Source organism: Pteronotus mesoamericanus, unplaced genomic scaffold (assembly GCF_021234165.1).
Source record: "Pteronotus mesoamericanus isolate MK-2021 breed Mesoamerican mustached bat unplaced genomic scaffold, CSHL_Meso_final scaffold_99, whole genome shotgun sequence".
In the NCBI taxonomy this organism is placed as follows: domain Eukaryota; kingdom Metazoa; phylum Chordata; class Mammalia; order Chiroptera; family Mormoopidae; genus Pteronotus; species Pteronotus mesoamericanus.
Window position 1 is genome coordinate 7,064,235 of NW_026555330.1, and position 71,540 is coordinate 7,135,774.

The 71,540-nt window shown below is 41.4% G+C and overlaps 3 protein-coding genes across 7 annotated transcripts; 1 reads left to right on the forward strand and 2 right to left on the reverse strand.

Moving 5' to 3' along the window:
* Positions 1-1,709: 1,709 nt before the first annotated feature.
* Positions 1,710-16,503, forward strand: LRIF1 (ligand dependent nuclear receptor interacting factor 1). Of its 4 annotated transcripts, XM_054564720.1 has the most exons (5): positions 1,710-2,052; positions 5,503-5,598; positions 10,760-12,272; positions 13,454-13,717; positions 14,886-16,503. In XM_054564720.1, the coding sequence occupies exons 2-5, from the start codon at positions 5,567-5,569 to the stop codon at positions 15,318-15,320; spliced, it is 2,244 nt and encodes a 747-aa protein (XP_054420695.1). In that variant the 5' UTR covers positions 1,710-2,052; positions 5,503-5,566; the 3' UTR covers positions 15,321-16,503. The 4 variants fall into 4 exon arrangements, with proteins under 4 accessions (XP_054420695.1, XP_054420694.1, XP_054420696.1 ...); XM_054564719.1 differs by lacking the exon at positions 5,503-5,598; XM_054564721.1 differs by lacking the exons at positions 5,503-5,598; positions 10,760-12,272.
* A 12,068-nt stretch (positions 16,504-28,571) lies between these two features.
* CD53 (CD53 molecule) lies at positions 28,572-51,138 on the reverse strand. Of its 2 annotated transcripts, XM_054565048.1 has the most exons (9): positions 51,050-51,138; positions 41,448-41,577; positions 40,892-40,971; positions 39,820-40,008; positions 38,546-38,620; positions 37,887-37,982; positions 31,252-31,332; positions 30,399-30,482; positions 28,572-29,589 (listed from the first exon to the last, which is right to left on the reverse strand). In XM_054565048.1, exons 3-9 carry the CDS (start codon positions 40,952-40,954, stop codon positions 29,518-29,520), a joined length of 660 nt encoding a protein of 219 aa, XP_054421023.1. In that variant the 5' UTR covers positions 40,955-40,971; positions 41,448-41,577; positions 51,050-51,138; the 3' UTR covers positions 28,572-29,517. The 2 variants fall into 2 exon arrangements, with proteins under 2 accessions (XP_054421023.1, XP_054421022.1); XM_054565047.1 differs by lacking the exon at positions 41,448-41,577 and having other exon boundaries at positions 28,573-29,589.
* Positions 51,139-56,420: 5,282 nt separating this feature from the next.
* On the reverse strand, positions 56,421-57,371 carry LOC129063798 (olfactory receptor 11A1-like). Its single transcript, XM_054564864.1, has one exon. It carries the CDS (start codon positions 57,369-57,371, stop codon positions 56,421-56,423), a length of 951 nt encoding a protein of 316 aa, XP_054420839.1.
* Between the last annotated feature and the right edge of the window lie 14,169 nt (positions 57,372-71,540).

A 71,540-nucleotide genomic window follows, 5' to 3' on the forward strand; every position in this document is an offset into this window, starting at 1 on the left:
GAGATAAACATTAATTACAACTACTTAATGAGTGGTTTAATGAGTACAGTGGATGCTGCGGTGCATCTCCTTGACCTCCCTTGAGGAATGAAGGTATTATTCTGCCATTTGCTGGAGTGCTGCCAGCAGACATGCCTCAGTTATCAGGCTCCTTGAGCAGTTGCCTTGGCTAAAGAGATGCTGGGTGCCTAAGGTTCTACAACCTCCCTTAGCAAAACCTGCATCCCCACTGGGGAAAGCTTTGAAAGTTCGCTGTTTTAGAAACATGGGATAGGCTAAGGCATTGCTAAGACTTCTCTCTGCCCAATTTTGCCTCCTTTCTTTCCCTACCTCAGATTCTGATTCCTAATAAACATCTTGCATACCAAAGTCCATTGCAAAAGTTTGCTTCCCTGAGAACCCAATCTGTGACAATGAGTGTCATTCATAAGAAGTGGTGAAGGACATGAGGAAAAGCCAGGCGGCAAAAGAAATAAATGAAGGGAAAAACAGAACGAGGAAAAAAAAAAAAAGAGTAACTTGTAATTTTGCTTTCGCAGATAGGATAACCAAAACCAAAACCAAAACAGTATTAAGAGCTCACCACCCCACCTGCTCTTTAGTGTAGGAGATATTTGACTGAACGATACATGCCAATTACATATGCAGCCAGTTTCTATATCGTTGAAATTAACCTTTAACAAGGAACGAAGGCTAGTAAGAAAGTATTACTTTGTTTATGTATCAGGACACAAAGTCCTTTCATCAATATTAGCTCATTAAGGAGTTAAGGTAACGGGTAACGAGCATTTTTAAAAGATCGACATAAACTTCAAAACTGCCTATCTTAAGTCCGTCTCCTAAACTTAAATAGCTATCAGTTTACATAGGTACAGTTTGTATCTAATAAACCGGATCTTTAAACCACTCATACCACAACTTCCTTCTAGCTCCAGCTGAACTACAACTTCTACCCCTTAAGTTGGAGACTGAATCCGTTTCTTGGGTAAGTGACTGAATGGTAGGAATTAAGAGACTCCTGAAAAACTCTCCCCTGGAGATCCAAATAAAGACGCCAAAAAAACCCCAAAACCCTAAAAAATAAAAACTATATGGGAAACGAAACTTTTAGAGAATGAATAAATTAACTATACGAGAAAAATAATAATTTAGATCAAGGCATGAGCATGGGGTGGAGAAAGGTTAAGTCTAGACGCAAAGCTTCAGGAAGGAGGAAATAGTCGAGAAATTCACATGAAGTAGCAATAATTCGGCGCTGACTGCAGGTAGGCGTCTAAAACTGCCTCACGCCACAAGTGCATGACGATTCTAATAGCCTTCCGCCGTCTGGCGGGGGAGGAAATATTACCCTAGCGGCGAACACAAAGGCAGAAAATTTACAACTGACCCCGGAAACATTTTATTTTGCGTAGGTAACTGGAGAAGTTTCTCTGGCGATTCATTCCTTGATCCGGAAGAAGAGATAGCAAACACCACTTGTGATTGGATTACGTCATAAAGGCGGGGCCCTATCGAGCCAGTCACCTTGACAGCCGGATGTGACGATCCCTGAGGCCCCTGGCTGCACTTTGCTAGGGCCGGCGGTTTCAGTGGGCGCGGTCTTCACCAAAGACCCCGCACTGCGGGGGGCGGTGCCACTAAGGCCACGCCTCCCGCGCCGACTCCGGGAAGCTCTGGAGAGACGTCGTAGGCTTTGGGGGGCGGAGACTTGAGCCGATTCTCTCAGAGCCCAGGGCTCGGCCAGCGTCTTCAGCGGGGTCCCATTTTTCCGGTTTCCGGCGGCTGCGCCGCTTGTCTCCGAAGCTTGGAGTTACGCCCTCTGGAGAGCTCGCTAGCGCCCTCCGTTCAGCTCCGAACCCCCTCAAGAGTTCCTCCGGGGCAACTTCAGCCCAACATTTCCTCGCTCCGATTCTTGCCCCTTGGAGGACCCCGGTCCCACACTGTCCACTTTCTTGGATGTGCTGACCCCTCCCACCCCTCTAAAATGTCCAATAACCTGCAGGGAGTCTTCTTGAAAGCCGCTGAGGAAAAGTCAGGCAACGCCTCGCACTGGTAAGTACAGGTTTCCGATCTCCTTCGACACATCCGCCTCTCGCCCGTCTCTTAGCAGGATGTCGAGTCGGCCGTCGTTTCCTGTCATTCCGCAATTCAGATGAGTTTGCGCCCCACAGGGTGAGCCGTTCCGGGGAAGTGCTCTTCACTTTGGCAGTTAGAGCCCTTAGAACGCGTCCCTCTCGGAAATGTAAAACCTCCTCAGAGCCTAACGCAGTCAGCCTGTGCCCTGGCCCAGCGTCTCCAATTTCATAGGCGGACCGAATAGATCTCCATGGGAGAGGAAAATCAACATGGCCGACGCTCCTGTGTGACCAAAACCTTCTGGAAGGTTCTTGCGCCCTCGCAGGATAACAAGCAGCGATCTGCGCGGAATAGCCATTACCACCCAGGTGGCGCTGGACCTTCAGTGAAATTAGCCATACCTTAAGAGTGAGGAGAGGATATATCTTTCTGTCATTAATGAGAGTATATGAATTTAGAAACCGAAAAATTGTTCTAGAGTAAGGGAACCGATTATTTTAAAATGTGGAAAACAGCTTTATATTGAGAAAGGAAAGTGAAAAAAACACATTTTCGTGTAAAAGCAATCGGTTGGAACAGCGTTTTGAGATAGGGATAGTGCGAATGCCATCGCTAACTGGTTATCGATGTAAAAGAACTTTAGTTGATATGGGGAGATTCCAGTTATTAAAGACAAACTTACTTGTAAATTTAGAAAATTGTTTATCACTAACTGAGTAGTTTTTTGTTGTTGTTTTGAAGCTTCTATTAATCGACAAATGAAACGGGAACAAAATGAAACGGGAAACTCGCCGGTAGAGTATTCTAAGTTCACGCTATGGTTAGTGGATGTATAATAAGTGGTGAGAAAAAAAAAATAATGGGTTAAAAAAGTTAATGCAGAAGGAAAATGTGAAGAAGAAAGCATGGAAGTTAAGCTGTAAAACTCACGGAAGAGGATTCATGAAGAAAAACTGCCAAGGTTTGATCCTAGCTTCATGAGGCTTAAGTACCTCAGTTTTCATCCTGAAAATAAGGCCACCTAGAGATATTTTAAAGATTAAAACAGTGAATATATGTAAAATAATTAGGAAAAATAGAAAAGCACTGTTTAAACGTTGTTGTTGTGAGGCTACAACTTTACTTGTGTACAAATTGTGGCCCCAAAAGTAGGGTTTCCTTAATTATAAGTAGATTCAAAACCGAATTGTGATACGGACTTTAAGAAAGCGTGCATGATATTCTGAAATGAGATGGTCATTAAACACGGTGAGCTGAAACAGGATGATATTGAAGAACTGACAAGAAAGAACTATTTTATTTCAAATCATCAAAAGAGCCAGCTTTTGTGTATATATGTTGCTTGTTGGATTAATTTTGGTGGAAGTTGGGAGAGGCAGAGAGTGCTCTGTGTGGCTGTGCAAAAGTAGGATTATTTTTTAATGACTGTTTATTTCTTCTGCGTTGTTTTAGTACCTGGATGATGATGATACCTGACTTACCCTAACTTAATTTGTTTCAGGATTGCATTTGTTATTAATAATAGGAAATAAGATAGAATAAGAACTTTACATTTTTACTTATTGTGTAGTTCAACTTTTTTATCCAGTTTCTAAACCTTTGGCTAACTGTATTTGGCATTTTTAAAAACATTACAGATTGAATTATGTTTTGCTTACATTCATAAGTAATTCGGAGTTTATTAACTCACTGATTTATGCAGTTTTTCATCATCTTCCAATTCATTTATTTCTTCAAACCACGTACTTTGGTTATTGGTTGTTCATTAGATTCTGTTTTGTTTTGTAAGTAACAATCTGCATGATGTCCAAGCAGAATTTTTGTAAGTCTTTATTGGAAACTGAGTTTTCTTATTTTCCTGAAAATATTTTCGATGGTACTAAATCATTTTTTTTATAAACCTAAAATGATTATATGGGGTTTTTTTTGTTCTCTATAGATACTTACATTTTTTTGAGTTAGTTTATTTAGATTCAGGCCCCATTAGCAAAGAGCAAAGCAGGAATCAGAATGGTATGGTGGAAAGAAGGTAAGCTGTGTAGTTCAAGAGATCTAGATTTTTATCCGAGTTCACCATTTACTGTCAGTATGGTTCAACCATTTGGTTATAAAAACATTCAGTGAGTACCTGCTTTGTAATAGACTGCACTAAATGGAAAGACCAACTAAAGAATAAGATACGGACCATGCCATGAAGAATGTTACAGTCTAGAGAGGAGATGATGTGTTACATCTTTTAATAGCATTGTGCACAGGATGCTGTGAAAGCATAAAGAGGAATTGTAGGAAAGGTTTCTGGAGCAGCTGAGTTGGGGAATGCAAGTATTAGCTTTTCAATTGAAGGTGAATGCAGGCTATGCCCAGGCAGAGGGAATTGGTAAAATAAAGCACCAATATGGCTTATTACTAACAACTGGTATTTATTGTTTGATTCTATATTACAAGCAGAATAGACAGAACCTAAGGTTTTGGTTTGCCCTGCTGAAGAGATTAGACTTTATCTATCAGACATCAGAGGATTTAAGAAAAGGGCTGTCATGGTCACCTGTGCATTTTAGATAACTAATGGCAGTGTGGATTTGGGGGTGAGGCATCAGGCATATAAAGATTCTATTTCGGTTGTCCTTTCAGAGATGCTTAGAGCTTGAACTACCTGATATAAAGTAAGGGTTGAATTCAGAGAAGTATAGAAAGGAAAATAGGCAGACTTTGTTGGTGAATTGTCATGAAGAAAAGAGGGTCAACCCTGACTGCTGTGGCTCAGTTGGAGCGTGGTCCCATAACTAAAAGATTGCAGGTTCAGTTCCTGGTCAGAGCACATACCTAGGTTGCCGTTAGATCCCCGGTCCTGTGCCTTCTATCCCCCTTCCTGTTCTGGACCTGTACATGAAGCAACTGATCGTTGTGCCTCTCTCACATCGTTGTTTATTTCCATTCCTCTCTCCCTTCCTCTTTCTCTAAAAGGCAATGAAAAAATGTCGTTGGGCGAGGATAAAAAAAAAAGTTTTAAAGAAAAGAGGATCAATTATGATGCCGATTTTCTGGGTAGGTGTTGGTAAATTAAGATGAAGAACACACTAAGAAAGCCATCTAAAAGATACTTGAATCTGAAACTTGGTCTCAGTGCTGAAAATAGCAGTTCATGAATCATTAGCTTAGAGGTATTACAATAAAAGCCTATGATAATACATCACAGTAATAGGAATTAGGATGTTAAATGATTGTCATTTGGCTTTTATCCACCCTTAACCCTTTGTTCTTAAAAATTGAGTAGTTAAAATGAGCAGGGGACTTGCTTTGGTTAGATAATGTTCCATTGTTAGTTCAGTGTGTATTTAATTTTATACAGGGTAGATGTTATGTTTACTTTTGGTGTGTGAGTGAGTGTGTCAGGCTAACTGAATCTATTTTTCATTAATCTCTCAGTTTATGCAATTGAATTTTTTGGACCCTGGTATGTTGGGGTATGCTAAAGTAAACAAGAAAATGGATGGGATTGCCCAAGAGAACATATAATTCTGAGTAAGTTATTTAATATTACTAAACTACTTTCTCAGCTATGAAATAGAAATGGCAATACCCGCCTGCTGGGCTGTTTATTAGGACTAGATTATTGACAAGTATTTATTATAATATCTATTATACATAGTATTACATAGAATATTATATGGTATATATAATGTTATGTGGTATATATATTATGTAATATACATAAGTACCTAATGTTAAATCATAGATAGTAAATGGAAAAAGGTCTCCTAGCAGTTGAAAATATATTTTGCAAAAAATCTACAAAATGTTCATTAGCCTGCAAAATTTTTATTATTTCATTTCTAATGTGTGCATGCTTCATGTCAATATTAGAATAGTAAAAAATGTCAGTTATAAATATGTTTAATATTCCTTTTATTAAAATTCTTATATATTTTTATTAAAGTGCTCACATTTTCAAAAGACTACCTGATGAATTTGCTTATTCTTGGACACCAATTGAATATTTTATTGAAAAATGATAACTAGCATATATTGAGTGCTTATCATAACCCCAGTCAGTTCCTTCATTTAGTTCTCATATCAAACCTATTGTCCCCATTTTACAAATGAAGAAACAGAATTTCAAAGAGGTTAAGTAAATTTACCAGAGTCAATCAACTGATAATTAGAAGAGCTGAGATTAGAATAAATATATTTCTATTTTCTCTTTTATAGTCTTAAACTGTATTATTTTTCCAATGTATTTTCTCAGTTCAAACTCTAGATGGTTTAAGGTAATTAGCATGTTTATGAGTCTTTTTACGTGACTAAACCAGAGCGTGGGATGCTAAACCTGATTGTAGTTTTAGTTCTGACATTAGCTAGCAGAATATGATCTTTAAGAAAACAGAATCAGCCCTGTGTGACTCAGTTGATTGGGTGTCATCCTGCAAACTGAAGGATTGTGGGTTCGATTCCCAGTCAGGGCACATGCCTGGGTTGTGGGCCTGGTCCCTCAACTGTGCGAGTGTGAGAGGCAGCTGATTGATGTTTCTCTCTCACATCGATGTTTTTCTTCCTCTCTTTCTTCCTCCCTCCTCCTCTCTCTAAAAATAAATAAATAAAAATCTTAAAGAAAAACAGATCTTTATAGGGTTTTTATTCCTTAAATGGAAGATCTTTTCCAGATCTGGAAAAAAATATATATTGATTGAAGAATTTGTCCTGATTTATCATCTCTCTCCCTAGCATTCTGCATTTCAGTTTTATTTTTAGAGCTCATTCTATTTGTTACTAGGAAATTACGGGTTTTTTAATTATAGCTTGTAGAATTCAATTCAGCTGACATTGTCTACAATGTACCCGTTGCTATATAAGGTGTAGAGAATGTAGATATGAACAGGATAATCTTACCTTTAAGGAACTTAAGGTCTCTGGTAGATTATGTGAATCTCTGCTGATACACTGACATAGACAAAGCTGTATTTTCCTTTCCTTTTTGGAGGGGATTAGAGGAGAAGAGAGGGGGATAAAAATCAATTGATTAGATCTGAAAATAGATTTTCTTAGGTCATCTTATGCTCGCACAAAGACTTTCAGATCTTTATGATTCTTCTCAGATCACTCCCTGTTTTTGCTCTTATTCTTAGAAGGTGATGTCCTGTCCATTTTCATAGAGAGTAAAAGCCATTACTTTAGAATTACCTGAACCTTCTGACACCAAAGCTATAAACTTACCTGCAAATGCACCTAACCTCTCTTCTAGTTCCAATGGAAGTAGCTCTCTTTTTCCAGCTCTCTTTCTCCACTTTCTCCAGCTCTCTTTAAGATTCATTCCTTCCAACCTCTCTTATTCCACTTCTTTTATTACCAGCCTCTTCCTCTTGATGTCTCAAGCCTTTATACCTGCTCTCGTTCATCATTTCTAAGTTTAGAAAAAGAAGAAAGACTTCTTAGACCCTGTTTTAGCCTCCAGCTGGCTGCTTGCCAGTCTTTTTCTTCCCCTTACAGTTAAAGTTCGTAAGAGAGCTGTCTATACTTGCTATCTTCACATCCTTTCTTCACATTCACACCTCAGCAAGGTGTCTCCCAACCAGACTGCTCTTTTAAAGCCATTGATGACACATACTGTTTATTCCAGTGTACATTTTTAATCTGTAACTTGGCCTCAGAAACTTTTAATAGAATCACCCAATTTTCTTGAAACTCTCACTTCCTTTAGCTTCCATTACATCAAAATTTCTTGTTTTCTTTTTACTGCTCAAAATGAAAAGCCATTAAAATGTTTTGAGCAGGGAAGGGCCAGCTATGGTGTGACGATTTGAAGGGGAGAGTATATGACTGACGAAAAGCAGTTATGAGCCCCAGCTGGTGTGGCTCAGTGAATTGAGTGCTGGCCTGCGAACGTAAGGGACACCGGTTCAAGTCCCAATCAGGGCACATGCCTTGGATGCAGGTCAGGTCCCTGGTAGGGGGGCGCCCAAGAGGCAACCATACGTTGATGTTTCTTTCCTTCTCTTTCTCCCTTCCTCCCCCTCTCTAAAAATAAATAAAATCTTTAAAAAGAAAAAAAGACCAGTTATGAAGGTGCTATAATAGCCTAAGCCAGAGATGTTTACTTGGACTGGAGTGAATATAGTTAATTTGAAAACAATTGAATAGATCAAGGGAGATACAGGAGATAATAGCAACAGGATTTTGTTACTGAAAGTAGATTGTAAGAAAGCAGGAATTAATTGTCCTGGCATAGATATTTAAGATAAATGGATGCCATTTACCAAAAAGGGGGAAAACACTGGAAAAGGTCATGTTGAGTTTTAGGTGCATTTGAGATTTTTGAATGGAAATGTGTTGAGGGAAGTTAGATATATAAGCCTGAATCTTAAAAGAGCTGAGATATAAATATTTGAATTGTGATACATAAATGGTAGTTTAACTGAAGTCATGCATGTAAAAGAAGTCATCTACAGAAAGCTTACAGAGTAGAAAGAGGAGAGATCAATCTAAGCTTTGGTGAATTTCAGTATTTAAAGGTTGATTGACATAGGGTGAGTTGGCAAAGAAGATGGAGTCACTCCAGAGGTAGGTGAGTGTTGTATCTAGGAAGTATTGGGAAGAGAGTGTTTGAAGAAAAGGCACAGCAGACATCTTTGTACTCAACCAGATACATCATTTATCTCAACTCAGTTATTTGATTTTAGGGATTGTGGGTTGAACTAGGTTGGAGACAAGCAAACATGTTCTGTAAAGAGCCAGATAGTAAATATTTTAGGCTTTGCAGGCTGTATGATCTCAGCTATGACTACTACTTTCATGGTAGCATGAAAGCAGCCATATATGGTACATGAAAAAAAATGAGTGCAGTTGTGTACTAATAAAACTTTATGGTTACTGAAATTTGAATCTCATGTAATTTTCACATCACAAAATATTATTTAAATTATAAAAACCATTCTTAGCTTGCATAGTGCACAAGAACAGAGAGGAGGCCAGATTTGGTCCACAGGCTCTCTACTGACCTTTTCCCTATAAGTGAGCCTGGTGTCTGAACCATAACAGACACAAAGTTCTGATTCAGTTCTTATGGCTTTTTGGGGGGTGGGGAGGTGATGAAGTGAATTTTCCTCCTCAAGCTCTGAAAGCAAGGATTCATACTTTTCTTTATGTTCATGCTTCCCATTAGACATTAACTTTTCATTTACTAAAAGTAAATACAACATATTGAGCCAATATCAAGTGGCCAGAAAGCTGTTTTAAATATAAGGTGTAGTTACATATTTTTGGGTTGCAGGAGGGTAAGACTGAGCTCCAATGCTTCCTAGAATGCATAGAATTTTTAGCTTTGATTTTTATTAATACCTGAGGTTTAAAAAACAGCTACATTCCATGAAACACACTTGACAATTTTAATTTTTTTGTCCTTAAAATTTTTTCTTCATTTGCTCTTAGTCATATAAGGGCATACTGGTATTATATGCCATGTACTCTGCGCTCATGTTGCTAGAATTGAGCATGAGAGACAGTTTAGACAAGTGAACAAACAGATCAATTAATACATGGTGATAACTTGTGATATATACTATGAAGGAAATAAACAGGTGTAATATTTTGAACTATGAAGGAGCAGAAAGGATAGTTAAGGTGGTCATGTACTTGGGAGGTATCGTTTATGCTGAGGCTTGAAGTTAATGTGGGTGGGAGAGGAGTACCTAGGTAGTGAAATAGCATGTGTGATGGCCTTGAGTTCCATGAGGTGTTGGTATTTTTCGGGAACTGAAAGGTAGTTTTAGGTATAAATAACTTGAGGTGCCTTCATTCAAGAAGTCTACAAATAATTGATTATGCAGATTGGTATGGGATTTTTTAAAAATCAGGCAGTCTGTACTAATAGCTTATAAATATCCAGATCAAAATTGGCTAGATTTAAAAAATAATTACTAAGAAATAAATAATAAATTACTGATTTTCAGTGTGTTCCATGTTCACTGAAAACCATTCAGCTGAAATGACATTGCAGTTGTATCTATGGATTGACCGGCAATCAGAACTAGTATGCGTAATTGCCATACCAAGGGCTCTTTAGCACCAAACTTCACATGTGCTGAGACAATCAATAAAACAAAGAAGAAAATGGTTTCTACATGAGTAACTCAATTGAGTCTCTACAAATAAGGCACGTTAAGGTATCACCGTAAGTGATGCCTTAGCAGAAGCAGAATGGCTAACACTGGAGCTTGTGTCGTTGTCAGTGGGAAGAACAGATGGGGGTGGGCTGGAAGAGTGAGGGAAATAGAATAAGCATAAATATAGGTGAGATGAGAAACCTGGTCAGTAAAAGTAAGAGGAGGAGGACAAGAGGAAAGAGGACAAGAGGAAGAGAGAGGATGCTAATAGTTTTAAGAGGAGCATATTCTGGTAGACATAATTTTATACAGAATAAAACATTGGAAAGCTCTACTTACAGTTTTAGGTATAAATGTTTCTCCCTCATACATACTGCCTAACAATGTGAGACCTAAAAGCTGAGCATATCTTTGATTATTTCTTCAAAATCTTTGTTTTGTAATATTTCACTTTGAAAAATCAAAGTGACAAACAATATACTTTTATTATATTTTATATATATTTAAAATATTTGCAAATATTTGCTTTTAAATAAAATGTATGTACCATGTAGTACGTTGTATTTATTTACTCATGTTCTTTTAAGTGTTTCAGGCTGCATGTACCAAGTAGTTCAGACGGTTGGCTCGGATGGAAAAAATCTTCTGCAATTACTTCCAATTCCTAATTTCTCTGGAAATCTTATACCACTAGTTCAATCTTCAGTTATGTCTGATGCTTTGAAAGGGAATACAGGAAGCCCAGTTCAAGTTACTTTTCAGACTCAGATTTCCAGCTCCTCCACAAGTGCATCATCACCTCAATTGCCCATTTTTCAGCCAGCCAGTTCTTCAAACTATCTATTTACAAGACCAGTAGATACAGCAGAAAAAGTTAGAGTCACTTCTGTGAGAACTGAAAGTTTTACCTCACCAGTTTCTAAAGTTCAGAGTCATGGTGTGAAAATTGATGGACTCACCATGCAAACATTGGCTGTTTCTTCCTCCTCAACACAAAATGATTCATCTTACATTTTAGTAAGTCCTCAGAGTCTTCCAATGACTGTGAAATCTCCAGTTTTGCCTTCTGGGCATCATTTACAGATTCCAGCGCATGCTGAAGTGAAATCTGTACCAGCGTCGTCATTGCCTCCTTCAGTTCAGCAAAAGATACTTGCAGCTGCAACCACAAGCACCTCAGGAACAGTTGAGGCCTCCCAAATACCATCTGTTATTTACGTATCTCCTGTAAAAACAGTGAAAAATGTAGTTACCAAGAACTTTCAACACATTTATCCAAAACCTGTTACAGAAATAGCAAGGCCAGTGATACTAAATACCACACAAATTCCAGTGAATGTTGCTAAAGAGACACAATTAAAAGGTGGTCAGCATTCTCAAGCTGCTCCAGTGAAATGGATTTTTCAAGAAAATCTACAGCCTTGTACTCCATCTCTTGTTCCTGTTAAGTCTTCAAATAATGTGGCTTCACAGATTTTAAAAAGTTTTGTAGAAAAGAAAAGTTTGGGAGATAATACTATAAATGTGCCACCATTGAGTACCATCAGTCATAGTGGGACACAGTCCAAAAGTATGCCTATTAAGGATAATGCTTTGGTTATGTTTAATGGGAAAATCTATCTGTTGGCTATAAAGGGGACAGATGTTTTGCCATCACAAATTGATCAACAGAATTCTGTTTCTCCTGATATTCCGCCAAGAAAAGATGTATCACAGATAGTGAGTTCAAGTCCAGTCTCAGAAATATCCAGAGAGGTTGTAAATTTTGTTTTGGCTAAAAATAAATCTTCCCAGATGGAGACAAAATCACTTTCAAATACCCAGCTTGCTTCCATGGCCAATCTAAGGGCAGAGAAGAATAAAAAAGTGGAGACAACATCTCTTTCTATCCTAAACCCACATAATCTGAACCCATCCATTAACTACTTAAAACAGAGTAAGACTTTATTCATAAAGGCAGACTTTCCACATGGATTTAGTACAGGACAAAATGCCCCCCCAAAAGAAAATATCATCCAGAGCATAGAGAAAATAAGTTCCTCTGTTGATGCAACAAGTATTACTTCACAACAGTGTGTTATCAGAGACCAAGAACCAAAGGTAATTTTCCCATGTTAGGGTGTTCTTTTTATCTATATAGAAATTTTCTTTTTTAATTCTCAAAGTTATCTACAATACTTTTCTCCCCTCCTTTCCCATCCTCCATCACACACATACCATGTACACATGAATGCTTAATTAAGTCAAAGCTTTTATCTGAAGGAAGTGTTTGAAGAGTATAATTGAGAGAGTCCAAGTGGTGTCTTTGTCTTGAATCATTTAGCATGCCAAGTCTTTAAAACAAATCAAAGAAAAAAATCACAGAGCAACAGGGTTTAGAAGAGTTGGAGAAGGATAATGTGAATTAAAAGCTTTGTAAAATTGTGTGTATACACATATATTTGTGCACACATATATATGTATACATATATATTTAATAGCCTACTTTTAGTATGTGATGAGATCAATATTACGCATATAGGAGAGCTGGAGGGTTTTATTTGTTTTGTGGTGGTATATAACTATCTGGTAATTTTTTTAGGTAGATGATGGAAGGGGTATGGAGGACAGGGCCAGTGAGTACCTCTCAAGTCATTTGTGGAAACAGTATTTATCAACATCTTTGGTTAGATTTTTTTTCTATTTTAGTAGACAAGTTCTTCCCCGCCCCCTCCCCCGCTATTTTAGCCCTTCTTCTGACTCCTCATCCAATTATACAACATATCCACATAGGAACCTTCCTATTCTACTTAAGATAATGTGTTTCTGTGCTAAGTATTTGTACCCACCTTTTCCTTACTTAGAGGTCTGCTTAATAATGTCAGTATTTATCCCCTTTCAGTACAGAATTTATTCAACTCCAGAGATAAAAGGAGGTAAATTCTGATTATACCACTGGTTAAAGGCATGAGACTCTTTCAGAAGACTAAAACTTTTAATATCATAGATCATTTTTAACTTGGTATTAGTCTGTATTCTTATTTTCGTTGTTTGAGAATTGAGTACCTGTTACCTTTCTAGTGCAAGAAAGTAAAACAAATGAGGAATTGCATGGGAAAATTTTAAGTATACTCAGTTCAGTTTTTCGAGTGTGGGTACTAAGGCAAGGGTAATGCAAACCAACCATGTAGGACTTCAAAGCATGCTTGAAGTAAAATGAGATAATCACTTAGTTAACCAGTCTGATAAAATGGCTTAAGTAATGGGCAGTATTGTTTGTGTGTTTTCTTTTCCTAATCCAGATCCAGAATGAGATGGCATCAACGTTAGAAAAAGTTACTCAAGAAAAAAATGATAAGAAAAATTCTCAAGGAAGAAACAATAAAGCGTATCTGAAGACTGATGCTGAATTGAAAAAGCTATTTGGTCTCACTAAAGATTTGAGAGTATGCCTTACTCGGATTACTGACCATTTGGGTACTGGAGAAGGTTTTGATTCCTTTAGGAGTTTGGTGAAGAGTGACAGAGAGACAAAGTTTACAGGGAAAGAGGAAGAGAGGAAACAGGTAATAGATTTTGATATGTTCTTTGTAGGTACTCCAAAGAGACTGGAATGTATTAATTTTTGTGTTTTTTTAAAGAAATTACTGATCTTTTTTAGAGGGAGAGAAACATTGATTTATTTCACTTGTTTATGCATTCACTGGTTGATTATTGTATGTGCCCTGACCGGGAATGGACCAGGCAGTCTTGGAGTATGGGGAGGACATGCTAACCAACTGAGTTAGACCACTAGTCTCACGTCTTAATATAATAGTTAACCAACTTTGCATATATATGTATTATGCCAAAATAGTGCCAAAAAGAGGTATATATGCATAGGTAAAAATGCATCCCTGGTTAGTTAATGATGGTGTTTTTATTTATCTACTGTTTATTTTTTGTCATAAAATTACAAGAAAATGGTCAGGTTTTTAATTTGTTATACTACTTTGAAGATTCTATCTAAAATAAATAGTCTGCCCCGGCTGGTGTGGCTTAGTTGGTTGGAATGTAGTCCTGTAAGCCAAAACGTTTGCAGGTTTGATCCCTGGTCCAGGTACGTACGGGTGCATACAGGAGGGAACCAATCAATGTTTCTCTCCCTTTCTCTAAAAGCAATTAAAGTCTTTGGCTGAGGATAAATAAAATAAAATCTTAAGTAGAACCATGCAGATGTTCACAGTAGTATCACCAACATCTTAAGAAATCTGCATGATCGGTAATGGTGAAAACAAACATCCCAGTAATTTTGCCTATTGTCAGTCTACTTATGTTATTGTTACATTGTTTAATATCCTGAACTTCAGATTAGAGGTCAGTCTTTCCCAATGAAAATCTTTAGTATGTGGCTACCATGCAAAGGAAAAAATTTAAAACAATTCTAATACTCAGGTTCTTTGCAAATGGCTGTTATATTTTGGTGGTACATCAGTTCAGATTCTAGTACTTAAGCAGGGAAATGAATTAAGCAGTTTATTCTCAGTGAAAATCGTTACGGCATTGCTGGGTTTTTGGGGTGTTTTTTTTGTACCATAAATATTAATCTTTTGCTGTAGTTCTCAATGTATTTTGTAGAGTTGAATTTAATTGCTAAATATTTGTACCTGCAAACTTGTTAAATTTCAGAGCACATTCTATATGTGGCACTAATACTTTGCTTTTCTGTTGGAATCATACTCAACATTGCAACAGGGTTTTGATAAGAAAAGAAAAGCAAAAACTGTTAAGAAGATGGATCACACAAAGAAGAGAAAAACTGAGAGTGCTTATACAGCTGTAAATGGAGGAACTAATGTCACTAGTTCCCAACTCATTAGTTGTATTTTACCAGCTTCGGATGTATCACACCATAACGTTGTCACAAGCTGCAATAAAACCAGGGAAGAAAAGAGAACTGCAGTAGAACACTGTACACGTGAGAACCAGGAAAAAGATTCATTGAGTCCAAATGCAGATTTTGAACAAAGCCATTCCTTTAATAAAAATTATACTGAAGATATTTTTCCCATGACACCACCAGAGTTAGAAGAAACCATTCGAGATGAAAAAATAAGAAGACTTAAGCAGATGCTGAGAGAGAAAGAAGCAGCCCTTGAAGAAATGCGCAAGAAGATGCACCAAAAATAAAATGTTGCTGTACTTAAAGACTTCAATGAATTAGCTCTCTGTTTACCATATACTTTTGAATTAAGTTAACTGTAGATGCATTCTGAAAGTGTCTTTGAATATGAAATTTGTTTTTTCATCAGTTTATTATAAAATGTTATTTAAGGAATGCAGAAAAGGTTGATTCACATATAAATCTTTGGTATAATCTACATGGGATATCTAAATCTTTGTTTAACCTTTTTTTGGAAGGAAAAGTAGTCTAATTTTTGTTATCTTTAACTAGAATTCCCCAAGTTTGAATATTTAGGCAGGATTTTTGTTATTGTTTGTATCTTTTTTAAATTATTTTTTTTTTTATTTTTATCCTCACCTGAGGATATTTTTTGTATTGATTTTAGAAAGGAAGGGGGGTTGGGGAGAGATACATTAATCAGTTGCTTCCAGTATGTGCCTGGTCCAGGGATAGAGCACACAGTCTGGATATATGCTCTGACCAGGGATTGAACCTGCAACCCTTTGGTGTATGGGACAGTGCTCCAACTAGCTGAGTCAACCAACCAGAGCTGTTGTTTATATCTTTAGCTAAATTGCTCAGGTATTATTCCAATAAAAGATAATTATTATATGCCATTGAAATTATTTAAGAATTCAGCTCTAAACTTAGCTTTGTTGGGCTTGTATATATACTCAGTCTCTTTACCCATGAAGTGATACCTTCTGCTCACCATTGTAATTTTTTTAAAATTTCATAAAAAAAATATTAAGCAGCATTATTTAAAAATTTAAACATTTCTCAAGATTGAGGGACAATTGTTTTGTAACTTTTACATGATAGTTTCATATAATCCAAAATGAGTTTTAGAATTCAGGCTATATAATGTATTGTTTGCCTAACGTGATATGTTACCGCCTCTAGGGAAATGCTTTTTTTATGACTATGGACATATGTGACTTGGACTGTGTGAAAAATAAATGTGAACAATGGCCACATTTAATACCTTTTAAAAATATAAAATGTGGTTTTTCTTAAAAGAGACAAACAGTTTTCTGTCTGGTTATCTTTGATTTGGAGAGTTTGGAAGTGGTGGAGAGAGAATGATGAAGGGGAAGGAAGAAAAGGTTATTTAAAAAGATGATTAACAAATCCCTGGAAGGAAAGTCAAATAAAACCTGTACATTGACAACAAAATAGAAAAAAGCAAATACCAAGAAGGAGAACAAATACAAACTGATCATCAACTAGATTCTCCTACTTTTTCTTTTTTGTAACAGCTTTATTGAGATAACTCATGTACCATAAAATTACTCTTTTAAAGTGTACGATTCAGTGGCTTTTATTGCATTCAGTTTGCAACATCAACATCTGATTTTAGAACATTTTCATCACCCCAGCTCCAAACCTTATACGAATTAGCAGTCACTCCCCAGAGCCGCCTTCTCGCAGCCTTAGCAACTACTAATACACATTCTTGTCTCTATAAATTTGCCTCTTGTGGACATTCATATGCATGCAGTGAATCATTAAAAATATTTAGTGACTAGTTTGTTTCCTTCACTTAGCTAATGTCAAGGCTTATCCATGCTCTAGCATGTTTTAGTACTTTTTTATTTTTTAATTGCTGAGTAATACTCCATTGCATGGATATATAGCGCACTTTATTTATTTATGGGCATTTGGGTTGTTTTACACTTCTGACCACTAGGTGTTATGTTGCTATGAATGTTTGGGTACAAGTTTTTGTGTGGACATATGTTTTCAGTTCTCTTGAGTATCTACCTAAGAGTGTAATTGCTAGGTCATATCCTAACTTTTTGTTGAACATTTGAGGAACTGCCAAATTATGCCAGTCAGGTTGTATTCCTACTATTCGATCAAAATGGATTTTGTCAAGGACAGCAGTTTCCTGCACGTAGCTAGATCCAGTGATCAGTTGTCAGCCTTCATTTATCTGAATTTATTCATCAGTAGGAATATAGTTTCATGAATTATAACCTCCTTTGAAAACCTTCAAATGTTTTATTATTAAAGAAGCAGTACAGGTATGTTACAGAAAATTAGAAAATACAGCAAGCTAAAATGCTAAATCAAAACTTTATATTCCCATTAAGCTAAAATATTAAGATATAACTGTTGGGGCCAGGGATACATAATTAAAGACTATCAGTAAATATTTACATTTAAAGTCATAGGTTTGGATAACATTACTTAGTATACACAAAACCGTGGGCTCATGTCAGGACATCTAAAAATTGGAAAAATGAATTTTGAGGATCGGAAGAAAATACTAAGTGAGTTGTATTGACAAATTGTTGAATAGTCCTTACTTAATAGGTCAGTGTTTGTTAAATCAACTAAAATTATCCTAAAGATATTGTATCCATCTTCCATTTCATTTCTTTACCATTTGTTTTAGTTTCCTTTCGAGTATTCATTTCTCTATTACTAAGATTTTACTGCTCATGAAGTCCTCAGGCACTCATATTCTCATATTTTATGATGCAAAATGTGTCTTGAATTCTTTACATCAAAATTCCCAAAATTTGTCTATGCCAATGGTCTCAAACTCCTCCTACTCTTCATTCTGAAATTCACTTAAATTAGGGTTTTATTTTTGCAACTCTACTAAAGCTGTTTTTTTCCAAAGTCTCCAACAGTTGCTATCTTACAGTCATTGCCATTTTATCAGTCTGTTACTGAAACTTTTTCTCTGTTCTGTCTCTGACACTATGTTCTTGTTTTCCTACTGCTTTATTGGCTGCTTCTCCCTAGTCTCTGGCTGATTCCTTCCCTTCATGATCTAGTAATGTTGGAGTTTTTACAGCTATACTCACTCATGATGATCTTACCTATTTCTCATGGATCAAAATGCCGCTTGTATCTGGGAACTCCAACACTGTATCTTTAACTGCCTTCTTGACGTTTCCACATAGAAGTCTAATGGGCATCAAAATTAACACAGGCCAAACCCCAGCTTCCAATTACCATTCACACCCAAAATGTGTGTCAACCAAGATCTCTGTATCTCAGCTGATAAATCCTAGTCCAGGCTTCCACTTGTACAATTAGAAACAATTGAAGTCCACCTTGGTTCCTTTTTCCCTTATATCCTGCAATGAGACTGGTAGGAAATTTTCTTGGCCCACATTCAAATTATATTTGGAGTCTGACTTGCTCACCACCTCTATTGTGATAATCTTGCATTATCTGGATTGAAACAGCCATCTCTCTGCTTCCACCAGTGCTCTACAACCTGTACTTGGCACAATAGCCAAGTGAGCTGTGTTAAAAGTGTAAGGAGGGGAAAGGACCAAAAACCCTGTACAAAAATGGGAAAAGTACATGAACAGACAATTCACCGTAAAAGATACAAAAATGACCTTCAAACACGAAAGTGTTCAAAAGAATTCAAAATTAGATATGTGCAAGTTAAAACCACTCATACCATTTCTTATTGGTCAGACTGGAAAAGATTTAAGAATGACAGCATCTGCTTGCAAGGCTGTGAGGTTTGTTCATACATTGCTGATTGGACTGCAATGTGTTACAATTCTTTTGGAGGGAAATTTGGCAATGCCAAAATGACACATTGACCTTTCGATCAATTTAAGAATCTCCTGAAGACACGCCTCCAACAATGTGAAAAGGTATATTCAGAAGTTTGTTAATTACAATATTGTTTTCAGTTGCAAAGTATCGGAAACAACCTAAATTCCCATTCATAGGAGAATGGTTGAAAAATCATGGTATGTTCACAAAGTAGAATACTAAGTAGCTATAAGAAAAGAATAAGGAAGAGCTCTATGAACTGATACATAATGATCTCCAAGACATACTATAAAATGAAAAAAGCAAAGCACAAAGAGTCCACAGCATGCTACCCTTCGTAGAAAGAAAAAAATAGAATATACATAGATATCTTTATTTGTGCAAAAGAAATACAGGAAGGATAAATTTAAAAACCAATGAGACTGACTACTTAAGGGAAAGAGAAGAGAGGAATAGGTTAATATGGATGATGTAGAGTAATATTTCTCTGAACTTTACAGTCTTGCATACACTTCACGTAAATAAGTGATTAAAACTAACCAGGTAATGGGAAAGTCAAACTGGAATGCAAGTACAAATGAAAGTAAATGTATTACAAAAGAATAAAGTAATGACACTTAAGGAATGGAAAAGAAAATAACCTAAGTAACATAGAAAGTAGTATCTTCACGTGGTAGTAAAAAGCTAAAGACTTAAATGCTGTAATGTCAGTAAAAAAGTGTTTCTCACAGGAGTATGAATTAGCAAATCCTAAAACTACCTTTACCTGTAGATTAGAATTGGACCGTAATTTCATGTTTTATAGATAATGAGAGCCAGGTTCCTCACTGTTGGAGGAAGACATAGGGAAAGGAGGAAGGCTAAAATAAACCCTGTAGCATTGAATTAGACTAAGGAACATCAGTATAAACTCATGGTTTTTTTAAATTATACATTCAAACAGATTAAGAAATGTACATATGGCTGTATGGATGGATTAGAATATATTCATATATTTCCTTACTCTGTTCACTGAGAGGGCCTAACAGCAGTGATACTCCAGAACAGTGAGCACACCTAGCATCAGATCTTGGTTTCTAAACACCATAATCCAACATAAGGAACCAGGACTCTGGAGAAGTTGCTTCCACGGCAGGCTGGGGCAAGGAAAATACAAAGTGAGGCTAGATTATCTTGTGATTTCAGAAGGTAAGGAAATGCTTCTAAAAAAGATGGAAGCTTACCAAAAACAGAGGAGCTGATCTGAAAGATCTAGTGTCCAAAGATGGAATAATTTAACAACAATAAATAATAATGGTATTTTACTTTAATCCTTAGAATAAAATATACCCAGTGAGTCTATACCAATATAAAAATCATACATATGGTGGAGAAGGGACAGCTCTTCTTTACAGTAGAATTCCAATTAATAAATATAAATGGAAAGGGGAAATAGAGAATCATCACTGCAAATGCCCCAGTAATAGCTTTTGCAGACAAGAATCACCAATGAATACTAAAATGAGTGACACAAGTTTAAGAAAGGATTTGCTGTCTTAAAATATCTCCCCAAAGATACTTAGTACCTATAAAGAAAGACAGTAACTCTAGAGTGGAGAAACCTAGCAGGCACCAAGCTATCCAAATGATCAAGGTAAATATCACCAATAATAAGATGTCAATATCATGAAGCCCTTGATATAAATACAGAGAGGAAGACTGTGTGTGTGGTAGCCTTTCCAAAAATACAAAACCTTTCTCTTACAGGCTGAATGTTTGTGTCACTACTAAACGTTGTATGTTGAAGCCCTAACCCCGCAGTTTTGCTCTAAGGCAGTAATTGAGGTTAAATGAGATCAGAAGGATGGGGCCCTGATCCAATAGGATTAGTGTCCTCTCAGATGAGTCATTAGAGTGTCCCTACCACCACCACCACCACCATCGTGAATGCACTGAAAAACTAGCATTTGACATCGAAGAAAGGCCATGAGAGGAGAGAACATAGAATACAGCCATCTGCACACCAGGAAGAGAGCTCTCACCAGAAACCAAATCAGCTAGAACGTTGATCTTGGACTTTCAGCCTCCAAAATGATGAGAAAGCGATTTATGTTGTTTATTCCCTCCAGTCTGTGGTATTTTGTTGTAGCAGCCCAAACTGACTGATTTTCTCCAAGCATGAGAAAATATCCGATGAACCCAAATTGAGAGGCATTTTACAAAATGACTGATTAGTATTCTTTCAAAGTCTCAGCGTCATAAAAGATGAAGAAAAGAGTGAAGAGCTGTTGCAGACCGCAAGAGAGGAGGGAATAAAAGAAGACTTACACATGATATAGGGCTTAGAATGAGATTCTGGAACAGAAAAAAAAAAGTGAAAAAAAGTGAAATTTGAATAAAGTCTGTATTTTAGTTAAATAGTATTGTACCAATGTTATTTTCCTGTCCTTGATGTAAAGTGTTAGCATTAAGGGAAATGGGATAAAGGATATAAGCAAAAAAAAAAAAAAAAAAAAAAAGCAACCATTATTGCAATTTTTCTAAGTCTAAAATTAGATCAAAATGAAATGTTTAAATACAAAAGAAAGCTTAAAAATGTAAATGAGAACATTCCCTCTCCTGTTTTAAACCCTCTAGTGGCTTTCTATCTCACTCAAAGTCAATGCCAAATAACAGTGACCTAAAAGCCCTACATTAATTGCCATCCTGTTTCCTCTCTCCCCATTCCCACTGAACTTCAGCTAGACTAGGAGCTTGCTGTTCCTTAAATACAGGAGGCACGTTCCTGCCTCAAGCCCTTGCCTTGGTTTTTCCTCACTGCTACCTGTTTTTCCTCCTCTAATAACTGCATGGCCATACTTTTTTTTTTTTTTTGTCATTACTCCACTGTCATCTCATCAATGAAGCATTCTCCAACATTCTGTTTAATCCAGCCTCCTGGAATTCCATATTCTGATATTATTTTCTCATAGCCCTTGTTAACACTATTCTGCATATATTACTTGTTTGATTCTATTATTACATGTTGATGCACAATTGAGTTTAAAGTGCACCGAAGTTTAAATTAGGGGAGAGGTTTTTGATTGTATTATTCTTTGACATATTGCCAATGAACAAGAATGGAGAATGAGTAGTCATAGGAAGGCAGCTCTACCTCCAATGTCTCATTCCTGTTTCAAGAGCAGGAATAATGAAGTGTTAAAGACAAGATATATTAGGAAAGCAGAACCTCTCTTCATGTATCTTCATGTGTTATTGGACTACTCACCAAACTCTTACATGACTACCTCTAACTGCAATAAAGGCTGAGAATTTTTTCTTTTGCTAGGAACAACATTACAGTTCACACAAAATTTAATTTCTGTTGGTAAAAAAGAAAAGGAGTGGATACTGGTAGGTTACTGATGATCTCTGTCACAAAAACCACATCTGTGTTTTTGACAAAAGGTTTAGGCTATAAGGACAAAGAATAAATAACTATAAATTATTCACACACAAAAAATTAATGTTTCCTAAAAGGGAGTCGAAAACATTCATGATTTTCTGCTTTTGTTTCAGTAACACTAAGGAAAAAAAACAGCACAACTTTTAGAGAGTTCAGGGAGATAAAATGTAAACCAAGGCTTTTCTACATATCTAGAATTTGAATAATATGTGATATCAATAAAAATATTCTCAAATATTAAAGAGTTCTGAAAATATGCTGCTTATAATTTATTCTTGAATAAAATTAAATATGTACTATTACAACTGCTCTTTTTGTATTTTTAAGAAAAATACTCCTGTCTCTGGGAAGCTTTGTACTGTTAGCTTGGCTAGGCTGAGCTACATTTCCCAGAATTCCCTTTTGTATATATTTCCACTTAGCGACCCTTGTGGGAGACTTGAAGGGCAAAAGTGAAGCAAGCATTTTGTAGCCCAGACATTATCTCTGATCCACTGCCTCAAAGGCCATCTCCTCCCAGATCTTTCTTTAGCCTCTCTTACTTCTTAGTCAGGTGACTGTGTTTATTTCTGTGACAAAGAACCCTGTCCTCTGGAGGACATGCCTACCATCTAGGTCAGAAACACCAAGAACTGACACAGATAGAAATCTGCCCCATGACCTTCGGCTTGTCCCTGTGTGTTCCAGCTTGTTCTTGCTTCTTCCATGCCACATTCATCTTTTCTTCCTGACTTCCTGCCCTGTGGACTTCAAGTTTCAAGGATCATATGGGAAGACAAGGAGGCAAGATGGACAGATTCCTGGAACAGATTATTTTACACACACACACACACACACACACACACACACACTCCACATTCTAGTGGTTTTGTTTCTCTGATTGGATTTAGACTGATATACTACCCTAGACTTATGAACAAATTCTCCAATAATTTCTTCTAAGAGTTTTAGAATTTTGCCTTTCAAAAATTAGATAAATAAGCTATTGTTTTACAAGGTAGTGGATAACTTGCATGTATTTTAATAATTATATTACTAAAAATAGTTATAATAAAGTGGAAAAAAGTTAAAGAAAAATATTGGTCTTTAATTCACCTCATATTAATTTTTGTGAATGGTGTGAACAGGAGTCCAATTTCATTTCTCTTCACACGGTTAACCAATTGCCCCAGCGCTCTTAATGGAAAAGTCCATCTCTTCTTGAATGAAATAAAGTAACACCTACTTTATCATATAGCAAGTGTTCACCTCTGTGTGGGTTTATTTTCTGGTCCTTCTCTTAGGTTCTGTTGTTATATCTATGTCTCAGTGAATACTTGTGTCTTGATTACAATAGCTTTAATACACAAGGGGGAACCCAAAAAACAATTTATTTATAAAAAATTGTGTACTTACATGTATATATTTCAGTCACCTTCAAAGTACTCTCCATTTGATGTGATACACCAATTGAGATGTTTCTTGCACTGCTCAACACAGTTTTTGAACTCATTGATTTTGATGCCTTTTAGTGCTTCTGCCATTTTTTGTTTCACCTCTTCTGCTTCAGCAAAAACATTTCTCTTTGATGACTTTTTTCATGCAGAGAAACAACAACAACAAAAGTTGTTCAGGGCAAGATCAGGTGAACAGCGAGGGGTAGGGCTTGGGGGTTATGCCTTTATTGGTCAAAAACTGTTGAAAACTCAGTGCAGTGTGGACAGGTGTGTTCATAAGTCACCCATCATGAAATGAGCAATTGCATTGAAAGGGTCTTCAAAAAAAATTCGCTGAAGCCAAACCCAGCCTCTTACAACAATGCCGGCTGGTGCACTGATACAGATGAGTTCCTAGAACACTCTCCTGGCGGGGGAACCCTGTATGACAAGGGGACCACCCTCCAGAAAAACATTCAGTTTTTTGGGGAGTCCCTCTCATAAATCATGGCAAGTACCCTCTCACTTCTCATCAAAAGTATCTTGGCATTTTTTATCCTTTGACACTTTTATATAAACTTTAGAAATATCTTGTCAAATTCCATAATGCAATCTGTTGGACATGTATTGGGCATGAATATAATTAATAGATTAATTTGGAGATAACTGACATGTATACAATGCTGATTGATAGAATCTCTAAGAATGGTACATTTCTCTATTTGTTCTGTCTTCTGTAATGCCTTCAATCGAGTTTTTAAATAGTCTCTAAAGAAAGGACTTACACAAATCAACAACAGGAGGACAAACAATCCGATTAAGAAATAGGCAAAAGAAGATGGTCGATAAACATATGAAAAATGCTCAATGTCACTGATTATCAGAGAGATGCAAATTAAAACCACAATGAGATATCACCTCCCACCTGCCAGAATGGTGCTCATCAATAAATCAACAAACAGCAAGTGCTGATGAGGATGTGGAGAAAAGGAACCCTCATGCACTGTTGGCGGCAATCCAGAACCAGTGCAGCCAATGAAAAGGAGTTAAAAAAGGAAAGAGGAAGAACTCTACTCTTGTCTTCCAAATTTCTTATCTTCTCTCTCACTTGACCTAGTCTGTTGTTGAACCCCTCTCCTGAATTTTTGTGGTCATTTTATTTTTAGCTTTGTGATTTCTGTTTGATACTTTTAAATATTTCCCATCTCTTCACTGAAATTCTCCCTTTGTTCTTTCATTGCTCTTCTGACCTCAGTGAGCACCATTATGACTGCTATTTTCAACTATCAGGTAAATCACTTACTCTTTTTTATTAATTTCTGTTTCTAGACATTTATCTTGTTCTTTTATTTGGTATCTCTTTGTTTCTTCATTTTTTTCTTGACTGCCTCTGTTGGTTCCTATGCATCACATAAAATAGCCACCTCTCCCAGTCTTGATATAGGAGAAGAATCTCATTGGCCAGCCTGGCCCAAGCTCCTAGTTGTCTCTCAAACTTTTATGATGGTCTAAATGTCCTTCTTTGTTTTCAGTGGCACCCAATAGTCTAGGTTGTGGCAAGACACATCATTGTCCCAAAGGGGAGGATCGCAGTCAGCATCCAGATGCAGGCTGATTAGAAGAAGCTGGACCCTCGGGTATCAGCTGGGAAAGTATGTGTTTAAGTCCCTTTGGAGAATAGGGAGGTGGCTATTTTGCCTGCTCCCTCTGTGCTGACTCAGGGTGGATAGCTATGGAGGAGGGGGTGTTCCGGCACCTGCTAAGAAGTGGAGTTTTTTTGTTTCTTACAGTCCTGTGAGACCCATAAATGCAAGGCCCACCGGCCATCAGAGTGGACATTCTGGTGAGTCTGCCCTCAGGCGGGACCTGCAAACACTGTGGCACCAGATATGTATACAAACCCCTTTCAGGGAGGTATTGCTGGCTTAGTTTTATTACAGGGTCAGGTGGAGGGAGAACATGGAATTCCCAGTCCAGGGGAGGACTGCAGCCAGCGCTGGGTGCCTGCTGCATTAGAAGCCTGGCCTTCAGGCAGCCGGTTTTAAAGCATGCAGATCAACCTCTTTCCGGGAAAGACTGGGCGATGCGTGGTTTAGCCTGCTCCCTCTGCTCTAAGCCTTGGGACATAGTCTGTCAGGAATAATTTCTCTGCTTTCTGTGCTGTGGGACTTGGGAACGGAAGCCCCTTGGGTTACCAAAGCCAGGTGACCCAGAGACACATCCCTTGGGTGGAAGCTGTGGAAGCTGCAGCGCACGCAGGTGTACCAGAAACTTTCAGTCAGATGCTGGCAATTTAAAGTGGGCTGGAGGGAAAAGGCAAGATATGTGTGCCGTCCTCCCTAGCTTTGGGGGGAGTATTGCAGCCATATGCTAGCATCTGCTGTATTGAAAGACTGGCCTTCATACAAGCTTTTAAAACAGGCAGATATCCTTCTTTCAGAGAAAAACTGGGAGTTGGGTGATTTTGCCTTCTTCCTCTGTGCTGAGCCTTGGTGAATGCTCACGCGCCCGCTAGGAACCGCTTTTTTGTAGGACATAACCTTGTGGGTCTCTTGCACACGAGGCTTTGGAGCGAGGTGCTTTCCAAGCCCACTCCTCTGATGGGGCTCTTAAAAGTTGGGGCCTAAACTTTTGTGAGGTCTAAATCCTTAACTCCTTGAGGAGAATCTGGGAGTTGGGAGCTTCTTGTCTGTGTCTGTGGGTCTTCTCCTCTGTGTCTGCGTTTCAAATCTTCGTCCCCTTTTTCTCGTAAGGACACCAGATCTAGGACCCAGTCGAAATCTAAGATGATCTCATACCAAAATTGTTAACTTAATCACATCCACACACAAAAGAAGCTCTATTTCTACATAAGGTTATATTCACAGATACCAGGGGTTAGGATTTGGGCATATCTTTTTGAGGACCTAATTCAACACACTGCAGCTATATTCTGATTAATTTCCTCATACAGATTCTTGTTTATTAATCTCTATTTAGTTGTATCACATCTCCTGCTTCACATATTCAAGTTTCTAAAATTTCTAAAATTGTTATATTTTCAGTTTTCAAAATACTTAATCTTTAATTTCTTCTCTGCACATATTTTAAAGCTGTTCTTTATTTTTGTATTTAGAAAAATATAGCTATTTATATTTGTGGGTCCTTTTCTATCATTTGTTTCTTCCCTTGGTTCATAGTGCTTTGTTTTTATCCCTATTTTTAATTTAAATTTATTGGGGTATCATTGTTTAATAACATTATATAAACTTCAGTTGAACAACTTTATGATGCGTCACCAGTGCGTGCTCCTCACCCAGAGTTTAGTCTTTTGTCACCATATATTTGACCCCCTTCACCATCTTTGTCATCCCCCAACTCCTACACCTCTGGTAACTACCATGTGGTTGTCAGTGTCTATGAGTTTTTTGGTCTTGTTTGTTTGTTCATTTCTTTATTGCTTTTCTCACATAATAGGTAAAATTATATGGTCTCATAGTATAAGAATGAGAATGGCAAGATGTGAGGCTGGAGAGCTAAGAGCAGGGACGTATCATGCAGGGCCTGATAGGCAAAATGAGGAACCCAAACTTTATCTTAAGAGAAACATAGTTATTGAAGAGCTTCAAGCAGAAACGCATCTTGATTATGTTTTAGAAATATTGTTTTGGCTGCTGTATGAAGAACAGTTTAGTTGGGACCAAGATGGGATATTAGGAGAAAAGATAGTAGACTACTGAAGGAATACAGGTCAGAAATAAAATGAAGGTAATGGGTGGATTTGATGTCTTGTAGGTTAATCGATAGAACTTCATGACTCACCGGGTATTGGAAGTGAAAGGCAGGCTAGAGTTAAGGACAAAGCCCAGGTTTTGGCTAGGGCAGCTGGGAGGGTGGCATTATCACTCACTAACATGGGGAACAAAGAAGAGGAGTAGATTTGGAAGATGCATGTCCTTTTGTACACGTTGCACGTGAGACACTATTGATACTTGTGATACTTATGAAAATGTCTACACTGCAAACTTCTTTGCCTCCGGAAAGTGCAAAAGATGAGGTAGTTTTCCTGAAAAACTACTACTAAAATGACCAATTTCTCTTAAAGAGAAGTGGCAAGATTCTACACAACTTTTGAGAATAGAAACCAATTCTTCCATCTCTTTCTTTCACTTTCTTGCCTCTGGCTCTGGATGAGATATGTTCTCTGCATTTCCTTTACAAAATGTGATTATCACATAGATAATGCAATTCAGCTTATAGACAATTCAGTTTAACTTCTCCCGATCCAACAAACACACTATGGTTGGCCACCTCTAAGAGAGCCCCCAGGGCTATCCACCCCAGAGCGCACACACCTTCGTGTTGTCTCCTCCCTACGGCGGTGTTGAATGTTTCACCTTACTCTGAGGACTAGAATATGGCAGCATTGTTGTGATGACATTCCTGAATTAGGTTATGAAAGGACTTTGGCTTGTTTTGAGTGCAGCATTTCACGCTCTCTCTTGAACGTCTTGCCATGCAGAAAACCTGCTGTCATGTCATAAGGCAGCCCTGTGGAAATGCATAAGCAGCAAGGAACTGCAGCCTCCCAAGAGCCACGTGGCAGAGCTTGAAAGTTCATCCTCTTTGGGTGAGCCTTGAGATGACTGCAGCCACGGCTGACTTGTTCACTGTCGTCAGAAGAGAGATCACGGACCAGGATCAGCCAACTAAGCTACTCCCAGATTCATGACCCACAGACTGTGAGAGAATGACTATTGTTTTCAGCCACTAAGTTTTGGGTAGTTACACAGCCATAGATAATTAATATTCTTGACTTGCTGGCGAGGCAATCGGTCTGAGCCAGGAAACGTGTGTTTGAGATATTGGAATGGGAATATAGTGATTGAGATAATAAGCTCTTTTATTTATTAAAGAGCTAAAATAGTACATTAACAAAAACCTTATGTGGTAAAGAAATAACATCAGAACACTTTTTAAAAAAGATTTTATTTATCTTTAGACAGAGGGGAAAGGAGAGAGAAAGAGAGGGAGAGAAACATCAATGCATGGTTACCTCTCATGCACCCTTTACTGGGGACCTAGCCTGCAACCCAGGCATGTGGCCTGACTGGGAATCGAACCAGCGACCCTTTGGTTCGCAGGCCGGCACTCAATCCACTGAGCCACACCAGTCAGAGCAGAACTCTTCTGAATGTGATTATCAACTGAACCATGAGAGATACTGGTCCTGCTGAGTTCCTCCACAGTTATGTAAATCAAAGGCTAAGAGATTGGCTGAAGTCAGGATGTGAATGATCAGATAGTTTCCTCTGGAGAGACAGAATAAATGAATGAGATTGAAATGAAACCTCGCTGTCTGAAGAAAGAGTACTCCATCATTTCTGTCGCAAAGACTCACAGTCTAAAGGAAATAGGGTTGTGACAATGATCCAGTAGGTCTGGCTCCAGAGGTCCCTTTAGCTTGTCTCTTGCTTGATTCAGAGACAAGAAACTTGTTTGACAATGGGAAGATGCAAAAATTTAAGTCCCACACCCATCCTTTGATTGTGAGCTATTAGTGCCACAGGTTCTCTTAGTCTCTTGTGTCTAAAAAATGTTCAGATATTAGTGTCACTGCTTTGAGTGACATGGCTGCCACGATGAGTGGGTGAATATCTTGCTTTCTGAGGTGGGAAGTGCCTGGCCAACACCCTCTTCTCTGGTTGTGTGAAACAGGGACCAAAACAGGGAAGAGGTGAGAGGGGGACAAAGATGTCAATCTGGAAGGTGACCATTAGGCTTTCATGCTGTAGGTGGTTTTGGATTTCCAGAGATGAAACAAGTCTTTTCAGCAAAGGCAGTAGCAGGTCACAGCCCAAGGGCCTGGCTGGATTTATCAATCTGGCAGTTCAAAGTCAGCGCAAAGGACATCCCCAACACCTGAGAAAAGAATTCATAAAATATAAGATCTTTATAGAAGGGGCCATCCCTCCCGCAACCTCTGAGATCAGCCCCAAAGTAAATAAAGTGTTCATCACACTGAGACTGCCCTTCCTGCCTCCACTTTCAATTCCTTCTCAGGTGTTGTCTCCTTTAGCTTTCAAATGGCAGTGGGGAGGCAAGTGGGAGTGATGATGGCAAGACAGTGGAGTATGAAGTATTGGGACATCTCCCATCTCCTTAAGACGTCATTAAGAAGGCTTATTAAGAAGCCCTGCTGCTGGTACAGGCACATTCTGCACAAGTCCACACTTCATGCAGTGAGTCATCTCTGCCCATGGTCCAAACCTTCTTGGTTTCCAAGCAGACAACAAAATTTTTGTTTCTGAGCTCTTTGATTAAATATTAGCTAATCTGTCCTACATCCGAAACACTTGGGTATAAAAATGGTAGAAATATCACATGAAAAAGAACACAAAGCTACGCCCAATTGATTCCTGATATGTCAAACTAAGCAGAGAAACAAGGAAATTGATTATAATTTTCATCACCAATTCCTGCTTAACATACAAAGCTAATTTTCCAAGTGGAATGTTTCGTACATCACAAGCTTTTCTCTTAAGGATAAGCTGACCAGATAGATCTTACAGCATATTTTCTCTATGCCTTCAGTTGGTAATAACATTATTTACTACTTGGCTGGGGAGCTCACATTTATTGAGCACATATTATGTAACTGGTACTCTTCTGAAACCTCATGTGACTTAAATCATTTAATCCTTAAACTAGCCCTGCAGTTAAGCTCTTACCTCGACCACACACACACAGATAGTGACGATGCCAATATACAGGAAGTTGGACTGGAACCACATTTTTGCTTTGCCATAGCAACCCTAGAACAAATTATAAGTACAAATGATACCACTATATTATTCAACTTTATCAAGAGGCTTATTTGGGAAGGTAGTTTGTGTTAAGCTCCAGGGTAGTTTCTAGTTGGTAGGTGTCCCAGTCTTTCTTCAGAAACTTACAAAATTCCAGAGATTTCCAAACAACTGCAAGAGTGGGTAACATGGGGCAACAGGACCTTAAAGACTTGGTTGAGTTGGAAGATCATTTTGACTTCTTCTCTGGGCCTAGTCTGAAGGTGCAAATTATGTGGGCAGGTGGTTTTCACGGTTCCACCAACTTTCTCTCCCCCAACTCCTCATTCCTTCACTTAGGATTCATTTCACTAAGGGCCTGGATCCTGGCAGCTCCAAGGAAGGAGAGGAGAGAAATAGGTAGCGGGAGAAGCTTTTTGACTTCAACCTTATAGATTTCACTTTCAACCTTATAGATTTCACTTTCGACAAACAAACCTACTTCTTGTTCAAGAAAAATCTAGACATAATCCTTTGCCACTATCACATAAACTTTCCCCCTCAAATGTAATAGTTTAGGACAGCAATAGTCTTAATGGTGTCTCTAGTCTAAATGACCTTGTCGTCAGTGCTTTTTTTCTGATTTGTCTAGTTACCTGGGTTATCTCCCTGGTCTCTATTTTGTTCAAGGTTCCCTGTTTCTGGCTGGGAGGACTGGGTCCTATATGACTGGAGTGTCTAAGGTAATTAAACATCCAATTACAGAGGCCAATAACAGAAAAGTTGCCAAAAAAATTACCTCAACTTGTGGGACTGAAGGGCAAGAAGCTGGTGGATTGCTGGCCCAATCTTTTGTGCCATTTACACCACAACAGTGCAGCTGAAAACCAAAACCCCCCCACAAAAAATGGGATTATTAGAAAGTCAACAGAATGAAAACTGTGGGTCTTGGAGGAAATGTGGGCCCCTCACATCTGACTGTATAGCAGAAGATCCAGAATTGGGCTGACTATTATAGCTCTGGAGAACAAAATGCTTTCAAACCCATTATATTATTTCATTCACGAAGACTCCTTGAAGTAGAGAGGGCATGTTTAATTTATTCACACTTTAAAGATCAAAAATTAGGCACACAGGAGACTTTGCCATGGAGAGATGAAGCTGACCACACCTAGACCCACTACCCAGTCTTAAGGTCACAGAAGGGAGGACAATCAGACATTATATGCCTGCTTGCACGATGTAGTAGGAAATATCAGCAATTTCCTATTGTACTTCATCACTAATGGAACCTGCATCACACTTCCAGATTCACAAGTATGGAGATGCAGGCTCTCTGAGACTAAAATACCTTGAGAAAGTGACCAGCTAGACCCAGAATGTGGAGAATTCTATAAAACATTCAACATAACTTCTTTTCACAAATACATAGCATGAACCAAGAGGGATACTATTATAAATTTTAAAACATTTAGAGAGACGTATCATTCAAATGTAACAAGTGGACCGAGTTTGGATTTTGATTTGAAGAAACCAATAAAAACTAATGTTTTAAAGTAATTTAATTATAGGCCATTTATTAGTGATAGTAAAAAATTACTTAAAAATTTTAGGTGTTATTATTCAAAAGAAGTTATTTTACATGAAGGTTAAACAATATCCTTCTAAAGGACACGTGGTCAAAAAAGAAATCTCAGAGGGAATTTAAAAATATTTTAAGTAAATGGGAATGAAAATACAACTTATAAAAATTCATGGGATGCAGCAACAGCAGTGTTAATAAAGAAATTTATTGCATTGAATGAAAATATTAGAACTATTATCTAAAAGCAATAATCTAAGTCCACTTTAGGAAACCAGAAAAAAAAGAGCAAATTAAATCTGAGTAAGAAGAAAAAAAGAAATAATGAGAATTACAGCAGAAATCTATGATATTGAAAATAGGGCATCAATAAAGTAAATCAACAAAACCAAAAGGTGGTTCTTTGACAAGATCGATAGAATGATAAGCTTCTAGCCAGGCTAAGTAAAAAAAAAGAAAAAAAAGGGGGACACAAATTACTATGTCAGAATGAAAGAGAGGACACCACAACCAATCCCATGCAGATAAAAAGGATGATAAAGAAGTACTATGAACAACTCTATGCCCACAAATTTGATAACCTAGATGAAACGGACCAATTCCTTATAAAATATAATCTGCCAAACTCATACAAGAAGAAATAGATGATTTAAATAGGGTTATATATATTAAAGAAATAGAATCGATAATATATAATCTTCCAAAACAGAAAGAACCAGGTCTAGGTGGATTCACTGGCAAATTCTACCAAACACCTCATGAAGAAATTATACCAATTGTCTACAATCTCTTTCAGAGGATAAAGGCAGGACAAATACTTCTTAATTCATTTTATGAGGACAGCATTGCCCTAATACCAAAGTCAGACAAAGACATTACAAGAAAAGAAAACTATAGACCAAAGTCTCTAGTGTATGTAGAAGCAAAAACTCTCAACAAAATATTAATAAATTGAATTTTTAAAAAGTATGAAAGGCTGGTTCAACGTTTAAAAGTGAATAACCTCTAGAGATCTTCTGTACAACATTGTACCTATAGTCAAAAATAATGAATTGTTTTAAACAATGTTAAGATAGATCTCATGTTAAGTGTTCTCATCACAATAAACTTGAACCAAGACTGGTTCAACATTGGAAAATCAATTAATGTAATCTGTTGCATCAAAAGACTAAAAAAGAAAAATCACACCATTATATCAATAGATACATAAAAAGCATTTGACAAAACTCAACACCCTTCATAATTCAAGAAAAAAAAATCTTCACAGTTGGAATAGAAGGGAATTTGCTTTAAAAAACAATCTACAAAAACCCAACAGTTAGCATCATTCTTAATGGTGAGAACTTGAAGCTTCCCATTAAGATCAGGTGTGAGGCACTTCTTTTTAACATCATCCAGAAGTCCTTGTTAATGCAATAAGGCAAAAAAAAAAAAAAAAAGGTATACACATTGGAAGGAAAACATAAAACTGGTTTTGTTCACAGATGATATGATTGTCTATGAAGAAAAGTCAAAAGAATCAACATAAAACTCCTGAAACTAATAAGTAATTGTAGTAATGTCACAGGATACAAGGTTAATAGGTAAAATTCAATAGCTTTCCTATGTGCCAACAATTAATAAGTAGAATTTGACATTAAAAAAACAATACATTAGAGAAATCAAGATGGTGGAGGAGTGAATGGAAGTCACACTGACCTCGTCTCAGGACCGATCTGGAATTACAACTTAATTGTGGAGAAATCACCTGGAACAAACAACTGAACAATAGTGAGAGAGGAGCCTTATAACCTTGGACATACAGAAGAATCAGCATTAGCACAACCTAACTGCCATTTACCCTGGTCTCTGGAAAAGGCAGGGGCAGAGTGGGCTAGCGATGCCTGAGGAGAGACTGAGGAAGGAGGCTTTGGGGAGAGAACTGAGAGAGTAGCCAGAGAGATCCCTGTGCTGACTCCTTCCCCATACAGCAGCAACCATGTGGCTCAGGCAGGCAACTCCCCTGAGTGGACCCAATAACCTCTCCTCAGGAGGGACTCTGACCAACCCTGTGGTGCCTAAGCCTGACTGCTGAGTGCAGCGTGACAAGATTAACAGCTGCAGGAGGCAGCCGCAGACAGTAGATTCCTGGAAGTCTCAAACAGACTGCCTAAGGTCAGACAGGGTCAACATCTGACATCACCTGAGGCAGATCCAGAAAGAATAAACAGCAGCCTCCTACCATAGAAGTTCATGCCACAAAGTCAGGAAATCAAGACAAATCAATTTAAGAAGCAGAAGCAAAAATGAAGAGCCTCACAAATAATGGGAAGACAAAGAAACACCCCTCAATAGAAGGGAAAGGAGCAATCCCCAGAAAGACAACTAAAGGAAATAGAGGCAAATCAACTATCAGATATTGAGTTCAAAACAATTGTTCTAAGGAAGCTCAATGAACTCAGTGAGCTCAAAGAGAATTACAAAAAACTACAGGGAATCTACAAGGAACTTACTGCAAACTATACCAGCATGAAAAAGGATATAGAAACTATCAATAAGAGACAAGAAGAAATGAATAATACAGTCTCTGAATTGAGGAACACAGTTGAAGGAATCAAAAGCAGGCTAGATGAAGCTGAGGATTGAATCAGTGAGCTGGAGGATAAGGTAGAAAAAAGCTCCCAGAATGAGCAAGAAAATGAAAACAGACTCAAAAAGAATGAAGAGACATTTAGGGAAATGCAGGACAACCTGAAACATAATTATATTTGTATAATAGGGATACCAGAAGGAGAAGAAGAGGAGGAAAGGATAGAGAACCTGTTTGAAAAAGTAATTGTGGAAAACTTCCCTAATTTGAGGAGAGAAAAAGTCACACAAGTCCAGGAAACAGAAGGTCCCATTCAAAAGGAACCCAATGAGGCCCACTCCCAGACACATCATAATTAAAATGACAAATATCAAGGACAGAGAATCCTAAAGGCAGCAAGGGAGAAAGAGGCAGTAATAATCTGAGACAACTGTAATAATAGTTTCCCAGAAAACTGAGACAACTGTAATAATCATGATTTTAAAAAACCCAATACATTAGCAACCCCTGAAATAAAGCACTTAAGTATAAATCTAACAAGATATGCACAAGACCTATATGAAGAATACCACAACACTCTGATAAACAAATTTCTTTTTAAAAAAAACTAAGTGAATGGAGAAATATCCCATGTTCATGGATAGGAAGAGTCATAATTGCCAAGATGTCAATTCTTCAGAACTTGATCTATAGATTCAATGCAATCCCAATCAAAATACCAGTAACTTATTTTGTAGATATTGACCAACTGATTCTAAAGTTTATATAGAGAGACATAAGACCTAGGACAACCAATACAATACTAAAGGAAAGGAATACTAAAGCTGTACAACTGATATTACCCAACCCTAAGTTTTATTCTAAAGCTGCAGTGATTATGACAGTATGGTATTGGCCAAAGAATAGACAAACAGATCAGTGGAACAGAACAGAGAGCCCAGAAATAGGTATATATATATATCTTTGACAAAGGAACAAAGGCAATACAATGGAGAAAGATAGTATCTTCAATGGTACCAGAACAATCAGACAACCACAAGTAAAAAAAGAGGAAGAAGAAGAATCTAAACAGAGAACTTACACACCACACAGAAATTAACTCAAGATGAATTATAGACCTAAATGTATACCAGAAACTTTAAAAGTCCTAGAAAATAATATAGGAGAAAACCTAGATGACCTTGGTTATGGAGATACCTTTTTAGAAACAACACCAAAGACACAATTCATGAAAGAAATAAATGATAAACTGAACTTTATGAAAATTAAAAACTTCTGCTTGGCAAAAGCCTTTATCAAGAGAATTAGAAAACAAGCCACCGACTGGAAGAAAGTATTATCAAAAGACACATGTGAAAAAGGACTGTTACCCAAATATATACTAAGAAACCTGAAAACTCAACAGTAAGAACACGAACTGATTATATAGTGAGCCAGAGATCTTAACAGACACCTCACCAAAATGACCCACAGATGGCACATAAGCATATAAAAAGATTTTCAACATTGTATGCCATCAGGGAACTGCAAATTAAAACAATGTGATATCACTACACTTCTATTAGAATGATCAAAATCTGGAACTCTGACATAAATGCTGGTGAGGACATGAAGCAAGAGGAACTTTCATACATTGTTGGTAAGAATGCAAAAATGGTACAGACACTTTGGAAGACTTTTACAAAAAGTAAACATCCGTGTGATCCAGCAATCATGCTCCTTGGTATTTATCCGAAGGAGTTGAAAACTTATGCCCCTCCCCCACACATTGCTCCTGAGTGTTTATAGCAGCTTTATTCATACTTGCCAAAACTTGGAAGCAAAGATATCCTTCAGTAGTTGAATGGATAAATAAACTATGGTATATGCAGACAATGGAATATTATTCGGAGCAAAAAAGAAATGAATTTCCATGGGCAGACATGGAGGAAACTTAAATGCATACTGCTAAGTGAAAGAAACCAGTTTTAAAAGGCTGCTTACTATATGATTCCAACAGTATGACATTCTGGGAAAGGGAAAACTATGGAGACAGTGAAAAGATCACTGTTTGCCAAGGATGGGGATAAACAGGCAGAGCACAGAGGATTTTTAGGGAAATGAAACTACTTTGTATAATATTACAATTATGAATACATAATGTTATACATTTGTCCAAACCCATAGAATATACAACAATGAGAGTGAACTCTAATGTGAACTATGAACTTTGGGGGATAATTATGTGTAAATGTAGATTGGTCCTTGATAAAAAAAAAACAAAAGTATTATTGTGGTGAACGATACTGAGAAGGAGAGAGACTATGCATGTGGTGGGGCAGAGAGTACATGGGAAATCTCTGTACCTCTCTGTGTTCTGTTATAAAACTAAAACTGTTCTAAAATAATTGTCTTTTGAAAAAAAAGATTATTATCTTTACATTTAGTGGGTGAGATGACATAACATCTAGAATTTGCTCTATTATATTCTAGCAAAAAAGCAAAGAGGGGGTTAGCTGACACATTGGCAAAATGTTAACTGTTGAAGCTGGGTGATAGGTACCCAGGGATCCATTTCATTATTATTCTCTTTACTTTTACATATATCAGAAAACTCTATAATAAAAAGGCTTCTAAGCTGAATTGAAAAATAAAGAAAGAATCAGGGATTCCAAGGGGTTAGGTGACTGTCCCAAGGCCACCCAGTCCTGGTCTGGCTCCAATTCCTGTGCTGTTTCTTTTCCACACTGAGCAGGCACGGCAGGGCCACAGGTGACTCCATGTGGGCACAGCGATGTTGTATGCAACACAGGCTGTGCCAGCACCAGGCTGGTTCCCTGACCCTTTATCCACCAACACACCAAGGCATAGATACAGAGTTATGGGTGTTTGTGGGTGGGGATGGGGCATGAGGAATGGGGTCCTGGGGGCCTAGGTTACAAGCAGGATTTAGGCTACTCAGGAATTCAAGAGATTTCTTGTATTATATAATTTCTGTTTTCAGAAAAAAATTTGGAAAATACATGAAGTAATCTAGTATGACATGTTTAGGTCTTCCTTAGTAGGGCTTAAACAATGAACCTATCAAAGTTGGCAAGAGATGAAAGAGCAAATAGAGACACCTTGATACCAATCAGACCGGTTCCCATCTCTTCTGTTTGTGACAGCCGGACATATTCTGGACCTAGGGCCGGGGACCTTAGATTCTGGAACTTTCAGGAAAAGAAGTCCCTTTGAGCCACCAGGGACTGAGGTTGGAAAATTAAGCGAGGGTTGAGCTGGAGAGGATCCCACCTGTACTCACAAATTTCTGGATGGAGTCCCATGCCTCCTTGGTGCTATTGTCAAAGTAGTACTGCTGGATGCTGTCATTCAGGCCTTGAGTCACAGAGCGATCAAGCTGTGCAGGGCAGGGGCCAACAGAGAGACATTGTAAAAAGGAGGTGAGTTCAAGGAACAAGGAACATCTAGTGTAGGTGAGTGCTCCCTTTTGCTCCTCCCTTCCACACGGTCTCCTCAGAGCTACGGGAGGGAGGGACATTCTGGACATTTTTTTTTCTAAATAGGTAGAAGCGCTAAGGGTGAGATGACATTGAAGGAAGAAGCCCACAGTGGTCTCTTGCCTTTCCAGAACTCTGGTTTTACGAAGGAGAAAAAGAGACAGGAAAAGCCTGGGCTCCCTTAGGCATCAAGACAGATACTCTATATCACCAAACACATGGAGAAAAGTAAGTAGGAAAAAGATAAACTTGCTTTTACTGTTCTTCCCACTTATCCTTCAAAGAATCACGCAAATCAATAATCTCCATGAAAATTTTCCTCCCCAATTATGATTAATCTCTTTCCTCCATCCTTCTACTTAACTTCTACCTCTAACTGTAGGACTTATTTTATGCCGTCTTTTCCACAGACCACTGCCCATTCTCTGCAGCATGACAATGAGCTGTGTCCTCTATAACTTACCTGATTTTCATACACGAAGAGTAGGACAGCCAAGGTCACCTCAGCAAGGAGGATGATCAGCAGCAGGACAAAGAACTGAGGCAAAGCAGACACATGTTCACAGCAGGGATCCCAGTTCTTCCCCCATTCCCACTGCACCCTGGGAGCATCCAGTTATGTCTCTGCACATGTGCAGGTGGTTCTTCTTCCTGCCTGCTCGGGCCTTCGTAAGCCTTCTCTTGTTTTATGAGGAATATGTATTCTTTGCCTACAACTAGACTCCAAGACTCTAGAGGATAGATCAGCTGTCTTCTCACTTTGTTTTTTTTCTTCCTGTATGTCTACTAAGTTCCATGTGCATAATGTATATGCAATTCCATTTGTTGAATCTGTTAAACAATTTGGGCATCAGCCTATCAAAACAGTTGAGCAAAAGACCAGTGTCTTTTGAGTTTGGGGCCTGGTCCTTTTTGCAAGAGCAGGGATATTTTGTACAGATAGGGACAATATGGATTAGAACCTCTAAGCATGGTTATAATTCATATTTATCTCCAATTTTAGATGCCTACTGCTTTTATGTTGATCACACACAACAGAAAACACATTCTCACTCATTCCCTCTCCTTTACCTTTTTGCCCCAACATGAGTTTTGGCTCCTTAAAACCTTTCCCCATGCCTGTCGTCTTCTACCTTTTGCCATTAGTCTGGGAACTATCTGAGAAGGGGGACTTTCTTGTTCTATCTCTTGACTCCAGTCTAAGAGCTGACCCATAAGGGAAAGAACATTAACCAAATGACTTAAGGAAGAACCAAGGCCACTGGCAACCCATACCAAGCTCTGTTCTGGGAAACGAAGGGCTCTTCTTTCATAGAGCTCAGAGGCAAAACCTAAGCTTACAGCTGCTCCCCAGGGCAATTAGCAGACCAGGGCGACAGAAGAGCTCTGGCCTCCCTCACATTAGGCCTCTGGCTGCAGCCTAGGCCCTTGCCTAAATCCGGTCAAACCTGCGGTGGTGTATCTCGTGCAGATATGAGATAGGGAAGCAATCCCCACCATTTTAGGAGGGTCACAGCACTCAGAAGATTCTAGAGACTAGATTTTCCATTAGTTCATGACTCTGAGTCAGATTCTGAAAATGTATATTAATGTGAGGAGGATTTAGGCAGATGCCAATCTTATGTTCCTCCGATTTCCCTCTGCCCATAGGTGAGCTGCCAAAACACATCTTGCCTGGGTCTTAAGCCATTATGTCTCCCCACCCCACTCAGGGCACCACATCTGCGAGAGGCTCACCGACATAAGCAGGCACTTGTTCTCCTTGATGGAGCCCATGCAGCCCAGGAAAGCAACCACCATGATGATGGAGCCCACGACGACAAGCACATTGCCCAGCGTGAGGGAGGGCACATTGTGGAAGAGTGCCCCGAAGTTGTTGTGGACCAGGAAGTATATCCCAAAGCCCAGAATGCAGCAGCCACAGAACTGAAAGGAAGAATTGCAGGACATACTTCAGCATTCCAAGGTAAGGCATGGTTCTTCGGAATCTCCTATTTTCACTTCCTTGAGGTTAGAATCACTTTTTCCCATTGGCTCTATCAGGACACTGCTGAACAACCTCTCTACCCAGCTCTCCCCATGCACCTAGAAAAGGGGTGACCCAGCTTCCTCCTGTGAGGTCTCACTCCTGCCTCATCCTACCCATGATCAGATACGAGGGGAAGCTCCCATGTGTAAGTAACACGGTATTTTCATGCTTCAGATCCCTACACCTTGCCCTCGGCTGCTTACATGCATCTTCCCTTTGGAAACCACAACCACAGACAGGGGAGGCCCTGTTTCAGAAGTTCACCTTGCTGGGCAGAAAACTGGAGAAGCCAGCTTCTAAGAACATATGCATAGAAAAAATGAGTACCAACTCATTCTGTATCTGAAATTCAATTGCTATATTTGGTACAGTGAAACCTCCCCAGAAAAGGTTGCTTCCCTTTCAACCAGCTACCCTCCCAAAATGTCTAGGGGACACATAAAAGCAAGAAAAAAGAGGCAGTCAGTACGTTGAGTGTTGAGTCTCAGATTTCTCACCCATAGATGTCAGCAGTAAGCCATAATTGCCTGAGGCCCCCAGAGAGAGAAGCAGCATCCCCATAAATAACTGCACTGGTACCTTTCAATTTTGCAAGGTTATACTGTGGCAGGGTGTGAAGAGGGGAGGAAAGTTTTATCCCCTTCACCTTAGGCTGGTAGACTGCCCGTGACCCAGGCGTGCATGAGTGCACTCCACACAATGCTCTTCAGTGGCGGGGAGACAAGTGGAGCGTACCTGCGGGGAGTTGAGCTCAGCCATGCTCAGAAGAGACTCACTTACCCAAAAGATCAAGTTGAAGAAAAACAGGACATACTTCAGCAATTTCAAACTACTCATGCCCATTGTGGGATATTCTTGCTCTAAAAAGTGGAAGGGAATAAAGAGGATGTAAGTGCCCTGGTTCTGCAAGATGGTTCAGAGCACACACACGCATTCAGGGTTCAAGGATCTCTAGCATTAATGGGTTTGAGGTGTGACTCTTCTTCAGAAGTTTCCGCACACACCCTGCCCCCTTTGTCTCTGAACTGAGATACCAGTTGGTTCATCTTGGACGCTCACTTTTGTTTCAGTTCAGCCAGCCAAGGATGCTTAACACTGAATTAAGCACTCTAGCAGTAAGAACTAGAGCCCTTCTTAGGAGAGGGTGAGGCACAGTGACACACACCAAGCCAATGCTCAGGGCCTGGGGCCTGGGCACTTGCTCAGGAAGGCAGGCTGGCCAATCAGCTGTGGACATGGCTGGTGCCTTGACCAGCCAGTCCCTTAAGTGCCCCGAGATACACCTACATACTACATGTGGTCTTCCAAGCTCTCCCCATGGTAGTAGGGTGCGTACTTGTGCCTCGTGTATTCTTTCACTGAAGAGACATTGACACTGTTTTCAGTTCCCGGTGCTCCGGGAGAGGCAGCCATGACTCAGCTGCCTTCGGGTGTCAGTCTTACAGCAGAGCGGAACTGGCCAACAACTAGCCAATGAAGAAAGGAAAGGAGATGGCAATGAGAACTCGAATTTTTTAAAAATGGATTTTTTTTCTTGATGAGGACATCAGGATCCAAAGTCCGGTCCTCAGTCCTAACGATACAGACACACAATTTTTAATTTCTCTCAAAGGTAATGGGGTTCATAGAGTGACTCTATTTTAAAACTACACATGAGACTGACACTATAAAACAGAAAGTCAATTATTTGGGTTTCTTTCCTTATTAGAACTATGCCTTTTCTGGTGCACAGGATGCTCGTACAGCCCACTGTGCCCTCTTTGCAACGTCAAGCGCCCACACCTCAGCCCTGAGGTGGGGCTCGTCCGGGCTGTGGGTGAGTCTCAGGGGCTGGCGGCCTCTGCTCCACAAGAGACTAATCTCTTCCGTCAAGTGGCCAAATATTTACATCTATTTCCTTCTGTTTTCCTTCCCTTTACTTTGTCCTTCTCTTTTTCTTTTCTTCTTGCCTTGACCCTCAAAGTCATTCTTAATTCCTCATCATTACTTTAACCAAGTTTAAATACAGTTAATTAGATCATAAGTGTATCTAGATATCTAGCAGTTCCCCCTTCTCCTCAGGGGATGGGTTCCAAGACCCCCAGTGGACGCCTGAAACCCCAGATAATACCAAGCCCTATATAGGCTGTTTTTTCCTATACATACTTATTTATGATGAAGTTCAATATAAAATTAGGCACAGCAAGAGACTGACAACAATAACATAATAAAACAGAACAATTATAACAATATACTGTAATAAAAATAATGTTAAAATAGTGTCTCTCTGAAATGATCTGAAATGTACTGTATTCACCCTTCTCTTCCCTGTGATGATGTGAGATGGTGCAATGCACATGTGATTAGATGTAGTGGGCAAATGACAGAGGTCTTGTGATGCAGTGTCAGGGTCACTTAAACACAAGCACTATGATGCTGTGGCAGTTGATCTACTAAGAGGCTGATGGGCAGGTGACATATACAGTGTGAATACTCTGGGAAAAAGGACAAGTTACCTCTCAGGCAAGAGTTCATCACACTACCAAAGTGGTGTGCATTTTAAAACTTAAGAGTTGTTTATTTCTGGAAGTTTCCATTTAATATTTCCAGACTGTGGTTGACTATGGGTAACTGAAATCATGGAAAGTGAAACTCTCTTCCCTAAAACAACCAAAAAATGTACAAAGTATAAAATGATGGCTTGCAAGACAGTGAACATCAATCAGACAACTCTCAAAACTCAATGACAAGAAAACAACCAATCCATTCGTGACTGTAATCATTTAAAAACAGGAAGAAGATCAGAACAGATACTTCACCAAAGAAGACACGCAGGTAACAAATAAGTGAGTGAAAAAGTAAGTTAGTAGTCATTAAGGAAATGTCAGGTAAAACCTCAATGAGACACCACTCCCCACCTCCTAGAATGACTAAAATCAAAGAAAAACTAACCACACCAAGTGCTGATGAGGTTGTATAAGTCTCCACCCTACTCTGAGGCACTTACCCAAGAGAAATAAAGATATGTATTCATACAAAGACTTGGACAGAAATGTCTATTGCAGCTTGATTTGTAATAGCCAAAACCTGGAAACAACCCAAAAGTCCATCAAAAAGTGAACGGATAAATAAACAGTGGTCTAACTACATAATGGTATACTACTTGGGAATAAAAAAGAATGAACTGTTGACACATGCTATAGCATAGATGAATCGCAAAATTAATTATGGTGAGTGAAAGAAGCTAGATGAAAAACACATACTCTATGATTCTGATTTTTTAAAATTTTAGAAAATGAACACTACACTCCTGTAGCAACAGGACGCAGATGAACAATTGCTTGGGGATGGGTGAAAGAAGAGTGGAGAGGGGCCGTTAGAGGGGGGGAAGGGAGGGCAGACGAAAGGGATTATAAAAGACCACACATATCCTTGGGGGAATGATGAATGTTTGTTGTCTTGACTGCAGGGCTGGTTTTAGACATGCATACATCTGTCAAAAGGCCCTGCCTAATTTGCACCTGTCTGTCTTGCCAAACTTGTGACAATAGTCCCTGTCTTATACCTTAAAACCTAACCTGCAACATGGAATACTTGTCACAATGCCTCTTTCCTTACATTTGCTCGTGTGGGTTCCTGGAATTTTCTGCTTTTGATCCCTCTGACCCCTTAATTTGGTTAGCTATTTAATCATCCTGAGACTCCGGTCAAGTGTTGTCACTTTTCCAGGAAGCCTTCTCTGATTTTGTCTAATCTTCGTGACTGTAATACCTCTGCATCCCCACCTTTGTACTACTAAGCTCTTTCTTGTGTAATTAATTATCTCTTCCCTCACTGGAATGTGAGCTCATTGAGAATAGAAGATAGTTTATTACCTTTGAACCCTCAAGGCCTAACACAGCACCTAATTACTCTAAAAAAAAAAAAAAGATTGTAGAATGAACAAACGACTGGAATTTTGCTCATTAACTCTAAATAACCTAGTGTGTGGAGAGACATCGCAATTGCAGAGTCAGGAGCCTTTGGCTTCAGATCTCTTCTGCCAATAAACTAATCTTCTGGACATGGACAAAGAACTTACACAGAAGGAATCAGGCCATATGCCTCCTGGAGTCACCTCTTCCCCAACAACTTGGGATCCTGGGACAACCGCCTCAGGTCCCCATAACCTCCTTGTCCACAAAGTACAAATAAGGAGGTGTCCACAGACCCGGGATCATCTCTACTGATTCTTTCCTCCACAGACAGGAAGAAGAACCTATTCTTTCTCCTTTCGTGATTTTCTACTTACACCGACTCACTCTGAATTGAAGGAGGAGAGGTGCCCATGTGGTGAAGATTGTCGCTACTTTTGCCACATGCAATGACATGGCCCCAGTTTTCATGCAAACCCAGAGGGAACACCAGCCTTTTCCATCTTCCCTTTCTTCACTGTGACTGACCAGTTACTGAGCTCCCACCACTTCACCCCCGCCAACCCCACTGCCTGGAAGCCACAACGCCCTCATCAGCATGTCCAGCTCCATGGCTCATGGTTATGCAAAGAAATCCCCTGACGTCAGCTTCTAGGAAAAATCTGTGCTTGAACTGCAGTCAGATGTGGCCAACGCCCACGGTCTGACGTGGAGGCTGCATATGAAGTTACTCTTTAGTTTTCTCCAAGTGAAGAGTTTGGGCAGGTAAAATGTCTTGCAGATTTCTAGTTCAATCCCTTCCTTTTCTTTGACCCAGATGTGCAGCTGCATCTAATCTAGTCTTGAATGTAATCCAGTTAGCAGTGGCTAAAGGTGGATAGAAGCTTAAGAAACTATCAAGTCCTTGATCTCCAGCCTTAGCTGATCTCAATTTAGAGACCAGCCTGGACTCACAGAGAGACAGCTTGGTGTTATACAGACTGTTATATTTATGAAATGTTAATACAAACAAACAAACAAACAAACAAACAAACAATAAGGAGTTAGAGGAATCCACGGTCGAACAATTTTGGAAGTAAATGGGATTACATAAAAATAAACCATAAAACAATGAACAATTTTAAAAATAAATGACTTCTGAGAAACTTACTACATGTTAATACACATTGAGGGTCTCTAAGAGAGAAGTCTACTTATACAAACCTATTCTACTTACAAACCTATTCTTGTAATGAAGGTTACTTATTAATAGCTTGGAAACTTACTGTTCCATGGAACACAATTTGATAAGCACAACAATGGAATTAATCAGATCTGGGTTTCAATTCTGGCAGTGCTACATACCAGAAGCATGGCCTTGGTTACTTGCTTAACCTTTCTAATGTGCATGGTTTCCTCATCTTAAAATGGTGATATCCATATGCACCTCACAGGGTGTTCTGAGGGTTAAATCAGGTAATATTTCTTGAGTGGCTCAGTACCAGAGTGCTAGATCAGTGAATGCTGACTACAAGATCAAGTTCAGGGCTTCCTTACCTGTCTGTGTGTAAGGGTGACATAGTTTCCTGCTAGATTTTTAGAAATAAAATATATCAGGGGCCAGATGATCTTTGCTGGTTTCCTTTTTTGTGAGTACCTTTTAAAAAGGTTTTGTGTGTCCTTTACATAAACATTCAAATGATTAAGTACAAAGAAGAAAGCATAAAATCTGAAACCCCACCTCCCAGAGATAGCCATCAATATTTTTGGTGACTATCTTTCCAGACAGTTCTCTACATTCATTTCTCTTGATATACAAATTTATTTGACAATGTATATAGAAGAGCGTGGTACTTAGCCGTGTAATCATTGGCTTCCTGCCCCTTCCTACACAGAGCGTGTCGAGGTCTTTGGTTTGTCAGGGGAGAGTATTGGGCCCTGGTTAAGAAAAACTTTTCTCTAAATAGGAAAAAAAAAATCTGTTGTCTGTGAGGGCCCCCAAATTAAGGCCCTCTTGTCAAAATAAATTCAGATAGATAATAGAGGTCACTGAACCCTGAAAAGTGTCAAGTTCATAAACGCATCTTATTTATAACCCTCGAGTCAACTCTGTAGCTTAGGTGCCAATGACCCTGCTTTGAAAACAGGAAATCCAAGGCTCAGACTATGCACAGAATCAACCAGCCCATAACCAGCAAAGGCAGGGCACAGACCAAGGCGGTTCAGCCCCCAACGCCCATGTTCCTCCTGCTGCCCCAGGCTCCGGTTTTGTGCCTCCCACTTCCCAACTCCTCTCGCTAGGAAGTGAAGAGCCCCCAGGAGGAGCCCCTGTGAACAGTGGCAGAGGGGTGGGGGTAGGGGGGCAGGGGTTATGCATATGCTTCTCTTCCAGGAGGTTAATAAGTAATTGTAGGGAAAGAAAAGATGCTAAAATGCAACAAAACCATCAACTTGCATACATTAGTTTTCTCTCATCTCTCTATCACCTTGTCAAAGGAATGAGAGCATCATCTTAATCCTCCCTGATACTGTGGTCTGGTGAAATTTTTTCCCTTCAAAACTGCTCTCAGGAGAGAGGTCTTGGTTCTTTGTAGAAGAGATAATAAAGGAAGAAGTGAAGAAAAGAGAAGAAATGAAGATAGACAAATCCATATGACCTTGGAGGCTTGTTTCCTAACATTTGGAAGCTTTGCAAGATAACAGCTCAACAAAAAATTATAGATGCTACTAACACCTGAGCTGAGACAGGGACCTTCGTAACAAGGCCAGGCCACTGTTACAGAGTCAGTAGACTTCACAACAAGGCTGCTTTAAATCAGGACTGGTTACTGCTGTTACAGAGTCAGTAGACCAGAGGTTCTCTTTCCTCACCCTAAAAATACACAGAACTTTGTGGTAGAAAGTTCCTGTCTGAGAAGCCTGCCCATTGTGCACACAGGCTGTGCCCGGTGTGGGCAAGGCTCCCTCTGGGATAATAAAAGCCACCCTTGTGATATTTCCATAGAAAGTTGGACTAACCAGAATCTAGATGTGAGGGAACATCAGACAAACCCAAATAGAAGAACATTCTAGAAGATAACTTTCTTGGACTCTACAGGGATATCAATGTCATGAAATACCAAGAAAGACTCAGGAACTATTGCAGATAAAAGGAAATGAAAGAGATACGGCAGTCAAAAACAACACATGATCAGCACTTTCCTTTTGCTATGAGGAATATTAATGGGGCAGTTGGTGGAAACTGAATAAAATCTGTGGATTGTTAATAGTACTATATCAGTATGTTGATTTCTTGGTTTTGACCCCTGTAAAGTGGTTATGTGAGAGAATGTTTTTGTTTGTGGAAAATACACACCCCATCACTTAGAGGGAAGGAGACCATGTCAGCAATTACTATCTACTAGGAAAGCCAGAGAAAGATGAAGGAAATGTGGTAAAATGCAAATATTTGGAAAATCTGGGTCAAGGAGGCTCAGAAACTCTTGGAAGAGCTGAATATGAGTAAATGATCTAAGAGATTCTGATCTCAAAATCATGACAACCTAAGTCTCTGAGAGTATAAAGGACCGAGATTCTACCGCAGAATCTTCTTTTAGAAGAACAAACTGTGGGATAATTTTAATCCTACTGAGGACATGCTTTTTTGGGGAGGAGGGAGGAGAGAGAGAAACATTGATGTGAGAGAGAAATGTCAATTGGTTGCCCTAACTGTGGACCAAACCTGCAACCCAGGCAGGTGCCCTGACTGGGAATTGAACACATGACTCCTTGGTCTATGGAACAACGCCCATAGGGCCACAACTTCCTGTGGCCCTGCAATCATGGCCCTGCAAACGTCCGTCCAACTGAGCCACACAGGCCAGGGCACCATGGATGATTCTTTAATGCCTCTCTTCACTCCTATCATAGAATGGATGTTAAGTCATGAGTCCAAATTTACCTGGACAAATTTCAAAAGATGCAAGGTGTCAAAATCCTTTCTCCCCACTATTCCTTAACTAGTTATGAGATAGGAAATGTCAAACAAAAGTTTGACAAATTAAATATATATTAAATATATGATATTAAATGTATTAAATAAATTGATTTCAGATCAATTGGGCTTGTAATTGAGTTATGTTTTTATTTTGCTTATGTTAAGATGCACAGGAAATTTCTTTATGTGAACAAGGAACACAGTCTAATGACGCTGTGTAATAAAAAGTCTGTAAGAAAAGGGAGTATAGTGTAGTGTGAAGAAAAGAGCATTCCACAGAAAATCAGGAACTATTCTAAATAGTTAAGTAATTTTATGACTTTGGACATATCACCTTAACTGAAAATTTGACTGGAATGTTATAATAGCTAATATGTATTGGGTTCTCACTATGAGTTGCTTTATTTGAACCTAAACAATCTCCAGGTTGTCTTTAAGGAACAACATTCTAACACTTGGAATACAACACTCTTATTTTAAATGATTCTATAAATGTATCCCTGTGGCATCTTTTCTTTACCACAATTTTTGGGCAATACATACGTTATATCAATGCCACTGCTTAGGTAGGAAGTCCACAGTGTGGCTGGGAAATAAGGAAGGAGGCACGGCCTCACCTCTGTGCCTTGACACAGGGATGCGTGGCCTCCGCTCTGAGTGCTCACCCTCTGGCTTTGGAAACACATCATCTCTCTCTTTCCTGCAGCCTGTCCAAGCTGATCACTTGAGCTCCAGCTGTGGTCCTCTGCTCCTGTGACCCAGCAGCCACCCCAGAGTCCCGCTCTGCTCAGCTGTCTAGTTGCCCTATGTGGCTTTGCTTCAACGTTCTGCATCTGCAGTGGCAGCTGGGTCCTGGAGCTTCCTGAGAGCAAGTGTCCAATCTCTAGACCCAGAGTGATCTGCATACCACCCAATGCTCACTTGGTATGGGAAGTGCTGTGGGCTAACTAATATAGGGACATAAACCAAACCACTGTAACCGAATTAACACAGCATTTCTTGGAGCAGAAGCAGAGAGAGAGAGAGAGAGAGAGAGAGAGAAAGAGAGAGAGAGAGACAGAGAGAGAGACAGAGAGAGAGAGACAGAGAGAGAGGCCATAACCTTTCACAAAGCCCTGCCTTTCACTCTAATAGAGCACACAATCTAGGTCAAGAAGGAAAATAGCTGCCTCTTCATCCTCATTTCAGTCCACGTCCCATCCGTTCTGCCGTGTAGATGTCTCAGGTGTGGCCCCGTCCAGGGCTAGGCCCAAAGACCCACCTGCTTAGTGAGCTTGCTTTCCACTTTTAGGGGCTGGGATTCTAGAACCAAGTAAGAGAACGGAGTTTCACTTCCTGTGGCCCTGCAATCATGGCTTATTCTATTCCAGTCTTGCTTGCTCTCCTTTTTAACATACCTGGGGCTCACACATCTTTGGGTTTGCATACACTGTGTTCTGCCTGGAATGCCATTACCCCAGTCTCCATAGCAAACTCAGATTTCTTTGAAAATGAGCTCAAGCACCTCTCCCAGGGAGTCTTTGGCATGCTTCTAAACTCCTGTATTTTGTGCACACTCTCCCATTTATTGTAGAAGACATTGTGTTGTGTTTGTGTGTTGTGTTTTATTTGTGCCTGTCCTCCATGCTAGACTCTACAAACGCCTTGAATTTGATGACCACATCTGTTATCTTTAGTTAATGGACTGAGCACCATGCCAAGCCACTGGGAGTGGCCTGGGGCCCTCTGAGCCATCAGAGGTCATACTGAGGACGCAAGAAACTCAAGACCACAGAGTTTGATCTTCCCAGGTGGCACCTCTTGTCACTTCCCAAAGGTGAGTCCCTTAGGTGGTGGTAGTTGTGAAGGAATGGGCTTTGAATCATTCCCTGTGGGGGGTATAAAGGTGCCCAGGCCTTTCTTTTGGGTGCTAAATATTCTTAACTGCCCACACAGGAAACACCACAGGAAATCAAGTTTTAGCTCAGCCTCTGCTCCGATTCAACCGCGATTTCAAAACAGTGCAGATTCTGATGCAAATTGAGAAAGTGTAACTTCTTCGTTAGCCAGCAGCTAAGATTCTGCTTTTGCTCAACGTTTTTCTGAAGCACTTGCCTACATGTCTAACATCACTTATCTCCTGGGAGTTCCTGAAGCGCAGGACGATTTGCTGGACAAATCCCCTCCCATCCCTCACTGTTAGGTGGCTGGCTGTGGCCCCAGGGAACTTTCCTGTCCCCACCAGGAGAAAGTCTCACAGGTCCTGCAAGGATAGAGCTCTGATCGAGAGTTCCCTCTGGTGACCTGACCCCCAGCCAGTATGGCAGTCACAGGAAGCCAGGACCAAAGTGTTGCTATAACTTTCTGAGTCCATGAGACTCGATCATTAGTTATAGGGCATGAATTAGGAATCATTGCCATATCACATTTCATTGGTTGGTGCAAGCCATATTTATTCATATTCATGGTTTGTATACACCAAGGATAGGCTTATTTGGTAGAACTCTGAGAATCCCCATGCCCTTTCTGCCATCTGAAAGCAACCAATCTAAGTATCCGTTCAAAGTTTCTACCTTTCAACTTGTGAAATACGGGTACTGAAAATGTCCGGTGTTCCTGACTGGGCTCAGCATTGTGGTTTGTAGCAGTCCTTTCAGTGGCTCTAGAGGAAGTCACTAACTTGAAATTTTCTCACCTGCGGAAGATCTGCTCTTCCCAGCTCACCTGAAAATCATTAAGACCAATCTTTTAAAGACCAGAGCACATAGGAAAATCTCTCCAACTTCCTCTCTCACAGAAGGCTCCAGCATCAGAAACGAGCACACTCAAAAATTCAAGTTCAGAAACAGTTTAAGCACAGGAATGTCCTGACCCAAAGTGGTATCAGATAATAAGAATCTGGTTAACTAAGTTTTTCTTCTCAGATTGCCTCTTGAGGATTATTAGGATCTTGCTGATCTTTTTACTTCCTGTATGATATTTGTGAAATAGAAGCAGGAAACTTTAGGGTGACTACAGAAGTGTATGGAAACTCCTAAGTAGACACCCTCTCCCACATTGCATGGTTCAGGTCTCTGCTCTCAACCCAGATTAAAATGTCACCAGTCTTACCTTTTGCAGGTGCCTTTCCTCAGTCCTTCAGGCAGAATTGATGATTATCCTAAAAGGTGGCTGCAACAAAGTTGGCAACAAGGGTGTCTGAGACTATTTGTGTAAAAGGAGAAGTGAGGGTGAGTAACTGTCATCATGCTGTGACGACAGGAAGCCCAGATGAGGGGGAGAGGGAGGAAGCGAGGCTGGGCCCGCCCTCTTCACACTCAGAGATGCGGTTCGTCCCTGGCAGCTTTTTAGAAGCTTGCTCCCACGACCTGCCCAAACACCTACACTGGTTTCTATGAAACACAGGAAAACTCAAAGACCAGATGGGTTCAGGCACTGATTTGTGAGCACAGCAGGCTCTTGGATGATTTAGGCATTATCTCTTGGTCTAGAAAAGGACAGGTGTCTCAATCCAGGTGGCATCTCAGAATTACCTGTTAATCTGTTCAAGAACGAGTGTGTCCGACCCCTCTGCCCCCATTTGCCATTCACATAGACTGAGACTGGAGTCCAATCTCAGAATCAATATTTTAAAAAGTTTTCTAGGAACGAGACTTAGGAATTCCTGTTAAGCTACTCCGCCCCATGCCCACCTTCCCCGCTGGTGCCTTCCAGGAGATCCCTGCTTTCCGGTTTGATTGGGCCACCATTCCCAGCCTTCTGTGTCTTGGAAGTTGCACTGTCCCCATGTAAGGGTATTGTCGGAGGTAAACCCTGAGGCTCAATCCAAGGGACCCTGGCTAATTAAAAGTCTTTCTGGCCGGATTGCCTCCTGAGGGTTACTAGGATCCTGCTGATCTTTTATGTCTTGCACAGTATTTGTGAAACAGAAGCAGGAGACTAGGGTGACTAGAGAAATGTATCATAGAAATGACTGGGTTAATAGAGGGAACCCCAGATGTAGAGCCCAAAGCCCTGGGTTTTAGCGCCTGAATTTCCATGTAGCTTTCAATATGTGGAGAGCTTCATAAGGGTTAAAGTATGATATGAATTTGGTTATTATCCTCAGTGTATTCCTTAGAAAGCCCCGAGCTAGTCTTCTAGATTTTTCAGATTTGGAGCTGGAGACCTCAAGCCGTTAAGAGACTTGCCTCAGGCCCATCCGTTACAAAGGACATGGCTCTTGACTCCCTCGGTGGTCAGGGAAACAGACCCCGGCCATCCGGAGCCATCCTTTTGTGCTGAAGGCTCTTGATTTCTGTAAGACAAGTGACTCTTACTAAGGTCCCGTGATCATTGAGCTCAAGTGTGTGTGGACCAGTGAGAAACCACCAGACCTGCAGGATGCTGTCACCCAGGCTAGATGGGCTTTCTCACTCACTCTCCTGCCTGAGCTCAGAAAGAGCAGGGCAGGGTGACAGGCCTCTCTGCAAACACAGCTACCTTCTGTGGGGACAGAGTGGCTGTGATCTCCTCCCTTGCCCTCCCCCTCCCCACCATGCTGCCTTGCCTGGGCATCTCTATCTCCTCCAATCCATCAGCAAAGACTGCACAGCCCTGGGACAAGATTCAGGAACTCATAGGTCATTGCATAGCCTTCCCCTTGCTTCCCCTCAGAAAGGATATGACCAAGCCTAGATGACAGGAAGCTCTTTTTCTTGGCCACCCATTTCTGAGCCTCAAGGAACAAATATGTCAGGGTGTGGTCATGCTACCTGGGAGTATCCATTGCCTGACAAGGACAGGCATCCTTTCAAAGCCCAAGGAAGCATGGCTTTGAGACTCAACTTGTCAAAGAGAAGCCAGTTACAGACATTCAGAGGCTCGCAAAACGCAGTGCAGGTAAGCATGACATCCAAGCTCACCTGTAGAAGCCGGTCTTACTAGAACCTGCGGCCTTCTCCAAATAGTCCCCCACTTTCTTCTCCTCTTAGGGTGCATCAACTGTCCTTGACTTTGCAGGATGCAAATTTATCCAAATGTGACCTCTGCGTTTTTGTATATATTTCCAGTAAGGAAAATAAGGGAAGCTATAATGAAAGGTCTACTTAAAATAAATGTGTGTGTATTTGGGCCTACATAGCAGCAAAAGTCTTTATTCAAATAAAGTTTTAAATAGAACAGCAATAAATAAAATAGGCAAAAGCAGAACTAGTGAGGCTCCGAGGATGCTCACGCTGTTCCTCTCTTTGACGGCTTCTTAGGCTCCTCTGCCCAACTCCAAGAATAGAAAACCACTGGTCCAGGCAGCCAGACCCCTACGTTCTTCGTCACTGTGGGGGTTTATTTTCAGTTGTGGGACTGGCTCTGTGGCTTCTCCAGTCCTGAAGTCTCCCTTACTTGGAAAGAGGCTCCCCAGGCTTTGTGTCTTATTTTCATGTCTCAGTGGAAGTAAGAAGCCAGTTCTGTGCCCAACAGCTCCTCTTCCCATTGGGGAGGCTGGACTGGAGGCTTCCGCAGAAGGGACGGTGAGGAAGTGTCTCTCCCAGCTGCTGTGGTGCTGGCCGCAAACATTCTGATGCTTTGACACCCAGCTGGAGTCAGCGAGCTTGTAGGAGGAGCAGTGTGGCCCTGGGGCTGGCAGCGGGTGCCGGCAACCCTGGCATGTGCCGTGATATACCGCACTCCCTCCTGGCCCAACGTAACAAAACAGTGGCCCCACAGGTAATCCTGGCCTCTACAGGGGGGCTCCTTAGGTGTCTCCTTAGGTAAGGAGAAAAGCCACTGAGGGGGTAGGTGGTGTGGCACAAGGGAAACAGGCCTGGACTCAAAAACTGAAGTGCTGGATTCTAGTCTTTGGTTTATAATTAACTTGGGAAAGTCCACTTAACCCCCCCGAGGGTCACTTCCCTATCTGTGAAAGACGAGAGGCTAGCTGATTCATACGTTCTCTTGGAGCCTTGAAAATTCTGAATACTTATTACTTTATGATGTACAAAATGAATTCTGACTACATGGGCCAGGCTGTGCTGTCCCTGTTCTCACTGGGGGCAGTGAGACAGGCAGGCAGATGTTTCCTTCCTCGCAGATGAGGACGGCTGAGCTCGGTGAGCTACAGCAACTTGCCCAAAGCACGCTGCCAGAAGGCGGCAGCACTTGGATTTTAAACTTGCCCGTGACACAGGAGCCTGCTGTCCTATCCAGCCACCCAGCCTCCCCCAGGGAAATCGGACAGGAACGCCTGCCACGGATGAGGCTCCAGTGGATACTCGAGAGCTTTTACCTTCACTGGGGCACCCTAAGATGACCTCCCCATATTTTCCCAATTTACAAGAGGAGCAAGAACAAAGCAGTTGTTTCTTCGTAAGGCAAAGCCTGAGAATGTTTGCAGACTCCTGATGTTTTGAGTAACCCCCATGAATGGCAAACATAATCTCTTTGCTTAACTCAAAAAAGAGAAGAGCAGAAATGTCTAGGCAAGAGCCAACCCTGTCCTCAGCACCGGGGGAGCGTGGCTGGCAGGAGCCAGGAGAGGGGGCAGGGGGCACAGGCGTGTGTGGTGCTGACCTCAACTCCTCTCTGCTGAAGGCAACTCAGCTGTTCCGAGCAGAGAACACACACGTGCCCACTATGCCCTCTGTGCTAACTACAGAGCACGTGCAAGCAGGAAGGGGGAGCGGGTGCGGCCAGATGCGGCAGAGAGCCAGGCAGAAATGAAGCTGCGGCTGTCCCCAGCACAGCAGGGAGTCAGAGCCGCACGGGTGTTGGTGTGGGCCCTTTGCTCACCTCACTTCCCCCAAATCTTCCCTTCCCACCTCCAAGTCCCAGAGTGCAAAGGGTTAGAAAATGCCAAATCTACTCCAGCGAAATGAACTGAAGCTCCATGTTCTTGATGTATAATTAACATCTTAAAATGATTATTACTGTTATTCTGTTCAAGTAAGTTTATTTATTTATTTTTTTTAGAGTACTTTTAGGTTCTCAGTAAAACTGAGTGGAAAGTACAGAGATTTTCCATATCCTCTCTGCCCCCACCACTTTCAACATCCTGCACTAGAGCGGCACATTTGTGACAATCAACGAAGTTACGCGGACACACCATTGTCACCCAAAGTCCATAGTTCACCTTAGGCTTCACTCTTGGGGTTGTACATTCCCTGGGCTTTCACAAATGTCTAATAACATGCACCCGCCGTCAGAGAGTCACACAGCCTAGTCTCACTGCCCTAAGAAACCTCTATGCTCTGCCGATTCATCCTCCCCCACACCCTAACCTCTGGCGACCACTGATCTCGTCACTGTCTTCGTAGTTTTGCCTTTTCCAGAATGTCATATAGTTGAAATCACATAGTATAAAGCCTTTTTCGGTTGGCTTCTTCCACTTAGTGATATGCATTTAAACTTCCTCTATGTCTTTTCATGGCCCATGAAATTAGCTATTAGCTCATTTCTTTTAAGTGCTGAATAATATTTCTTTGTCTGGATGGACCAGTTTAGTTTTTCATTCCTCTGCTGAAAGGTCATTATGAATAAAGCTGTATAAACATCCATGTACTGTTTTTGCGTAGATGTACGTGTATGTTTTTAGCTCATTTGGGTAAATACCAAGGGGCATGGTTGCTGAATCACATGGTCAAAGTACGTTTAGCTTTGTAAGAAACTTACAAACTGTCTTCCAAAGCATCAGTGCTCATTCCCATCAGCAACGAATGAGGGGTCCTGTCGCTCCTCATCCTCGCCAGCATGTAGTGGCGTCAGTGTTCTGGATTTTGGTCCTTCTGATAAGTGGGCAGTGGTCATCTTAGTATTTTAAATCTTGAATCACAACTGTAATTTATATACATAGTTTTACATTCGTTATTTGACTTATGTTTCTCTTCCTCCTTCAGACCGTGAGTTCAGTGAGCATAAAGGCTGCCCCTGCTTTTACTTATTTTATCACTTAGATGTGGTACGATAGCCCGGACACAGGAGGCCTCCAGTGAACATTGGAATGAGTCAGTAGCCAGTCTTAGCAGCTCTTCTGGATGTGAGCTTTAACACAAGGGCCCAGGTCTACCGAGTGTGATGCAGCAGAACCTGACTGACTGAGACCATTTCTGGGGTATCGGTTCACCCAAAGCTGTCAGGACTCAACAGTGTCTTCAGCTGTACTCAGGGGCATCTGGTCAGCTGGCTTTGGTAGCTCTTGGTTTAAATAGTGCCTTTTAAAAAAATCTTCACCCAAGAATACATTTATTGATTTTAGAGAGAGAGGAAGGGAGAGATATATAGATGATAGATAGATATAGAGATAGATATAAATTGATAGATAGAATGAAACATCGATGTGAGAGAGAAAAACATCGATCGATTGCCTCCTGAACACACCCCAAATGATCGAACCTGCAACCTAGTTATGTGCTCTGACTGGATATCAAACCTGCAGCCTTTTGGTGTATGAGATGACACGCCAAACAACTGACCCAGCCAGCTGGGGCAAATATTACTCTTCCCTTTTGCTTCATCTGAGGAAAGCTGGCTTCGTCCTTAAGCAGTTCTTCAGGGCTTCATGAATGTCTCTGTTTCTCAGGCTGTAGATGATGGGATTGAACATGGGCGTCAGAATGGTGTAGAGCAGAGAGGACCCTTTGCGCAGGAGTTGGGATGAATTGGCTGAGGGCACAAGGTATGTGGCAATCAGGGTCCCGTAAAACACCGTGACGGTGGTGAGGTGGGAGGAGCAGGTGGAGAAAGCCTTCTGTCGGCCTGTGCCAGGTGGAATTCTTAGGACAGCAGCAAGAATGCAAGAGTAAGAAGCTGTGATGAGGACAAATGGGACCAGGGTCACTGCAGAAGAGGTGGCATAAGCAACGGTCTCAGTCAGTGAGGTGTCCGTGCAGGAGAGACGAACAAGAGGAGTAAAGTCACAAAAGAAGTGATCGATTTCATTGGGTCCACAGAAGGTTAGTCTAGACAGTAGTACCATAGTGATTGCTGTCAGGAGGAAGCAGCAGAACCAAGAGCCGGCAGCCAGCCGAATGCAGAGGGGTCCAGTCATGAGGATGGGATAGTGGAGAGGTTGACAGATGGCCAGGTAGCGGTCATAGGACATCACAGCAAGCAAGAGACACTCTGTGGCAGCCAGGGACCCGAAGAAATAGAATTGTGCCAGGCACCCAGCCACAGAGATAGTCTTCTGTCCAGCTATGATAACCAGCAACATCTTGGGGACTATGTTGGTGGTATACCAGATCTCCAGAAAGGACAAGTTCACTAGGAAGATGTACATAGGGGTGTGGAGGTGGTGGTTGAACAGCACTAGCAGGACAATGAGGATGTTCCCAGAAACAATTAAGATGAAGAAAACTAAAAACATCAGAAAGAGGAAAATATTTAGCTGCCGGATGGAAGAAAATCCTGTAAGCGCAAACTCCACCACTGCTGTTTGATTTTCCAGAGGCAGGACCACCATGCCTTGGCTTCCTTCCTTAGGAGCATAACACCCAGTGATAAGACAGGCAACACGCAGAAAGTTCTAGCTCACACACTGAGCATGGCCTTGGCGGCTGACGGTATTCATGCCCCGCTCAGGTGCGGGGCAGTTCCTTCTATGTGGGTGCAGAACTGGCAACTTCTTTTTCAAGATCTGAAATGGGAAACAAAAGAATTTGGACTAAGAACTTGTGACTACTTCAACTTCCCCACCTTCTTTTGCCACGTGGTTTTGTCTTTATCAGGAGCGATGTGAGCAGGAAAGGGAAGAAAAAGGAAGAGGAATGCAAAGAGGAAGAAGGAGGGAGAGAAAAGAAAGGAGAAGCAGCCACCCTAATTCCTTCCCGAATGTGCTATGGTAGCCTGGGGGCTGTGGGAAAAGAGGAAGAAAAAAGGAAGGCAGGCACATTCCAGAGGGCCTGTGAGCTCTCAGGCAGGACGACCCCATCCCCGCCACTTGGAGCACTGTTTACATTTAGGGAAACGGTCCCTATCATATTTGTTCTGTATTCCTCTTCTTTCAGCTTCTTCGTGAGTTGAGAGCTAAGTTTATTGCTTCTGTTTTTGTTTCTGTGATCCTAGCAAGAAAAAGATCATGTGACTGTGAGATTGGAGATTCTCCGGCTCTTAGGTGCAGGCCCCAGCTGGTGTCACCCAAGGGCAGGAGTGCTTTCTGTCACAGTTTTAAATAGGTACAATCAGATCATTTAAAAAGATTTTATCCAGAACTCTAGTAAATGGGAAAAGAAGATGCAGAACCAGGTGGCCTAAGGCATTGTATACAACTGACCAGTTGAGTAAAAGCGCCTCTGGTTCTTTTGAGAGAGATAAGGAAGCGCTAGTCTCCTCTTCAGTTCCTTCACGGTTCACACCATTCACGCCTCCACTGAGCTCAGGGCAGACGGAGAAACTTCATCCTAAAACACCGCACTTCAGAGTCAGAGGCTGAAACCATTGCCAATCTGACCTTCTCTGTACTGGACCTGCCCCTCGTCATCTACGGAGGGATGGGATGGCTGCAGGTGAGCAGGTGGGGACGGGACAGCCTGCATGCAGGCACAGAAGGCGCCATGTGGTTAATGGTTAGCAGTTACCAGGGGCAGCCAGTAACCCTCCACAAAGCCAGGGGCTCTGTTTCGTGAGTCAGACTCTGAACAAGGTATTGAACTTCTCTGAGACAGAGTTTCTCACCTGTATAATGGGATACAAGGTGGATGAAGAACTTTACACGTGCCTGGCATGTGCACCAAGCCCACAGACACAAAGACTGGAAAGCCACCGCTCTTCCGGCTGCCAGCATTGCCTAAATTCGCCAAGGACTGATCGCCCTTCCTCTGGAGGGCAACAAATGCCAGTTTCTGTTCCCGCATCCTGCAGCATTTGTGCCTGGAATGGTGTGAGCGTCCAGCTCTCCTGCTTCCTCTCATCATACGAACAGCCTTTGGCAACACTCTGATCCCCTTCTAAAAATGATCCCGTGACCCAGGTACCATTCTGGGGAGCCCTAGTTTCACCTTTCCAAGTGGCTCACAGAACCAGCCTGGACTCTGTGCTGACCGACCATCCTGGTGCCAGAGGATGCCCAGACCCTGAGCTCACTGAGTGGGGAAGGCACAGGGAGAGGCCCCTTCACCCCCCGTTAGGCCTGGCTGAGAGCCTGAGATCTCCGAGACAGGACTTCGGCTCTCACTCCTGGCTGCGTCTGCTTCTTTGCTGCTGCTGGGGAAGGTTGGCGGGCAGAGCTCCTACCTCCACCTTTCTTGAGTTCCTATGGCTGGACTAGTCCTAAAATTGGCACAAGACCAGATAGGCAACCAGGAGAAAAAGCAATGTAACTCATGCACGCAGGAGATCAAAAGTGACGGTGCTCTTCCGAATGAGGAGGCAGTCAGCTTTTCATATTTCGCAGACGAAGAAACAAGAAATGTGTGACGACATCACAGGACAAAGAGACTTAGGTTCAGGTGCTCATTACTGGGAATCTACACAAAGTTTGGGCTTGTGTAGTGAATTAGTAAAGAAGTAATAAGGTTTGTGTCTGCAAGCTTTTAGGCTCTCGGTTTCTTTTATAAAAAATGATTATTGTTATTCTATTACGGTTGTCCCAATTTTTCCCCTTTTGCCCTTCTCCACCCAGCCCGCCCCCCACTCCCACAGTCAGTCCCCACACCGTTGTCAATGTCCCTGGGTCGTTCTTACATGTTCTTTGACTAGTCCCTTCCCCTTTTTTCCACTAGTATCTCAGTCCCTCCTCCCTCCGGTGGCTGTCAGTCTGTCCCAAGTTTCCATTAGGCTCTGGGTTCCCCAACTCTAGCAAGAGGGGTGTCTCTCCTAGGCCCCACACAGCGAGGAAGCCACCGGTCACAATGCACAGATTTCCTGCATTTGAGGAGACAACGGAAGGTCAACGTGCCTTTCTTGTGCCGGCCGCTTATCGTGTAATTTTAATTCAAAATAACCGCTGTTCTGTTGTGGGATATTTGGGGGCTGCCTGCCCTGCACCCCAGCCCTGCTAATGATGACATTACTTGATCCCAGGCACTATTCTAAGTACTGAAGAGGTACAGCTCACTATGCCTCCCAACAGTGCTATGTGGTGGGTACATGTACTGTCTTTACTTTCCAGATGGAGCCACAGTGAGGTCCACTCACCCCCCCTGCTCATCAGCTGGGAAGCGGCAGAGGCCAGACTCAGACTCACCCTGGACTCGTTGCTCCCAACCGCTGCTGCCGCCGGGCCTGGGCACCGAGGCTCGTCTGCGTTATCTCACGGCGATGGGAACAGGGCAGGTGGGTCCCACAGGGCAGCCTCTCGTCCAGGGTTTTTCAGGGCAAGGGAGGCCTGCTGCCCTGCTCAGTGAGAGGGCCACCCCGGAAAGGCTCCCCAACTCTGACAGCCTCCTCTAGCCTCCTTCTGGACTGGCTTTCCAGCTGCCACTTCTCTGTCCTTTCTTTAGCACCTTAAAAACAAAAACAGGTCAGCCTAGGACCTTAAAGAAACCAAAGAGTGCTTCCCGAGAGTGTGCACCGGGAGTTGCCGCTTCCCTCCTGCCTCCTGCGGGCCCTCGCATCGCTGCCGCTGAGGGCTGTGGGGAAACTGGGAACGCAGGCCACAGGCAGGCGGGAAGGGACCCCACAGGCGACAGGCGGGGGCGCCAGCCCGGGAGCACAGCCTGGATTCAAACCCCTGCTCACCGCAAAGGCGTGTGGGCAAAGGCATCTGTTCCCATCACCTGAAGAGAAGCGCTGCCCTGTTGCTCCCAGGTGGGGACAAGCGAGGCTTTGGGGGCAGTCGGGAGGCTGGGAACCCTCCCCTGCCGGCCCTCGTAGGCAGCCACTGCCTCTTTCTCTGCCTCCTCAGCGAGAGGGAGGGATTGGAAAAACACAGTATTGAAAAAGCCAGAGGTGTGGGCTTTGCTCACATGCTCCTCTGTTAACCTCAGTTGTCTAGGCTGCTTGAGTCCAGAGCCACAGCCCACACCACGCAGGTGTCTGCAGTCGTTGTGGGCAGGGGCTAGGTGCTCAGTGGATGGCAGAGCTTCCTCCCCTCCTTCCCTCTTCGTCCCTTTCTCTTCTGCTCCCTCCTTTCCTCCCAATTACAGGTGGACAGGCTCCTAGGAAGGCATCTGTCCCCCTCACCACAGGTGTCCAGCAGGAATAACTTATAAGGACAATTAAAGGAGACTGAAGCACTCCATTGGGTCATTTTTAACATCCCTTTTAAACTTGATTTTTTTTTTTTCCTAATTGGGAAGCATTCCATTTCCCCAGGACACAGACACAAGCAAGAACGCAAGAAAGCAAAGAAGCAAAGAAGCTCTCACACAGCAAAGTGAGAACACAAATTCTCAGTGAATAACCCCAGGTTTTGTTGCTTGCACTAACAAAAAAGAGAAAAGCAAGGAAGGACATGAAGAGACTTAGGTGCTGTCTAAACAGGATCCATTCTCTTAGCTGAATTAAATGCCCAATGACTGAACCAATCAATGCAGCCAACATTCAGCTTATAGGTAAGGACTGCTGACTCTTGCCAGCTGTTGGGTAAGTCAGGTGAACAGTTGATGAAGCCGGTAGACAAATATCAATAGTTAGGCTCTGTCACTAAACTAATAGCTGACTGCATCTGCTAGGAAACGGCACCCTGGCCTCCTCTAGCAAGGAGTGGACTTGAAGCAGAGGAAGCGGACACAGCGGGACGGATGAGCTTTACCTGCTGGCGCCTCACAGGCGTCACGTCCCCTTCAGGGAGCCGGGCCACAGACAATGGCGCGACTACAGCTCCCGGATTTAGAGGACTGGGCTGGACCCCGCAACCCTGCTTTTATCCAGAACTACACCACCTTGTGGACTTGACCCAAACGAAGTTACAGCCCGTCTTAACCCGTGAACCCAGGAGGCCAGCTGCGTCTTGGCCCCAGTGTTCAACCTCCTTCCTCTTTGTAAGTTTGAGTCCCTCTGTGGGTAAAGCCATAGCCTCCCCTGCCACTGGGGTTTGGGGGCATCTCCCAAATGGCCCTGGTGGCAAATTGCTGTTTAGCTTGCAAATTATATGAAACCAAGTTACCTCCACCTTAGAGGAAACCTGGCTGCGTGTTAAACTTCCACTTTAATCATGACTCTGTATTTATATGACCTTTGGAAAGAACTTTAATGATTGAAAATGCATGATTATGTGATGTTTTAGGGTGGATTAAATAATATTTTGAAGGAAGTATTCAAATTGTTTCTATCCACGGGAAGTAAAATTATTGTGCACGTCCCCACTGTTGTAGATTTGGCAAGGCGCTGGAACAAGTATCTGTGATAGCGAACATTTATTGTCAAGCCATTAATGTAAAGCCATTGATTAGGATTCTAAAGAACCTGTGAACTCTTGGATTATTGTCAATAATTAAAAATAATAACTGAGGCTGCTCCTGCTCTTGGAATTGTAAGTTTGTGAGTGGTAGCACTGTGGAATTGCAGTTCTCATTCACTGACAGGCATCCAGGAACTGGAGAGATGTTTGCTCAAAGTAACACATTAACACAAAGTCCAATAATTGTAACAAGTGACACAATGACAAAAGACGGTGAATTGGAACTACCCCATTTGTTCTTTAAAACAGAATTATTTTCTCTATGACCTGGTGCCCGGATTTCCTGAGACCTTGGTACTTGCCAATATTGAATTTACCAACAAATATTCACATACACAGGGCTCTGCATAGGCTGCTCCACCACTCATCAATGCACCTGCACGTACAGACACTTTATCTTTTATAGTGTATCTTACTGTACCTTTTATATGTCTGGACACAAATAGTTACCATTGTGTTACAATTGTCGATGGTATACAGTACAGCAAAATGCCGTACAAGTTTGTAGCCTAGGAACAATAGGCTAGAACCATAGCCCAGGTGTGTAGTAGGCCATACCACTAGGTTTGTATAAGAGAAATCTATAATGTTGACACAATGATGAAATTACCTAATAATGCATTTCTTAGAATGTATCCTCATTGTTAAGCAATATATGACCATAATCAAGAAATTGATTATCCACTTTCTAAACTTCTTGTCATCAGTTTTCTTTCCCAGAAGATGTAGAAACATTTGCCAAAGGGAGCCTATAACATGCTCCCCTCCCCCTGCTCCCCTCCCCCCAGATTTTTTGGTGGCCAGAGGCAGGAGGCAGGTCCTCACTCTCTTGCCAACCTCAGTCCCCTCCTTGAGCACTGAGCCCTGGTAAAACTGTGAACTCCTAGTGCTCACGGCTGCCTCAACGACCTTGATCCCCATGGGCGAAGCCCAGCAGAGCTTTTCACCCTCAAGGCCACCGCTAGAAAGCAAACACTTCACCAGAGAAGCAAATAAGATTTTGTTTTGTTGTCCTTTTTTAAAATTCATTTATCTTGAGATAATTGTAGTTTCACATGCATTTGTAAGAAATAATATAGAAAGATTCCATGTACCCTTTCCCCAGTTTCCTCCAATGAATACAGCTTGCAAAACTATAACAAAATATCAGGACTGTGATATTGCTATTGATAGTCAAGATAAAGAATATTTATATCACTACAAGGATTCTTTTTAATTGATTTGCGGGGGAGAGATATTTGTTGATGTGCTTCTTTATGCATTCATTGGTTGATTCTTGTATGTGTCCTTACCAGGGATTGAACCTGCAACCTTGGCTTATCAGGATGGCGCTCTAACGAATTGAGCTACCTGGCTAGGAACTACAAGTATTCTTAATGTTGCCTTTTTATAGCTCTAACTGCATCCTTTTTTACCTCCACCCTGGCAATCACTAACCTGTTCTATAATTCTATAATTGTATTTTTATTCTTGCAATTTTAAGAATGTTATATAAATGGCATCACAAAACACCTAATCTTTTTGGATTTTTTCGCTAGTTTTCTGGAGATTCATCCAGAGAATAATCTAAAGTTATTTATTATAAATAATATTTAAGTAAAAATAATATCCAATTATATAAGCATGATTTTGTCAGTTACAGAAGAGAACTTGGCAAAATGTTATGCATCTTCTGAGAAAGATGTATTCAAAGAGTTTAAACTAACAATACATGTGCCACTATAAAAAGGGTAGGATACGAAACTGAGTTGCATGTGCAGAATGGTCTCAAACATGTAAAAATACACGGAGGAAAAAAAGACTAGAGGGAAATTAAACTAGATATTTATAGTTGCTTGGAGATAATCCATTTATGTATGAATTCCTTCTTTTTTACTCTTACAATCAGGACATAAAATTTACCCTAAAAGTTTTCCTAAAAATAGAATTCAATACAGTATTCATAGCATAACTAGGACAGGCACAAAGACCAGAGATGTTGCTTTTCTTGATCAAAGAGAATTAAAGGCCAAGGGAATTCAGTACCCTGGACAGTTCAGCGAAAGCCCAGCTGTTGGCAGTGGAATCCAGCTTTCATCCCAAGAATGTGAGATTTACGTAGTTGGCTATATCTGACTAAAGCAACTTTATTATTAGTGCATTATTGCCTACTTTTGCCAGCCTTTCCCCTTGGAGCTACAGAATAAATCTCATATTTTCAAGCTTTTCTTTTAAATGGGGCCAATTTTATAGATTAAGGGTCAGAAGCAAGATTAAACCAAAGGAAGATATTGGTAAACATCAACCAGCATCTTGAAAAGTATGGTAATTGTTGCAGGAATTTATCCCACTTGTCTTACCCCAAACACAGTGTTCAGATTTGTTTTAATCAGAGACTGTTCTAGATGTCGTTGGCTAGTCTAACCCCTGGATATATATAGCCTTCGGATGTTGTTCAGACTTCAATAGCAACCTTGATGAAGAGCTATTTTTTCTTCCTCCTTTTCTTTCTCTTATCCTTCTTTTTCTTTTTATAGTAGTTTCCTCTCTCTGAGGTCGCTGTGAAAATATACTGATGAAACTGAACTTTTTATGGACTTGTACTATAACTGCCCTAATTGGTGATGCCATGTTATAATCATACTAAAAGAGGCCAAAGGAAACAAGAGTGAAGCTTTATGTTTGCTAGAGTTTTAGAGGTTAAAAATCTTTTAGAGCCAGAAGGCCATTTAAATAGTTTCTCTTTATAAAATAAGTTGTCTAATCATAGTTAACATGTGAGAAATCTTAATTCTCCAAGGAAATATGTACATTTATAGATAAATATATAAAAATACATTAAAATAATATATTTATATTACATATTATTTTATACATATATAAATATATATTTTATAATATATTAGCTTCCATATGTACAATTGTATAATATATAATATATTAGCCAACACAGCCTCCAAGCCATGTTGCAATGAGGGAAGAAGCTTTATGCCAAGTTTTGTGGGTCAGAAGATACAAATGAGCTTGGGCCCTTGTGTTGTCTCTGATCCATAGTATTACCTCTGGATTGCCAACTTCTAGACTTAGGAGGTATTTTAGTAAAATAATTCTAGAATTTTTTTAAGGCACTTTAGAGGGTTTCTCTAACTTAAAACTAAATGCATTCTTCCAAGAATGTAGTATGGTCACTATTGTAGGACTGAGTTCATTAAGTACTTAGTGTTTATTTATTATGTCCTTCCTATATGCTAGCCACTGTGGGACACCCTACAAATTCAAAGAAGGTTATTCTGAGCTTTCTGAGTGCCTCTGCCTTGCCTCTTTAACTTTGGAAGCTGTGGTGGAATAGGTATATCCCTGTCTTACCAGCCTTTGCAGGGTCACAGAGCAACAGCAGGATACTGTAAACTTGGGGGAAAATTCAAAGAGAGGAGGATAGTCTTTAAGAATCCTCAGATTCTCTGGTCTAATAAAAGGAGTTGACATAACAGTGGCTAAGTGTATGGATTCCAGAATCAGAATATGAGGTCCAAATTCTGGCTCTACAACATACGAATTGTAAGACCTCAAATCAGTAAGTTGACCTTCTAAACCTAAGTTTCTTCATCTGTAAAATGGGAATAACAGGGGAGTACCTACCTCACAGAGCTATTGTGTGGATTAATACTCAAATGTACCTAAAGCACTCAGAAGTGTCCTTGGCAGGAGCCAAGTGCTCAAAATCTGAGGCATTATTATCATTATTATTATTTAAACAGAAACATGAAAATATGGTTACTGCCTACATGCATTAGGGAAGAGATGAATCATGGATTGTTCTCGAAGACAGGGGAACAGATGGCATGGATCAGGAAAGACTTCATGGAACAGCTGTGCTTCAGCAGCACCATTCTGATGTTGGGCCAATTTGTAGTCAGTTTCTCCCAAAATGACTGTCAACATCAGAGATCTAAACAAATCCTGTTTAGCCACATTCCATTCCAGCCACCGACCAACCTATCGGCTGTATGAGTGACGCATGCCCTGGAGAACCAGAGTCCAACCCTGAGAGTGATGATGCAGCGGCCTCATTAGTACCGGAGGAATTCACCACAGGGCTTGCTGCCACGTGTCTAGGTTTTATATTCCTGAGGGTGTCCACCTGAAATGTGAGTAATACACAGTCTCTTCGAAGAAGGATGATCCTTCACTGGACCTCTTCCATCATTCACACTCCCCCAGGGACCCATATTCTTGTAATGCAAAGAACCTGCCCATAGAGGATTACATTCAGTAACTCTAGTCATGTGTAGGGGAGGAGCTGATTTCTACATCTTAATTGTACAATTGGACCATTTTCTCATTAAAAGCATGAAAGTCTAAACAAATCTCCATTCCCTTGGTGTTAAACACTCTTAACTTTTAATGAAGTCCCCCGGGTTTTAAGGTCAATTTAAACAAAGAGAAAAGTATGAAACTTTTGAACAATGATTCATGGAACTCGTTATAACTAATTATCTAATTCCCTTCCCCCACTGTTTACTGGCATTTTCTAAGATCATCCATTTTTAAGAGCAGCCAACAATGCTCTCTTCTTCTGCCAAGCTATACGCAGAGATGTCCGAAGAAGATTTCCTCTCTACCCATGCTCCTTTTACCAACCTTCCTTCTCTGGTTCACAAGCAGAGGGTAGGGAGGTTCTGGATGGTTACCTGAGCTGTAACTTTATGGGGAAGAAGCAGGTAGTTGCAGGGTTGCTCCAGCAGATCAACCATGCCAGGCCTCTGAGATGCCTTCTCAGCAATTCTTTGGATCTTTCTCCAGTGCTCACAAGAATTTTGCAGTACCTTCAGGCATTAGAACAATCCCTTGAACAACAACATACAAAAGCAGAAATGGAAAGGCCAGGGTTCCTCCACATCCATCATCAGGAAGGAAGCTCTTCCCAGAATTCCTCAGGAGACTACTCCTTATGTCTCAGCCAGGATTAAGTCTAACTCACGTTCAAAGCTTTGGCACTTGACTCACCAATGTAAGTTTAACTTTTATGAAAACTTCTGTGTCAAAACACCCTACCACCTCAATTTCTTGACTCCCTCTTTCTTTGGAATGCAGCCCCTGTATTCCTGACGGCACGTATATTTTCTCCAGCTCTGAAATGATGAACAATGATGATTAAAGTTCTCTCATCTGATAATGGCATTCCACCACTTTGCTTCTGCCTCTTCTTTGTCCTCAAAGTTGAGTAGTGCCCTCCAACTTTTGCTTTTGCCTCTCTCCAACTGAGATACCCCCTGTATCCCAATTAATCCTCTCTTTCCAGCATCCTCAACTCTCTTCTCTCATAGTCTTCCTGTGACATCTGCCCAACAAAATGAATCCAACCATCTGGCCCTTCTACATAAGGCAGCTCTGAGGTTTAAAAGTACTCAGTCCAACAGTTCACGAGCACAGGGACGTCGTCCGCTATTAGCAGGTCTGTCTTTCCAGAAAATGCACTTCTAACCCCTGAATCCCATCAATTGTCTTACGGAAGACTGATCCAGAGCGGGCATCTTGAGGACTTTTTAAATTTCTATTAGATTCCTCCTCTTTCTTCTGACCCAGAAAGACAGCAAGCATTGTAGTTAGGGGACCGGACACTGTAGACACATTGTCTGGGTTAAAACCCTCACTGCGTGACCGTCCGTAGGAAAGTTACTTGCCCTCCGGAGCCTCCGTTCCTTATCTATGAAGTGAGAATGGTAATGACAACAACGATGGAGATGTTGAGTGAGTGCCACAGGTGGTAATCCATGCAAAGACCTTAGAAGATTGCCTGGCATATTGTAATTGCTTTTTAAGTATTAGCTATTATTGTTATTTATTCTTTATTCACCAACATTTATTATCCATCCACCAAGGGCAAAGCATTGCTAGACACTTGTCGCTATTAAAACAATTCCTAGTCTCAACGTGCTTAGGAGTTTCCAAGTTCCATTTTGTCAACCCGTGATTCATCTTGTGGAAGCCGCTGTCATTATGCTGTTATCGGAAGACAGACTTACAGAGGGTGCATATCAGAGAACACTTTCTTTGTGGAATCTGTCTCAGGCAGGTCACCCAACATTTGACGTCATCCCTTAGTAAGGTTTAGGAATCCTACTGTTTCCTTGGGAGCTTCTAACTCTAATTACCTATCTACGTCCAGGCTCTCTATCCCCAGTGACCTACCATTTTGAGGTGAGAGAAGTGACAGAAGCTTGAGAGTAGAGTATTTAAGACATGTTCTAGGTTCCGCTTGACAAGCTTTGTAACCTCTCTCCTCATCTGTGAAATGGGTATAAAGCAGCACCTACCTCATAGGGCTGTTGTGAGCATTAAATAAGTTAAATGAGTAAACATATGACAATAATCTAGAATACCGCCTGGCTCAGAGTAGGTGCTATAGAAGAATTTGCTATTATGCTTATTATAAACTTTATTTTCATTTTTATTTTTTATTCCTCACCTGAAGGCACTTTTTCACTGCTTTTAGAGAGAAGGGAGCAAGAGAGAGAGAGCCAGAGACATTAAGGTGAGAGATAGACACCCATTAATTGTCTTGTCATACACACCCCAACCAAGGTACGTGCCCTGACCAAGGATTGAACCCACGACCCTGAAAGTTACAGGACAGCGCTCCAGGCAACTGAGCCACACCGGCCGGGGATGATTACTCTGAACTTTAAAGAGGGTCAACATAGCATGGAATCCACCTGACCAGCCTGGAGCATTATCCCTCTCACACGTGTGGCTAATGATCGTGTTCTCCCAATCCGCCAATGGCCTTCCCTGACACTGTCTCGACAAGCTCTGGTCCTAGGAGACGGAAGAGAAATGTAGAGGAAGGAGGAGATGGGAAGGGTAGAAAAACGGCTACATTGACTCCATCGGTTAGGAACGTTCCTGCCCCGCCCCGCCAACTCCCCCACCCCGCGCCCCGCCCCGCCCCCCATTTCCCACAGCACCACAGGGGCTGGGAGAGGTCATTTCCTTGGAGAGAGCCTGCCACGGCCCGGGGCCCAGCTCAGCATTCTTTTCTCTGCAGGCGCCTTCTCTCCTGCCTGTCCGCAGGAAGCCGGTGGGAACAGAGCTCTTCTCTGGGGGTGTCCAGAGAACCTGGGTGGAGTGTGGGGCTCACGTCACAGATGTTCTTGGAATCAGGCGCCCAAGGAGACGCGAGCATCTCTACAGATCCACCACCAGAGGGCAGAGCGTCACCGTGAGAAATCTTGAGTCGCAGCGCCTGCTTACAACTCTTCCCAATTCAGTTTGGCTGCTTGGCCCAGCATCTTGGAGATCAATTAATAATCACGGACATTCCGGCTGCTCAGACTCCTCATCCCAAGTCGTGCCCTGCAGGTGTCCTCGTTTCTGTCCCAACCGCCACTTGCCCGGTAAAGAGGAAAGGGGGTGAGGGAGGAGAGTGTGGGGGTGCGTCTGAGGGACGATGTTACCAGTCCAGCATCACAAAAAGCCAGGGAGTGTCACTGCCTGGTCCTCCTGGATACCTAACACGATCGATCGATTGATGCAAAGGAAGAGAAGTCAAGACAAGGGGCTAGTCTGACCCTCTCTGTTGCGGCCATGTTGTCACATCCTAGACCCCCGAGAGCCTCGGCTCTAGCGGGGGACTCTCACTCGGACAGATGGAATTTCAGGGCGTTTCAGTCCTTCGTCAGCTTGCAGAAGCAGCATCATTCCTAAAATAGCATCCCAAGTCCCATCCTCCTGTCTTCCTCTACCTTCAAGTCATGTTGATCATGAAAACAAAGGGCAGGGTGCGGTTTGGATGAAGGGGGCCCAAGCCTTTGACCTCCCGGGCCCCATAGGGAACTGAGGTGAGGCTGGTTATCTGTGGCCCAGCGTGGTCCTGCCCACGTGACACAACGTTCGGCTCCCCCCTGCAGGCTGTATGAGACAATGCTCCTCGCCCCCAGGTAGGCATGGGACAAGCGTCTGGGGCCAGGAAACAGGGAGGCAGGTTCCAGCTCCAGTTCTGCCTTTGCATTGCTGCTCCCTCCTGGGGAAACTGCTAAGCCAGCCTGGGCTTTTGTTTCTTACATGTGAAAACATTTGCTCTTATACTGCAGTACTGCTGGGGAGGGGAGTTTTCTTTTTAAATCTGGGATTTGGCTCTTCCATTTCTAAATGGTTCGTGCTCAAGCCTTCAGAAGATATCTGAATGAAGAATGAGGAACCAAGTTTCACTGAATAGAGGTTATCTGCCAAGGTCACGGGAAGGGTGTGAAATGTCAGATTAGCTGATCTCACTCTCCGTTTGCACTCGCACGCACACGCACACACACATGCACGCACATGCACACGCACACGCACACGCACGCACACACGCCTCCTGTCCCTGCAGTTTAATTAACTTCTCCTGGGGCAGGAGAGGTGGCACATCTGGAATCTTGTTGCCTACCCTGCAAATACCTCACATTTAGTGTATTATTAACCTGCTCTGCGACACCTCTTGTTGCACTTGTCACCTTTCGCAATGTCTCCTGGGACAGCCGCTGGCAGGCAGTCTTGAGAACAGTGTCTTGGCCACGTTCGTGCCCAACCTCACCCCCAACACACTGTTGGGCAATGTTTTCCCCCATATGATCTTGGGCAAATCACTTACCCAATCGGCGTTCACAGTATTTTTAACAGAAGAAAGTGCTATTCTGCTCCCTGGCCGCTGCTCTTGGCTGTCCCTGCTCCTGCCCCTTCCCCTGTGCCCCTGCAGCAGGATTCCACACTCCAGCCGTTCCCACGGGAGTAGCCACCCTTCCCTGCCCTCATTCCTGCTTTGAATTCCCTCTCTTAAAATGTGCATCCCCACCCCCAACTCCCACGGGTCCTCAGCACTTCCTTGTCTACGGAGGTCCCCCTGCTTGCTCCCCACTATGCCTCCCTTGGTTGATGTCCCTGTTCTACACGCCCATGGCACCTGTATGCCCTCCACCGCAGGCTGCCACTCGCCTAACCAATTTGTCTTCCCTTCTGGGCCATCTCTTATCTTAGCACATCCAGCGCCATGCACGGTGCTCTGGTCCTCGTTATACTGCCTCTCCGGCTGAGTGTCAGTATAGGTTTCCATGCTCTTCACCGAGACTCTGCTTTGAATGTCAAGCAGAAGGTCATGGATGTGCTCTTGTTACTCCTGCTACTCTGGCAGGACTGTCCTCTTGAGAAACCAGAGCTTTCAGTCTCCATCCCAAAGCCTGGAGGTATTTGTCACTGGTGTCTGTTGAGCCCTGGAAGATTGCCAAGAAGAGGGAAACCACATCCATCTCGGGAAGTTGACAGGGTGCCCTTTAATAT

Bases quoted from the DNA above. Each gene is read 5' to 3' on its own strand.
- CD53 (XM_054565048.1), bottom strand. From the start codon at position 40,954: ATGGGCATGAGTAGTTTGAAATTGCTGAAGTATGTCCTGTTTTTCTTC. The intron at 31,333-37,886 runs GTGAGTACAGGT...TTTGGTTTTCAG, and splicing joins GGGACTCCATCCAGAAATTT to CTGCACTGTTGTGGTGTAAA. The intron at 30,483-31,251 runs GTAATTTTTTTG...AATTTGTTCTAG, and splicing joins CTTCAGTCCCACAAGTTGAG to GGTTGCTATGGCAAAGCAAA.
- LRIF1 (XM_054564719.1), top strand. From the start codon at position 1,985: ATGTCCAATAACCTGCAGGGAGTCTTCTTGAAAGCCGCTGAGGAAAAG. The intron at 2,053-10,759 runs GTAAGTACAGGT...TGTTCTTTTAAG, and splicing joins TCAGGCAACGCCTCGCACTG to TGTTTCAGGCTGCATGTACC. The intron at 12,273-13,453 runs GTAATTTTCCCA...TTCCTAATCCAG, and splicing joins TCAGAGACCAAGAACCAAAG to ATCCAGAATGAGATGGCATC.
- LOC129063798 (XM_054564864.1), bottom strand. From the start codon at position 57,371: ATGGTGGTCCTGCCTCTGGAAAATCAAACAGCAGTGGTGGAGTTTGCG.